The following is a 72,089-nucleotide window of genomic DNA, read 5'->3' as shown; positions in this document are numbered from 1 at the left end:
ATACAATACAGCACAATATTCATTATAATGGAACCTGCTCAAGGCTTCAAAGTGTGAACAGAGTCCTCACCAGTGGCAGAGGAGAGCTCCTGTGTGTGTTTGTGCCTGAGTGCTGCATGTATGTGCAGCAAATACGTGCAGGAGCCCATGCAAGCTGGAAGAGGGCATCAGCTCCCCTGAAACTAGAGTGACAGACAGTTGTGAGCTACTGTGTGGGTGCTGGGAGCCTCTGGTGGAGCAACAAGTGCTCCTGGCTGCTCAGCCAGCTCTCCAGCCTGTAGAACAGTGGTTCTCAACCCGTGGGTCAGGGTCGCATGTCAGATACCCCTCATTATCAGGTACTCACATTATGATTCATAACAGTAGCAAAATTATAGTTATGAAGTAGCAATGAATATAATATTGTGGTTGGGGGAGGGGTCACCACCACACGAGGAATTGTAGCAAAGGGTTGCAGCATAGAGAAGGTTGAGAACCCCTGCTCTAGGGTTTTAAGGATAAAACTGCAAGTTTTGTGATGAGAAATAACCTGCCTTGGGGTTGGAGAGATGGCTCAGAGGTTAAGAGCCCCGGCTGTTCTTTCAGAGAACTCAGGTTCAATTCCCAGCACCCACATGACAGCTCACACATGTAGGTGTGGTGACACACATCTTTAATCCCAGCATGCACTTGGTGAGGCAGAGGCAGGTGGATTGCTGTGAGTACGAGGCCAGCCTGGTCTACAAAGTAAGTCCAGGACAGCCACGGCTACAGAGAAACCTTGTCTTGAACACAAACAAACAAGCCCCCCAAGCAACAACAACAACAGCAGCAGCAGCAGCAACAACAACAACAAAACAACCTGCTTTCCCTCTAAAGAACAAGTTCCCTATTTACAGGCATGGGGAGCTTCCATAGTTTTTCTTCATTGACCCAAATTCGGTAAGTCTTCTGCGTTACCATCCATGAAGGATGAGACAAAGGAAAACAAAAGTGCACATGTGGAGAGAGCCCCAGTGTTGGATGCTCATCTTGACCTTCAGTTTTGCTATGTAGCCATGGCTGAGAATAAAAATACCGTTTTCTCTGATAGACACCAATACTTTTATTCATTCATAACACAGGAATAAGAAAAACATTTTACCCACATTGAAAATCTTATATTCATATTCTTATTTTTAGCTATCAGGTTGGGACAATTTTGAATGAATGAGCGAAGGTCCAAAATATATCTAAGGAGAACAGTATTTACTGTCAAGTCCATTCTGGCCTTTCTGCTGTCACTAATCTACATAGTTCTGTGCTAAATTGATTAAACATTCAACTCCCCTGGGAAGGGACAGGTAGGATGAGCAAGGGGTGAACGGAGAAGAAGAGACACTGCATCTCCAATGTTCCCTCACGAGCGGTGAGAGCCCTCTAGTTAAGAGGAACTGGCTTCCTGAGACTTTGAGGCCTTTCCAGCCAGGAGCTGAGAATTAAAAAAAAAAAAAAAAAAAAAAAAAAAAAGCTACGGAAACCATCACGAGGACAGGGCTGCTTAGACATAAACAGAACTACTTGGGAACAAAGTGCAGCCCTGCGAATAATTCTTATCAGCTGTGGTACCCGGTGGACCAGAGACTTCGAGGACATCAGCAGTCTGCCTGCTTGGCACAGCCGCTTCCTCACTCCGGGAGCTCGGTGTCAGCAGCCAACACTGAAACTATGCCTCCGTCTCCAAGAGAGCAGAGAAAGCAGGTCTGACAAGAGGAACAGAGTGGAGGGGCTGACAGGACGAGGCCTTTAACGTGAGCACTTTCTCAGGCAAAAACCACATTTGAAACGTCAACATGAGTGAGATGGGACAGATGTTTCCCCAACTTTGGCAGCAACCCTGAAAATTTGCTCTTTTTCCTCTTATTGAAATTACAGTCTTTTCTCACATTACATCCTATTATGGTTTGCCCTCCAACTTCTCCCGCTTCCTACCCGCCCCTCCCAACCAGACCCCTTCCTCTTGAGGCTCTCTTTAGAAGAGATCAGGTCTCGAAGGGATAATAATAAAACACAATAAGACAATATAAAAATTATCACATCACAGTTGGATAAGACAAACAAACAGAAATAAAAGAGCCCAAGAGAAACCACAATAATGAGAGAACCACTCGCTCACACGCTTAGGAATCCCATAAAAAACACTAAACTGGAAGCCATAATCTAAACACAGAGGAGCTGGTGCAGACACGTGCGGGGGGCCGTGCTCTCTGCAGCAGTCTCTGTGAGTTCGTATGCGCTTTAATCGTGTTGATTTAGAGGGCCTTGTTTTCTTGACTCCCCCCAGTCCCTCTGGCTTGTCTCCTCTTTCCACCTCCTCTTCCACAAGGAGTAACCCTGACATTTTATATCATAGCAATATACTGTTCTGAGCCTCTGGGAAATACCAGTGTGTTTCACCGCTTTTGGGTTTGTAGAAATGAAAGGGCTGAGCCTGGGATTGGCATCTGGAGATCTTGCAGTGCAAGCTTCTGGCTTCCCTACAGCAATTTCCTACTGGCTTTCCGTGAATTCGATCGTGTTACACACACTTACGCTGGGAGAGAGCAGGCTTTGACTTACATCACCACCTTCTTTTTTAAAAAAATTTATTTAATTAATTTATTCAGATTACACCTCAATTGTTATCCCATCCCTTGTATCCTCCCATTCCTCCCTCCCTCCCACTTTCACCCTATTCCCCTCCCCTATGTCTGTGACTTAGGGGAAACCTCCTCCCCCACTATATGGTCATAGGCTATCAAGTCTCATCTTGGTAGCTTGCTTATCCTTCCTCTGAGTGCCACCAGGCCTCCCCATCCAGGGGACGTGGCCAAATGTGGGGCACCAGAGCTCATGTCAGAGTCAGTCCCCGCTCTCCACTCAACTGTGGAGAATGTCCTATCCATTGGCTAGATCTGAGTAGGGGTTCAATGTTTATTGCACGTATTGTCCTTGGTTGGTGCAGTAGTTTGAGCAGGACCCCTGGGCCAAGATCTGCCCATCCTGATGTTCTTCTTGTAGGTTTCTAGGACCCTCTGGATCCTTCTATTTCCCCACTCTCCCACACTTCTCTTACCTAGAGTCCCAATAGGATGTTCTGTGGATGTGAGAACATCGCCACCTTCTTTAACGACGCAGAGGGAATGGGGTGGCTGCTGCCAGCACAGCCCCGGGGGTGGGATCCACAGACTCATGACAGACCCCTCCTTGGAACAGCTTGAGTTCTGTTTTGTGAGAAGCGGGGTACACTGAATACACTGGAGGAGCAAGTCGGGTTTCTTTGAGATCTGTCATTGATGTCACATACTGATGATGGGACAGAACAAACAACAAACAAACCTAACTCTAGGTGTTCAGCCGCGGCCTTTGACTCAGAGATGAAGGAAGACAACCCTTAGGTTTGTATGGTTTGCTTCTCCTGAAGGCAATAAACCGGAACTCAGAGAGATTTTTTTTCTGTGGTGAATGGTCAACCCAAACAAATGGAACTGGTGGCACCAGACATCCGGAGTTCTTCAAGGTTGCTACGGGCAACGGGCACAAGGGTTTGAGTGTGAACTCCAGAGTGCTACTTGTAGGACCACAGCTAGGTGGCCTTTGGAAATTATTTACTTTTTCACTGATTCATGTTTCTCCATGAAGAGGCAATAGTACCTCTGCTTTAGAGTTATTGTGGGACATAATTTAAAAAGCAAAGCATTGTTATGGTAACACGAATTTCCTGCTGAGCATCAGATGTAAGTAAAAGTATGAATGGGAGATTCCCAGGAGTTCCCCTTAGGACTTGGAAATCTGGTTCGGGTACCTTAAGACTCTTCCTAAGGGAAGAGCTAAAGGGACACGGCTTCAGACAGCGTGTACCTGCTTCCTTGTGTGACCACTTGGCAGGGGAGGCTGTGAGAGAAGGAAGTCTAGTTTCTGTGCTCTTCTGTGGATGTCGCTGGGTTCTGTGATGAAGAGCTTGTCGGGTGCCTTGAATACATCTGTGGAGTCGGTTGGAGCTGACTCATCTGTGCTTTGTCCTTTGTGTTTTCTAGGACCCCCTGCTCCTTTTGCTCATGGAGTTCAGGGCTGAAGTTCCCTCTTGTTCCTGGTTTGGATTAGACTCTTATCATCAGTGCCATGATTTCTGATCCTTAAGTCAGCTACCTTCCTGGTCCTTGATAGCATGCCTGACCTCTGGACCCCAGCTAGGGCATGTTCAGGAGTGATAACTAGGGGCTATTTCATTAGCTACCACTCAGCGTTATTTTTAATCTGCTGCAGTTGTTGTGTTGTTGTTTTTTAAGAGTAGGACTGCATCTTGTGGCACCTGAGTTCCTTCCCCGAGTTCCACACAGAAAGGCTCACAAATCCCCTTTACTTTCCCTGTTTTCTCCCTAATCTACTTAATAACACCTTCTAGGGTGTAAGTCCAACAAGGGAAAATCAGAACACAAGTGTCCCTTTGGCCTTTGTTCTTGGGTTCGAAGGTGATCAGAACATCTGAAAGTCCACAGGTTAGAAGTATCTTACAGTGCCCCACTCCAGAGCCATGCATGTGGGGAGTAGAAAATATTTTACATATATGGAACAAAAACCAGTATGTAAGAAATCCTTTCCATTGATACATGATTAAATTTGTAAAAGAAGATTTTTTTTGTCTTTATTGATGAGTAGAAATGAAAACTTTCTCCTATTGGTAATATTCTGTAAATTACAATATACACAACTATAAATATCGCCTACATCTCAACCCAAAATGTATTTAAGTTTCTCACTGAAAAGGACATTTATTATGTCTGGATATCTGAAGCTTCTACATGAAGGAGACTCTGAGACCCTTTCTTTTCAGAAAAAGGACATCTCCAAATCGATCCGTTATGAGGAACTGATGGAAGAGTCTGTAGTCAAGAAGTCAGGGAAATGTTTCATAGAAAGTGAATCCATTGAAATTCTGTGTATATTTGTCATATCTGTGGTATGTCCTGGCTCTATGAAATTTGGGGTGGGATTTTCTTTAAATCTTAAATTTTAAATTTTATAATCTTACTTAAAGAAGTGCTTCGTGTTTGTAGATGCACACAGATGCTGAATCTGTTTGTAATGGGAGTTGCCGGGACAGGAACCCAATTGACAATGGTTACCCATTGGTATTTGGGCATATGAGTGGGAACAAATCCTGCAGGTGAATGTTCAATATTACTATTAGTCTTCAAATAAAACAAAATTAAGAAATGCTTTGTTCTGTTTTGAGACAGGTTTCTCTATGTAGCCCAAGTTGCCTCCATAGATGGCTTGGTCTCGGCCCTTTGAGTTCTGTGACTACAGGTGTATAACACCATGCCTCGCAGAGCCAGTGCTTTGGACAATAGAAAGTAACAAAGTGGTTGCCAGTACCGGAATCCAGCGTTCAGTTATGATGCATTTACTTGTGTGCTTACATCATATTATTTATAGATTACACTATTTATAGGTATGTGTTATTGATTGCTCCATGGAAAACTGTGCCAAAACTTTAGGTCTTAAAACAACTAGCATTTCATTTTATTTTACTAAATCAGGACAAGTGAGGTGGTCAGGACAAGGTTGTAAGGTAACTATTTGCTGACTTTGCCACTGTCTTTGATTCTGCAGAGAACTGTTATATGAAATGCAAAGAAGGAATTTACACTTTAATTGACTATAGTCAAAGACAGAGTTCAAGGATGCTGGGCAAGGGGGACATGGCATTAAACTGGGGCAAAGTAGTAGGGATTAGGTGAGCTTTAGCCACCAGAGTACAGTGATGCCACACCTTTGTGGGAGTGAAAGCAAGAATTAAATGGGCTGCAAGGACAATGGATTCTCAGGACACTGTGGAGGTGGAGTGGTTCTGCTACCAGCAAGCCAGTACGTTTTTAAGTTAATTACGTTGGGGTATGGGACAGGAAGCGTTGGCTGTCCTGCAGTTATGAATGAAGTAGGCTGACTGTAATAATATGAGTGTAGATATCATCTTTATGATAAGAGACACAGATCTGTGGCTTCTCTATGAAGTCTGAGTTTCCCACCAACTTCAAAGGCATTCCCTGAGGGTGGACAGGCATGGGTGGGAACCTGTTAGGCACTGGCCACTCAATATCCTGTTCTCAGAGGAGTTGAAAGTGCCAGACAATGTTTACTTCAGGCCACAAGCACCATTTTCTCTGTCACGATGGTTATTTCCACTCGTTCATTCTTTTTGGAAAAAAAAAAAAAGTGCTAGAGTGTGTGAGCTAGTTCCTAGAAAGTCCTGCCAAGTATTAGTTTGTATGACGATCATGACATAAAAAACATTCTGTTATGTAGTTTTCCAAAAACAGCCAAGCCATTCTATTCGATGAGTTGGATTTTTTTGCTCTTCTCTTTACTAAACTGTAATACTTAAAAAGATTTAAAGCATTCCTTATGGGTTTGTGTGTCCTATGGCACACACACGCAGACCAGCAGCAACTTTTGAGAGTTGCCTCTCTCTTTTCTTTCTACCACGGCTTTGGGGGGGGCTGAACTCACGTGTTTAGGTTTGCGTGGCAAGCGTCTTTACCCCTTGAGCCCTCCACCACTTCTAAACTGTAATACTGTAGTGACTACAGGATCCTTCGGGATTCTGCAGAAGTCATTTGTTTGACGGATCCCTGGTCCGTCCAGGAGAGTGTTTCCCACGGATGCTGTCAGTCTGGACCTCATTTGCTCCAGCTGTCTGAAACAGTCTTGTAGATATCCCAAAACCCCACACAACCAACCGTCTAGTGGCCTCAGTGAACGGCTTTTATGAGTATAGACTTTTCAGTCAGTGTTATTAGGAGAAAAGACCATGTTTAAAAACATTGGTGACCCAAACAGACAGGTGGGATCTCAGCTCTTCGATGTTCTAGTCATGTGAACTTGAATAAGTTCTGGAACCTTTTAAGCATCAGTGTCTCCTTCTGTAAAAGGCAATGAGTCTGGATGGCAGTCGCTCTTGCTTCACGGGATTATTTTATAGGAAAAATAATAGCGATGGCTTTCATTTAGTGACATGTGTGGGCTACCAGGGCAAATACTTCATTTACATTACCCGTGACCACAGTGAAAGCTGCTGGGTAGAGACCTTCACAACAGAGGAAATGAAGGCCAGAGAGGTCAGTTATGTTTTCTAGTGCCTAAAGCCAAGTGGCAGAGCGGATCTTCTTGTCACTAATGGCCAGCTCACCATTAATTCATGTGAAACTCATGTGTCCCAGTTTAAGGCCTCGCGCCTTAAGATGTATCTGGGCTGGAGGAATCATCGGCTTTCCCTTGCATTCACAGAGGACAGCATTCCCTTTTTCTGGACAAAAATGGACTCCCAAATCTCAGAAGCAAGCCCTGGTAGAAAATGCTCTATGTGTAATGTCCCATAAGGAACAGTGGTTTTTCAAGATAACCACCATTCTTGACCGAGTGAGATGGGCAGAAAAGCATGTCCAGCTTCCCATCCATATGAAGACCAGTCCAAAGAGACCATTCATGCCCTGGATTGCATCCCCAGGGTGGTACTTTTGAGAGATGGAAGCATTTAAGAATCTTTTTCCTCTTCCCCACCTTTCCTTTTCTTGTTCCCTTCCCTCCCTCCCTTTCTTCCTCTCTTTCTTTCTGAAAGATCTCAAGCAGCCAAAACTGACCTTAAGTAGCTAGTAATTACCTTGACTTTCTGACCCCTCATCTCATCCTCCTGAGTACTGAGATTTGCAGGTGTACACCAACACGCTCGGCTTTCGTGGTCCTAGGGTTGGAACCTAAGGCTGCACTTCCGGTCCATGAAGTCTTTCTCTATCTTACACCATCTTCTCAGGGTTTAAATATGGCAGGTAAATCCTCATCAAGCATTTTACTCTCATCTCCCTAAGAAGTAGCAAGGGAAAGTTTTCTTTAGGAATAATGGCCCCTTTTGGGAGACATCCATATATACAAAATGGCTTATCAAGTAGTCCAGGCTGACCTTGAACTAATGCTCTTCCTGTGTCCATCTTCCAAGTATTTGGATTATAGACTACAGACACGAGTCACTATGCCTAGTTCTACATATGCATATTATTTAAAAAAGATTTATTTGTATTCTGTGTGTATGTGTGTGTGCCTGAGCATATATAAGAGCACCGTATGTGTACAGCTACCCGCAGAAGAGGACACTGGATCCTCTAGAGCTGGAGTTACAGGCAGCTGTGGGCCACCTGACGTGGGGGCTGAGTCCCCTGTGAAACAGCAAGTACTCGTAACCCCGGAGCCATCCCTATAGGTGTATATTTAAAAATAATAATAAAAATAAAAGTTTGACTCATCTTGATTCAGGCATAGTGAATAGGTTTGGGGCTCAAGGTAAGTGGAAGAACAAAAAGAGTTTTTCTTATAACAAAAAGAATACAGAAAAGGAAAACAGAGAGAGAGAGAGAGAGATGCAGGAGGTGGTGAAAGGGGCACGGGGGAAGGAAAGAGAGAAAGAGGAGAAAAACACAAGGGGATGCACAGGCCTGGATTAATAGAATCAGATTCCTTAGTTAGAAGTGAGGGAGGAAAGGCATACAAGCTCTTATTACATTGGATGCCTGTATCACTCAAGACCGTTTACTCTGAGCAGCGGAGGGTGAGCTGACAGGAATGAAAACACAGGTCAGAATGCACGCAGGCAGCTCTGCGCTGTTAACTGTACCAACTTTAATCTAACAGAAAAACACCCTATGCTTTATTTTGACATTAGAAATGACTTCCTAAATGTTTGAATTTTTAATTATCCTGTGAGTGAACATTTTTATTCTACGTGCCTCTTACTTAACAAGTGGTTGACAGTACGTAGACCATTTTGGAACCGTTCTGTCAAGGCTCCTCCCTCTCCTCTTCTTTGTCTTCTCTTTTTGAAAAGCACCGGGTTCTTGGGGATAACAACATCTTGACAAAGGGAGCTCTCCAAACTGTACATCACAAAGACAGAGCAACGCAGCCTCACAAGCTAGCGAAGAGCCTGCCGTAAAGGAGGGGGAATCCAAAGTACCCTTTGGGCTTCGTTGGTTCAGATTTCAGAATCAGAACATTTCTTACTCCTCACATAGTGCCAGGAGCACAGAGTATGTCCCCATGGCACCCTGTCACCTCCTCTCCCCTTTAACACACGTCTTTCCAAGAGTTTCTATGTCCAAACATGTTTTACACGGCTGCATCTTTCATTAGTTTGCATTAACCTGACATTAGAAATGTTTCCTCTAGTGCTAAATTGTTTCTGACAATGATTCTCCATAACATTGTAATAATATGTGGGATGCGTATTTGTATTAATCTTTAATCTATTAGAAAGATAATATTTTACTCTATAAATTGAATACCTATTCAGTTTGAGTAGTGTGTGTGTGCTGGCCCCTGAGGACAGATGCAGCGGTCAGAAGGGGACACTGTGTGCCTTTCTTTAATGCTCCGCCAGCTTATTTTTTGAGTTAGGGTTTCTCACTGAAACTGGAGCTCACTGGTTGGCTAGAAGGTTCCAGGATCGGCCTGTCCCTGCTCATCCTCCAGCTCAGCTGGCGAGGCTGTGTACATGTGTGTACCGTAACACACGATTTACTTACATGGGTGCTGGGGTTCCGAACTCAGGTCCTCGTGCTTGTGAGACAAGCACTTTACCCACCCATCTATCTCCTTGGTCTTATTTTATTAAAAAAAAAAAAAAATCAAGACCTGGAGAGATGGGTTAGCAGTGGAGGGTGTATACTGCTTTTGTGGCAGACCCGACTCAGTTTTCAACATCTGCATCATTGGGTGGATCACAACCACCTGTAACCCCAGTGACAGAAGATCTAACAAGCTCTACCGTATGCTGAGGGCACTCACATGTGCACATACCCTGACACACCACACACACACACACACAAAGCTAAAAAGTCAATTATAAAACTTTTTTTGGAAATAATTTAAAGTTGACAGAAAGTTGACAGATTTCAAGAATAATACATAGAATATTGACTATAATTATCCATATACACAAATTATTAACATTTTGCTCCATTTGTTTCATCTGCTTTCATTTTCTTTCCCACATTCTTTCTCTCTCTCTCTCTCTCTCTCTCTCTCTCTCTCTCTCTCTCTATATATATATATATATATATATATATATATAATTTTTTAACCACATGAGAGCAAAATTGCATACATCATAGGCCTTTACTCCAAACCTCCTCAGATCTGGCCAGAAACTATGCAGGATTGGCCTCACACCCGCCCTGCCCAGCTCTGGAGTCAGGGACTTCTCTAAGGGATTCTGCCTCCTTTGGGATGTAGCCCAGAGGTCAGCACTGGGCACTGTAGCTGCGATGCCAATCTTGCTGCCTTGATGGGACTTAGAGTCACCTGGAAGGTATTTTCAGAGAGGCTTCTCTGGGTTGGGAAGAACCAGCCCGAATACAGAAAGCACCACTTCATGGGCTGGGTTCCTGGACTGAGTCAAAAGGAGAAAGCAAACAGCCCCAGCATTTACCTTGCTCTGCTTCCCGACGGCGGACGCAGCGTGACCAGCCACTTCCTACTATTGCTACTATGTCTTCTCTACTTTGATGGCCTGAACCCTGCAACCATGAACCAAAAGAAGTCCTTCCTTCTTAAAAATACTTTTGTCAAATATGGGGCACCAGAGTTTCAGAGGAGGGACAGCAGGCTACCAAGAAGAGACTTGATACCCTATGAGCATATACAGGGGGAGGAAGTCCCCCTCAGTCACAGTCATAGGGGAGGGGAGTAAGGGGAAAATGGGAGGGAGGGAAGAATGGGAGGATACAAGGGATGGGATAACCACTGAGATGTAATATGAATAAAGTAATAAAATATATTAAAAATACTTTTGTCAGGTGTTTTGTTATAGCAACGAGAGAAGTAACTAACAATAGGCACCATTGCTGATAGGCTGCACAACTATTGTGCAGACATAGTTGGGAAACAACCCATATATACATATATTTAGATTCACAGTTATACTTTGATACATATTAGGGATCTTGGCTCCTTATCAACACCTGAAATTAAATCCATCCCATAAGGGTCATTCAGCCTTCTCCTTCTTCCACTATTTGAATGGCTCCTCACAACGTGAAGGCACTGTAAACTCATTTGCTTTCTCATGCAATACATCTAAAATAAAATCAGAATTTATTGTTGTTTTAGTTAGGGTTTCCATTGCTCTGACAAAACGACTTGGGAGAAGAAAGGGTTTATTTTAGCTTAAAACTTAAAGTCTACCATCCACACAAGTCAGGAGAGGATCTCGAGGCAGGAACTGAGGCAGTGGCCATGGAAGAGTGTGACTCACTGGCTTCCTCTCTCTGGCTTGCTCAGCTGGCTTTTTGCAACCCAGGACCACCTGGCCAGGTGTGGCACTTGGGGCCTGGGCCCTTCAATCATTGATCAAAAAAAAAAATGCTGTATATACTTACTCACAGGCCACACTTATTGGGGGACTTTTTCCTCAATTAAAATTTATTCCAAAATGCCTAGTTGTGTGTCAAGTTGACATAAAACCTAGCCAGCACAACTGCATTTTCCATATCTCTATAAAAAGGTTTATTTCTTAAAAAGTTCTGATTTTGTGTCTTCTTTCCTGACCTTGAATAAGATTAATAATGATGACTCAATATTATATTTGTAAACTACTTGAATTATTTGAATTTTCTTTACCCCCTTTTCAAAATGATTATCATTAAATTTAAATACTATTGTGATTATTTGCAATTTTAGCTTTTCAGTTATATAGACTTTTTAGATTAAAATAGACAGTTTTCAAAAGTCAATGTTATATTCAAAAGGTACACTCTGAGAGTGTCACTCCATCCTGCCACAGGGAAGTGTAATTGCTTCTGCCGTGGGAGTGCACTTCATTACTTCCTACTTAGCCTTCCTAAGATGTCCTTTTGAATAGGTAAGAGATATATTTGTATTTTGTTATTTCTCCTCCTCCTACAAAAGGTAAGAGTATACTGAATATGTTTTTCTGTAATTTGCTTCCCCCCCATATATCACACCAGATCGGTTCACAGAGGTCTTCTTTTTTCCTTATAAGAGCTTCAGCGTGATCCATTATAAGTATTAATCATAGTTTCTCTAACTTGGACATTTAGTTTTCAATCTTTTGCAGCTGCAAGAGCTATGGCAACGTGTAGGCTTTGAACTTTTTCCTTTTTTTTTTTTTTAATGTTGTAGAGGAGTTTATTAAATGAGCATGAGGGGAGAAGGAAACGGGGGAGGGGTATGGGGGGGAAGAGAGAGAGAGAGAGAGAGAGAGACAGACAGACAGACAGACAGACAGACAGACACAGACAGACAGACAAAGGGAGAGAGGAAGAGGAAGAGGAAGATACGGCTTCGAACTTTTTCAAACCTACCTTATTTGGGGTTCTTTAACGCTTATACTTCCCTTCCAACATACCTACCCTAGATAGGAGAGAAAAAAGGTTAATAGGAACAGAAGAAATAGACCTTTTTAAAGACTCAGTTCCTTGGAGCGATTCCACTGGCGTAGATGGCAGAATTTCAATAGACCACCTAAAACAGCAAACTAGCAATTCATCGAAGGTGACTGCAACCGCTGGAACCCAGAGCAGCAGCTGGAGCCTGGAGCAGCTGCTGGAACAGGGAGCAGCAGCCAGAGCCTGAAGCCTCAAAGTGTTTGCTGGAGCAGTTCTCTGTAGGAGCGTTCTGAAGTGGAGTGATGAACAGGCAAGACCAAAAAGCCCCACCTCTTGTTTTAGGAGATATATATATCTCCTCTCAGAGCAAAGACCATGCCCTGCAAGAGGCACTTCCTCTTCCAGTGGACAAATATCACCTGTTCTCTCGCAAGTCTGTTTTCAGCAGAAAAACACCGCACACCCTTACACAAGTCTGTTTCACATCCCACACTTGGGGTCAAAACAAAAACATGTTAACAATCACTACAGCAATGGACAGACAACCTTGGGCTTGCTGTGTTGCTGGGAGGTAGAGTCTTATTATTGGTGCTCAGATGTGTCCATGGAAAAAAAATTGATCCAGCATTTCAGAAATGCAGTTTTTGGTTTTGTTTTGTTTTTTTGTGTGGCTGCTGTGAGTTCTTTTGTATAGGGTGACAACGATTTGCATCCTCATCTATTGTTTTTTAAAATTATCTGTATTACCTCTATTATCTGTGTTATCAGTAGGCCGGGCTAGCGATCAATTAAGACACAGACACTTGTTATATTTTAAAATAGCTTTAGTTAACCTGGGGCAGGGCAGATATCAATCCTCTAAATTACTTTCCACAGTAGGGCCTCAGGCATGGGATCCCTGTCTCAATCCCATGCCATCTGCTTCCAATAACTTCTATCAAGCTACCTCCCATCTATAATCCCAAATACTTGCTCATGTTCTTCATCTGGGCCGGATTCTCCCTCCACACCGCTGGCCATGTGCTTCTCCTCCAGCTAACCCATGGCGGCCTTCCTCTCTTCCCTTCAGGTCTCTCTCCTTTCTCCTCATGGCGGTCTCTCTTCTTCTTCCCAGAATTCCTCTCTCTTAGCCCCACCTATCTCTTTTGCCCTGCCCAGGTGGGATGGCTTTTTATTAAGCAAAAGGTAAGTCAGAGACAGCAAGCAGCAATTAGCATCAAAATACATCAGCCCATCCCTTACCACCCGTCAGCAGCGTCTGAGAAGAGGGGTTTCCACTTCTTTGCCAGCATAGTGTAATCAGAAACTTTTGAGTTGGTACCAAGTTGTGTTTGAAGTAGCTTCTGCTTGTCATTTTAATATTTCTCAGATGAATAAAAAGGACATTTTTTTTTTTACATGTTTAAGGTCCATTTTCAGAAAATCGCAGTGACTTTGTGGATGTCTTCTGCCTAGTTTTATCCTATGGAAATTAAAAAAAAATTCAAGTTGCCTATTTGGCATTGTATCTTTTGATGTAACTGATTCTAACTGAAGGCAGAACAATAGCATTTTTTGTGGATTATCCATGAGTCGCTCCATGTAGACATCTCCATAAACAAGCAGGGCACTGGGACAGTTGGGATCATCGTAGGAGGTGTTCTGTTTACCTTCCAATACAACACCTGCCACTTTGGCAGGTCAGTTCGCACTTGCCCCACTGCAAGCACACAGCTGTGAGCATTCACCTCTCAAGATTACTTTACAGACTCGATGACTTAACCTCTAAAGTACTTTAAACAGTGCCTGGAACAGTCACCATCCCATAAACATAAAATCATTTTCTCAGTCTGCTGACCTGATCCCATGAAAATGCTGTAGTCTAGCATCGCGGAGTCTGGAAGTTTAGATGCATTAGGTGAACCAGTAAGAAGACTAGAATTTTAATTCATTTACTCATTCGCTAATTCACCCATTTGAACACCCTGCAAGTATTTATTGGGGCTCTGCTGTATAGCACGCACTGGTCTCGATACTAGACGCACCATAGAAAAGACTGACTTGGTGCTCTTGCCAGTCGCTTTGTTGCAGCAGAAGGGCTGAACCCCGTCCTGTCTGTCTGTTTCATCACCTGCATCTTCAGCATCCCAGAGCAAGATTAGCTCGTGAAATCAAAGAACGAAGGAATGAGTGACCGACCGGAGAACGAGACAGAGAAACGGAAAGAACAACGGCAAGAGCCTAGATTGGAAAAAGGCCCGTCAGCTGGAGCTTGGACTTCATCCAAATCCTGTGGCTGGTGAAGACTCCAGAGAAGAAAAACCCTTGTTAACAGAGGGGCCGTGGGAGATGCCGAGGGTCTGAGTGGAGACGCAGGCTGGGGCGGTGCCGGAGCGGAAGTCAGTCAGGGAGACAGTCAGGAGTCACAACGGACAACTTAAGACTTGGGGTGGACAGAGGATATAAGTGAGAAAGAAGGAAATCTGGGATGTGTCTCTGGTTTGAAACTGAAGACAGATAACTAAGAGAAGGAGGCTTTTTAAACTTGAGTTTGAGGTGATGTGAGTTGGTGTTCATTCTCGGACCACCTGAGTTAGGTGGAGTCCGGAGGTGTGGATCTGACTGGGACACTGTAGCTAAGCCCATGAGATCTCAGGATCTGATAGCAGCGCCCCTTTGAAGAGCAATTGGCAAGCGGAGCAGCTTTGGGAAAGACCAACATGCCCAGGCTATGGGCACTCAGGGCCATATAACTTTCACGCCCAAGGTAGTAACTGCATATAGCAGAGCGCACAGTATTCAATAGTTATCACATAGGGAGATCATGAAAGAAAATCTAAAGCCCAATGTGGTGGTGCACACCTTTATCCCAGCATTCAGGAGGCAGAGGCAGTTGGATCTCTGTGAATTCGAGGCCAGCCTGGTCTACAAAGTGGATTCCAGGACAGCCAGGTCTGTTACACAGAAAACCCTGTCTTGAAAAACCAAAAACCAAAACCAAAACCAAAACCAAAAACCCCCAAAACTCAAAACAAAACAAAGGGAGAAAAAAGCAAGCAAGCAAGCTAGCGAGCAATCAAACAAATCTATTATTAACAAGCACCTGGCTAGACTACTCAGGGAACATGGAACCAGAAACCTTTAATAATCCCCAGTCAGTCTAACACAAGCCCCTCTGGGATACTGCCCTGCAAGGTTTGATGCCACTAATGCTTTTTAATTCGTGGAACTAAAGTTTGCGAAGTTTAGGTTTAAGAGATCGGGACAGGACAGCCATTTGGACACCTGGGCTCGCCACCTTTATCAGAGAAAAGGGAATTTCTGAAGCAACCGTGGTGTGTCCATGAGAAAAGGAACCGTGTTCCGCGGATGCCTCCACAGGTTGACATTTCTGTTATAAAGTTTCCCGAGCTTTCTACATGATGTCACTGGATCCCCACAAGGAGGTTCATCACAGGAAAGGACCTGTTAGAATTCATTCTCTGATCAGAGCGTCCTCCCCGGCCCCCGCCCCCGCCCCGCCAGATATGCATTAGTTAAGGGGGCAAACTAGGCTCTCAGAGGCAGATGTGGAGGTAATGCAAACAAATTATAGGATAACGATGAAATCCTTTCTGTGCAGGGCAAAGAGAATGCAGGCGCTAGCTTCGCAGGGGAGAGGGCTGCGGATCAGAAGGCAAGGAAGCAAAGGACGCGAAGGTAACCTCACGTGCAGGGCACGAGTCAACGTTAGAGATGTGACCAGGATTGGCAAAGGAGGGACTTGGCTCTCAGGAGATGGCTTCTCCGCCCTGCGGCAAGGGGGGTGTGGTACCGAGCCCGGGAAGGTGGGGGCGGGAGTTGGGGAGGCCGCAGTGGGGTCCCTAGAGCTGCGGAGCCTCGCGGCCGGATTGCAGGGCGGAGGCGGAGCGAGGGCGCGGATGGGCGTGGCGGGGACGCGCTGGGCGGCGCAGCTTGAGGGCGGCGCTAGGACCCGCAGGCCGCCCCGCCGGCTCCCGGGAGGTTGATAAAGCGGCGGCGGCGTTTGACGTCAGTGGGGAGTTAATTTTAAATCGGTACAAGATGGCGGAGGGGGACGAGGCAGCGCGAAGGCAGCAGCCGCACCAGGGGCTGAGGCGCCGGCGACAGAGCAGCGACCCGAGCGTCGGGGTTAACCACGTCTCGTCCACGACCTCCCTAGGTACGGGCCGGCCGGGGCGGAGGAGGCCACCGGGGGCCGGGAGACGGGGAAGGCCGCGTCCGCTCGGGCTGGCGGGCACCGGTCGCTCGCCCGGGGTCGGAGACCGCGGCCGGCTGGGCTCGGTTCTCGCCGCCGCCGCCGCGTCCGCTCGCGGGGCCTAGCCTCAGCCGCACCCTGCGCTCCGCGCGCGGCCTGGGAGGGCGGCGGGCCCGGGCTCTCGCAAGCTGGCGGGCGAGCGGGCGAACGGGCGGCCCGGCCCCCTGCCCGCCGCCCCTGTCGCTGTCGCTGTCGCCGCCGCGTGGCTGCAGCGGTGTCCGCCCCGACCCGAGGGGGCGGCCTTGAGCTGGGGCCGCGCGGGTCCGGGACGCCTCGAGGTCCGCAGCGGTGCCGGGGTCGCTGCCCTCGGTGCCTAGCGCGGGCCGGGAAGGGACGGACGAGCGGGACGCTCTGGGCCCCGCGGCGGTGGCGGCGGTGGCGGCGGTGGCGGCGGAGGACGCGGGAACCGCTGGCACCTGGCTTGCCAGGTCGCGGAGCTCTCCACACACCCTTCCCGGTGGGAGCCGCAGTCCGCAGGCCAGGACTCGGGCCCCGGGCTCAGGGTCCCGGAGCTTGTGGATCCGGTAGACCGGTTCGCGCGAGTTGTGCTCGAATTGACCAGGGTTGCAAGTAGTGTTGTCGGCTTAGGTTGGTCAAACTGGGCTTAGGAAGCCCTGGGGCTGCCGGTCATTGGCTTCAGGCTGAAAGTGTCTGGTGTAAAGTCACCTGATCGGTCGGCGCTCCCGGGTTTTGCTGAATGTGAGCTCCCTACTTTCTGTGTGTGTGTGTACATGGCGCCCCTGCCCCCTCGAAGACGCAGTTGCGTTGGCTGGCAGCGTGGTGTTGTGTGTTGCTCTCACTCACAGCACCCCTATTTTTAGGAGTTTAGCATTTGATCTTTTGAACGTGGTGTGAGTTGAGCGCACGGAGCCTTTATTGAGATTGTGATGGTGGCTAAAGGCATAAAGTTTTTCAAAGGCTTAGAAATAGTAAAAGCCTACGGTTAGATACGTGAGGTCAAGATAAGAGTATAGTCAACACACTGAATGTGAGATTGCTTTCATATTTCCTTTCCCCCAATCTGATAAAAGTTTTACTGGAGGAGATTTTAAAGATGTTTTGATTAAAAACTTACCACAGACACTTTATGGAAAACTTTAGAGATTACATGTCATCATTCATAGAAGCTGTTGGACATATGTCAGAGGTGAGGATAAATTAGAATTTTCCGAAGAGCAAAAGTAAAGGAAATGAACTTTGTTACCCGTCGTCAACTACAAACACTTGTCAGAACTGTTTACAGTGGTAGTCCTCTGCCCTTGAAAATACTCTCAGAGAGGCTTTTTCTTAACTTGAGGTGATGGTTGAGTTTAAGAAATTAGTTGTTTTGGAATGCCTGTGTGTTTGTGTGTGTGTGTGTGTGTGTGTGTGTGTGTGTGTGTACAGTTTGAGATGCAGTGTTGAAATACTTTAGGTACTCAATAGGAAAAGCATACATTTGATTCAGTCACGGTTAAGAGCATGTTTTTATTCTGTTGAACACCGAGAAGAGACAGGACTGTTGATAAGTAGTGCTCACCAACATTTATTACCTGTTGTTGTCCGCTGCTCATAGATAGCAGTCTTTCTTTTGGTGGTCGCTGTGTGGAGGACTTTCACTTAATAGCCGTTCCCATCAAATGACTTTGTAAGACTGCCCTGCACCTGCTAATTTGCCTCTGAGTCACCTGTTACTGTATTACAAAGTAAATTATGTGCTTGTGTGAACTCTTGTTTAAAAAAAAAAAAAAGAAAACAATCCCAGATCTTTTCCCTCCATGTGTGGAAGATCAAGTCGAAGGTCTTCCAAATACTAGGGTAAGTGCTGTGTGTTACGTTACAGCTCACCTCCGGAATGGGTTAGGATGTGACACTCAGTGACAAAGTATCATTGACCTTGTAAATTGACAGGGTTCTGTGAGGGCTCAGTCTGTTTGATAGAGTGCTTTTAAAGTTCTGTGGGATTCTTCTTATGGGGAGGGGAGAAAAAGCTACATTACAGTAAAGGGATATTTATTATAGGGAAATAAGTCAGGGAAAATGAGACTAGCTGTAGATGGCGTCCACATAGGTGTAAAGTTTTTCAGGATTTTTGTTTGTTTCTTTTTAAAGATTTATTTTTAAAAATGAATGCACAGGTACATTCATGCACCTGAGTACAGGTGCCCACAGGGGCCAGAGGTGTCAGAGGTGTCCCCTGGAGATGGAGTTATGGGTGGTTAGGAGCCGTTTTATGGGGCTACTGGGAACTGAACTTGGGTTCTCTGGAAGAACCGTTGTTGTCCTCACCACTGAGCCATCTCTACAGCCTGCCTGCCCTTCCTGTCTTCCTTCCTTCCTTCCTTCCTTCCTTCCTTCCTTCCTTCCTTCCTTCCTTCCTTTTGGGTGGACTTTGTTATATAACTTTATGGCAAATTTTCTGATTATTCCCCGAAATAAAATTGTTAGACCTTTTCTGAGATCATATCTTTCCACAGCTGGAACTAGGTGGCTCCTGGTGGTGACGGAAGGTCAGCCAGCCAGTGTGACGATGCTGGACTTGAGGACAGTTTTTAAACTGTGAGACATACTAAAATTTCTTGTTTACGTTCAGTTGAGACATCTGTTTGACAGACAAATGTGAGCAAAGCCTTTTGAGGCAAGCTAGCCAAGTTCAAAGCCAGAAATGTTAGGGGAAGAAATAGGAACTCCTTTTTTTTTTCTTTTTGCAAAATTACCAATTCTTTTTCTTCAGAGAAACAATTTTTATCTCTCCTTTTCTCCTTAAATGCGGTGGTATTCTGATTTTGCAGGCATTTGAGGTTTTTAAAGCCCAGGTGTGTTACTTCATAGAAATTGGCTTTTTTTTTTAAACCGTCGGGAAGATAGATGTGACTACAGAATAACTGAGCTTGATCCCACAATGAATTCATTTCTGAAGTTTTGTTTCTTCTCCTTTTTTTTTTTTGTCACTAAGATGTGGAATAGAGAGGGCGGTCTCTGTTGTTTTAAGTGTTTCGTCAGAAGAAAGCATCAACCTGAACATTACATGACAGTCAGGCACTGTTTGGTGCCTACCAAAGCCCTTTAACCCCCTGCACTTTATTTGTTAAAGGCTCTCCTTTTTGGGGGAGTTCAGTCACTATTCCCACTAAAGAGCAGGTGTGCTGTTTCTCCACTCACCGACTTCTCAGATACTTGATCCGCTCCTCACTCTGCTTAGAGGAGGTGGGGCCCCCCAGTGGACTGCCACATGTGATTAGAGGTGACTGAGTAAGGCTTTGCTGAGTAAGTGAAGTTAAAGGCCAATGGGAAGGCCCACATGTGCCATGTCCAAGGGAGAGCGCGGGCAGGGCAGCAAGTGGGCCAGGCTTTCTTGTTTGCTTGTGGTGTGCTGCTTAAGATTGAGCCAGGCCCTCGCCCAGAGAGGCAGGTGCGGGCTCAGACCTGTCTACTGCCTTCGCTGGCCATGGAGTGAAAGGAGGTGGGCAGAGGCAGGTAGAAAGCAGAGATGCCTGTGAAGGAGTGGGCAGTACAAAGCCCAGATTGCTGTTTAACTTGGGGTTTTCATGTAGTTGTTACATGCGTTTATCTCTGTTTGTGCACACACCAGATAGTAATTTGTAGTAAATTAGTGATTTTCGCCACCCTGGGATAAATGGCTATACAATAGTTGGCTTTATGGGCATATGATAGCTTCTAGAAATGATATTTAAGTCATGAAAGATTAATTAATAATCTGCCACTTTCTCAATGACATAACACACTTTTGACTAACTTGTAAACAGTTTCCTGGCCAGTACAAGTAGAGTAAAGGAGATTTACTTTCTTAATTTAGTTTAATGGAGATTATTTCATAGAACTGCATCTCTGTGACTGAAACTAGTGTAGCCAGTTAGTGGCTGCCCAGATAACGCACCTGATGAAAGATGGTTATCTGTGCTCTCCAGTACATTCCATCTTTTTTTTCCCCCCAAAACTTGCAGTTGTGACTATGGTCTTTAATTGAAGAGAAGGGTAGTAATGTAGCGGGAGAAGACGTGCATGTAACTGCGTGACTTTGCCTAAGTTTTGAAGCCTTCATCTGTAGTATTCATAAGCTCCTAACAAGGCTTTTGTGGGAAGCAGATAATAGAGTATGTATTTGTTACTTTGAAAACTTATTTGTGTATGTCTTAGTTTGTTTCTGTTGCTGTTAAAACAGATCAAAAGCAGTTAGGGAGGAAAAGGTTTAGCTGGGTTATGTGGCCTGCTCACAGTCAGTCCATCATTGAGGGATACCAAGGCAGGAACTCCAGCAGAGGCCATGGAGGAACACTGCCTACTGTCTTGCTCGTTTAGCTTGCTTGCTTGTTCAGCCTGAGATATATATATATATATATATACACACATACATATATATATATGGGTATAGATGGTTGTGAGCCACCATGTGGTTGCTGGGAATTGAACTCAGGACCTCTGGAAGAGCAGCCAGTGCTCTTTAACCTCTGAGTCATCTCTCCAGCTCCAGCCTGTTTTTATGCCACCCACGCCCGCTGTCCAGGAAGGACAGCTACAGTGGATTGGGCCTCCCACGTACTGCCTCCTACAGGCACTATGATGGAGACATGTTCTCAGCTGAAGTTCTTTCTTCCCAGATAACTCTGGTTGGTGTCAAGGTGACTGAGTAAGCACACATGTGTGTGCACGTGTGTGCGTGCATGCATGCGTGCGTGCGTGTCTCTACTGGTCAGAGAACCATTTGCAGCCAGTTGGTTCTCTCCTACCATGTAGGGTCTTAGGATCAAACTCAAACTTGGTGGTAAGCACTCTTACTCAAGGCATCTGCCAAGGCTCATTGTGGGCTTTATTAGGCTTTGAAGATTGTGTGGGTCTTAGACATGGAAATATATGACATGTACCTTGATAGGTAGTGTATTGTTTAATCTTTTTACAAAATAGTTTAAGCATTCTAGAAATGTATAGCATTCTCGAAATTCTCTTTCTAAGAATTTTCAATCTAAAAGAGGTGTAAAGTGTTTAAATCAACTGGAGACTACTAGAAAAATCTAATGGTGTTAAACATGTCTAATCACAAAGGCATATAGACTATTTTTCTGTAATTAAGTGGAACAAAGAATTGACCTTAATGCCAGAGGTGGTGGCACACACCTTTAAACCTAGCACTTGGGGAGGCAGAGGCAGGTGGATCTCTTGAGTTGGAGACCAGCCTGGTCTACAGAGTGAGTTACAGGACAGCCAGGGCTACACAGAGAAAACCCTGTCTCAAAAAACTTTTTTTAAAAATTTTAATTTTATTAGTTTATTCAGATTACAACTCAATTGTTATCCTATCACTTGTATCCTCCCGTTCCTTCCTCCCTCCCTCTTTTACCCTATTCCCCTCCCTTAGGTCTATGAATAACGGGGACCTCCTCCCCCACTATATGGTTATACGCTATCAAATGTCATCCTGGTAGCCTGCTTATTCTTTCTCTGAGTGCCATCTGGCCTCCCTGCCAAGGGGAAGTGGTCAAATATTGGGCACCAGAGTTCATGTCAGAGTCAGTCCCCGCTCTCCACACACCTGTGGAGAATGTCCTGTCCATTGGCTAGATCAGAGTAGGGGTTCGATGTTTACTACATGTATTGCCCTTGGTTAGTGCAATAGTTTGAGTAGACCCCCCTGGGCCCCATCCACCCATCAAGATGATGTTCTTGTAGGTTTCTAGGACCCTCTGGATCCTTCTATTTCCCCATCTCTTATATTTCTCTCACCTAGAGTCCCAGTAGGATGTCTTCACATCTATCCCAATCTCCTGGTAAGTGAAGACTTTCATGGGACATGTCTTTTGGGCTAGTGCCCAATTATAAGTGAGTATATACCATGTGAGTCTTTCTGCTTCTGAGTTAACTCATTCATTATGATCATTTCTAGTTCCATCCATTTGTCCACAAATTTTGGGAATTCCTTGTTTTTAATAGCTGAGTAGTATTCCACAGTGTAAATGTACCACAGTTTCTTTATTCAGTCTTCAACTGAGGGACACTTAGGCTGTTACCAGGTTCTGGCTATTATGAATAAGGCTGCTATGAACATGGTTGAGCATATGTTCTTATTGTATGGTGGAGCATCTTCTGAGTATATTCCAAGGAGTGGAATAGCTGGGTCTTGAGGAAGCCCTATTCCCAATTTTCTGAGAAAGCATCAGATGGATTTCCAAAGTGGTTGTACAAGTTTGCATTCCCACCAGCAAGTGCCACTTGAATTTTTGATCTTAGCCATTCTGATGGGTGTAAGATGGAATCTCAGAGTTGTTTTGATTTGCATTTCCCTGATCACTAAAGACGTTGAGCATTTCTTTAAGTGTTTCTCAGCCATTCGATACTCCTCTGTTGAGAATTCTCTGTTTAGTTCTGAGTCCCATTTCTCAATTGGGTTAAAAAAAAAAAGACCTTAAATGACTGAATAATTTTTGGAAAAACTTGGTCACACAAAATGTGGCTCAAAAACTCTGGAACTGTTTTTCTTCCCCCTTGTTTTTGAACAGGTGTATTTACCATGGAGATTGCTGACATGGGCCCTAAAATTGTCCTAGAAGGAACACAGGGAGAGGGTAGAGTGGGAAAGACTTTTTAGTTTGTTTGTTTTTTGAGACAGTCTCTTCATGTAGCCCTGGCTGTTCTGGAACTTCCTCTGTAGACCAGGATGCCTTCAAACTCACAGAGATCCACCTGCCTCTGCCTCCTCAGTGCTGGGATTAAAGGGTATGCCTCCAGGACGGCTTAGGCAAATTTACTCTTTAAGTCCTTTGTATTGTCAAATTAACCAGATTTTATCTAGTTTGAAGGATTGTTATTTGTTTGGGGGACCATTCTCTCTTTCTCTGTCTCTCTCTCTGTCTCTCTCTCTGTCTCTCTCTCTGTCTCTCTCTGTCTCTCTCTCTCTTTATGACCAATTTAATACTAGACATTTTGCTATAATGAGAAAAATCTGAGTTTTGAATATGTTCTGTTTTTGAACTGCTGCTATAATAGTTGTCCGAGGTAGAAATAGGGCAAAATGGACTTTTGTGTCCAGGTGTGTGTGTGTGTGTGCGCGCGCCTGTCTGTCTGTCTGTCTGTCTGTCTGTCTGTCTCTCTCTCTCTCTGTGTGTGTGTGTGTGTGTGTGTGTGTGTGTGTGTGTGTGTGTGAGAGAGAGAGAGAGAGAGAGAGAGAGAGAGAGAGAGAGAGATAGATAGATAGATATTCCCTTGCTAGGTGGTTATCACAGATTTTTTTTTAACCCTTTAACTCCCACAAAGTTACTTTTGGGCCAAAAGCAGAACTGTTATTTGTCCAAGTCAAACAAGGAAGCCTTTTCTAGCTTTTGATTTATTCCTCCTGACTGTGTTATAAAACCTTGTAGTCATCTTGCCAGTATTAAATTTGGAAGTGGAGATGGAGTGTATTGTCATTAGTAAAAAGCTTTTAAGGAAGTAGTGCCCCTTATAAAAACATGGAATAATCTTAATGTGAGCCCATTGTCTAGGCCAAGGAAGAGCAGTGATGAGCAGGCTCTTGTGTGTGTCTGACCGTGTTTCCTGTCACCATGAGCTGGGCCTCACCGTGTGTGAATCGCGAAGCACTTCTGGCTGCCTTACGTCTGATCTCTTTCAGCTCTTACTCATGCGCCACCTTCAATTTGTCTCAGTATAGCTTTGATCTTGTCAGTCCTCTGCTCCAATTTTTTAAATGGCTGTCCTTAGGGATAATGCCCTGTATTCTCAGCCTAGCCTTCACCTGACCTCTCTGGGGACAGAGAGATGTCCTTATCTCTGGGATGCCTTCATTGACAACCTGATTTTAAATACAAAATAGTGCTATCACCAAGTCTAAGAGCTTAAGAGTTTTTTAAATCCTAAAATGCATGTAATACTCAAATATATTGTTCAAAGAATTGGTCAGTACTTCATGGCAGTCTTTGGAAAAAGTAATTTACATCCACACATAATATATTTTACATTTTCCTCATCTAGTCCCATAAAATGCTTAAAAAGATTTTATGCCATAATGTTCTTTACGTGGGAACAGCAAAAATGGTATGGCATCAGTGCTGGTTGCTATGGAAACGGGGTAGATTTCAAATGGAAGATAATATGTGAATCTTAGAGAAAAAACAACTCTTTGTTTCCTCATTTGAGTGTAACAAAGGAGATAAACTATATTTCTATACACTGCAAAGCATTTTAAGGCCCTTAGGGTAGCGTAGCCTGACAAGGGGCAGGACTAACGGGGAAAGTGTATGATTGACATTGTTAGTGAATCCCTTCTGGAGTCTGAATTCCCCCCTCCCCCTTAGATTATACTTCTAGTTTTGCAGAGAAAAATTTAGCTTTATACGTTTCTACTGGTGTTTTTGCTTTTTGTTTTGGTAGCAAATTATGAGTTAAAATGTTTTTCAATATTTGATTGGCTAATAGCTGCTTCTCTCTTTCAATAAAGTATTTAATTGACGTTCATGTTTGTGTTTTTGTCAGTGTTCCTATCCTAGACCTCATCAGTGTGGGAGGCAAGTCCCAGTACTCCTATGAGCGCTCACTGACTGATGGTCACCCCAGAGCAGTTGTTCTCAGTCCTGACCGTAGAACATGTTAACATTTTAAAGCACTCTTTTCATCTTTTCATGCCCCCTTTTTTGTAAGTAGAGTGGTTTAGTTCTTTGTCTCTTGTGCTTCCTATAGACTCAGTAGTTAGATTGACTTTGGTTGTATAAGAGCATCAAGCAGTCTCCAGGAAGAATGCAGTATTATAGCACAGCCTGACAACTTTCCCCCTTCTTTGGCTCTGTATGAACATTATTAGAGCCTAGCTGCAATAAGATAAAATGGATAACGTTTATACATTAAACTTCAGTAATGTATTATGACCTTTGCTACTCCATATGTTTGTAAGACTGAGTTTTGGCGTAATTTTGAAGTTAATTACAAACTCAGTTTTCAACCTCTGCCTTAGATTGAAGAGTTAGAATATATTCATTTTAACATGATCCTTAGATTTTTATTAAAAGTTTGAGATGACTGTTGTAGAAGACATGCCATGATCTAGTCTCCTTCTGCCTGCAACATTCGCCTAGTTGTGTAGCTTTAGAATAAGAGAATTCCATAATCTATGAAGTCCTTGGCATTTAATTTAAGTCTTGAGGCTAGTTTTTAAGCACATAGATGAGTATTTCAATATATGTATGACCTGTCTTCTAGGGAATATATGCATAGTTTTATTTATTCCCAAGACATTCCTATATATAGGCAAATGCTCTTTTTTTTCCTAATAAAAGCAAACTAAAAGAATTCTTTAAGAAATTACGTATGAAGGCTGGTGGTGGTGGCACACACCTTTTAATACCAACACTTGGGAGACAGAGGCAGGCCGATCTCTTGTGAGTTTGAGACCAGTCTGGTCTACAGAGCAAGTTCCAGGACAGTCAGGGGCTATACGGAGAAACTGTCTCGAAAACCAAAACGACAAACAAAGTTAGTATGAGTAACTTACAATTAAAAAAAGAGCTATCTTTTTCTTTAAAGTGGGCAAGAAATTTCTTACTTGTCACCATCAGAAATTTCAAAATTATGTTTTCAAGATCCTATAATTAGTTCATGAGGGAACATTTTAAATTGAGGAGTATTAGAATTGGTACACAGTTTCATTTTAAATATTTTGTAAGTGTGTGCATCTGTCTCTCTGTCTCTGTCTCTGTCTCTGTCTCTGTCTCTGTCTCTGTCTCTCTCTCTCTCTCTCTCTCTCTCTCTCTCTCTGTGTGTGTGTGTGTGTGTGTGTGTGTTCACTTGAGTACAGGTGCTTGGGGAGGTCATCTGTCTGTCTGTGGGTATGTTCATGTGAGTGCGGGTTCCTGGGGAGGCCAGAAGCCTTGTATCCTGTTACTGGTGGAGAGACAGGTGGGGTTGTGAGCTGCCTGTCATGGGGACAGGCATGTCCCCTCTCCTAGAGCAGTTTGTGCCTTTAAGCTCTGAGCCATTTCTCTAGCTCCAGGTTTTAATCACTTTGGTATACTTTTTCTGAAAGTTGTCATAGAAGTGGACAGTACTGATTAGAGTGCTTTTGTTCTGCAAAATGATTTTTAAATTGGTAGTATTGATTCTATTAAGAAATGAAATTGCTAAGAGGAATTAGGCATTAGGCACACTCTGACTTAAAAGATGCCTTGCTAAGATAAGTTACACAAAATCCACTGATTTGGTAGTATATTTAAGTGAGTTTCAACAAATACATAGTTATAACCTGAAATCATAATACAGAATAATTCCTCACTTTTTAATAATTAAATTTATTTATTTACTATGTATACAGTATTCTGACTACATGTATGCCTGCACACCAGAAGAGGGCACCAGATCTCATTATAGATGGTTGTGAGCCATCACGTGGTTGCTAGGAATTGAACTCAGGACCTCTGGAAGAGCAGGCAGTGCTCTTAACCTCTGAGCCATCTCTCCAGCCGCCAATGCCTCACTTTTTTTTAAAGTCCCTTTGTAGTCAACTCCTGCTCCTCATTGTTATATAATTATTATTATATAATAAGTTATATACAAGTATTATTGTTGTTATTATTATTGTCATTATTATTATTATTACTGTTGTCGTCAGTATGTCCATTCTCGGCTCCTGGTAACTACTAATCTGTGATTGTGGTTTTGCTTAATTCAAGAATTTTATAAAAGTCATACAGTACAATAATGTATGGAAGGCATCTTTCATTTAATATGCAAAGTGCTGTTTAGGCTTACCTGTTGAAGGTTATTTTTATAAAGCTGTGTTCGGTTCTCTTCGTTTACTTCTAACCTGGCTATCACACAAATAATTGAGACTTTTATATTTCTTTATAAAGCTTTACAACACAATCTTACAGTTTAAGTCTGTTCTTAACTCTCTATGTTATCCTGACTCCATCTTTTCTAAAATCTCCAAGTTTCTTGGTCTTTAGTTCTTTGTTTGCTCCAGATGAATCTTCTGCACCTCTCCTGCACCTCTGCCTGTAGCTGAATCCCTACTTACCTTTTCTAATTCCTTCTCCCCTGGCTGACAGAAGTCCAGCCCTATTCTCTGCCCTGCTCAGCCGTTGGCTGTAAGCTGCTTTATTGACATAACAGGGGTGGAGGCAATTGGGAGCAGAGTTTATACAACATTAAGATGGGAGATTCTCTGAACAAGGCTTGCAGCCAGATATGGGTGATACAGAAATCTGATTTGAATTACACATTAGCCTTATATCTACACTTACTTGTGTTTTTAATGTATCTATTTCTATTCATATATATGTATATGAGTATGTATAAACTCATTTTTTGCATTGCCAAGAAGCAGTTTGTTTTATGGATTTAACACAGTTTATTTACTTTGTAGTAGATGAACAAACATTTGGGTTGTTTCCAGGTTTTAGATATTATGATTAAATCTGCTATAAACATTTGTGTTTAAGTCTTTTATTGTCATATGTTCTCACTTTTTTAGCTACCTAGAAGTAATTGCTGACAAGTACTTAGCTATATCTAAGGTATTGATGTTGGTCTGGTAATGTTCTGCAGTAGTATTTTGCTGTGGTGCTAATTTCTATTTCTCTAACACCCAATAGCATTGTGTGACTTTTCCTGTACCAGCTTACTATCTGTGTATCTTCTTTCAACTGTGTGATAGAAATGTCTTCTCTTTTTAAAAATAGTTTTTATTTAAGTAAGAGTTTCTGTATATTCAGAGTATTAAATTCTGATGCCTACTTTTGAGGGATATTGGCTTAGAGTTCTGTTTTCTATTGTTGCCTCTGTCAGGCTTTGATATCAGTAACGTTTTTGGCTTCACAAAGCGAATTGGGAGGCATTCCTCTTCTTTCTCTCCTAGAACATTTCTTTATAGAATCAGTTTTATTTTTTCCTTAAATGCTTGGTATAATTAACTAGTGAAGCCATCTGTACTCTCTTTTGTGTTTAGTTTTTCCGAGACAGGATTTTCTGTGTAGCCTTGACTGTCCTGGACTCTCTTTGTAGATTCGCCTGCTTCTGCCTCCCCAAGTGCTGGGACTACAGGTGTGCACCACCATGCCCGGCTGTATCTTCTTTGAGGACATTCAATGGCTTTTTAAAGCTGATTCTTTTCAGTCTTTCATACTAGTAAGCACCTTTTTTTGTCAGCCAGATGTTAGTGAATTTTGTTTTTCTTTCTTTAAAACAATCTTTTATGTGTATGAGTGTTACGTCTGGCACCACGTTTGTGCCTGGTGTGTGTGGAGGGCAGAAGAGGGCGCTGGGTGGCCTGCAGCTGGAGTTACAAGTGGTTGTGAGGCCTCTTGCGGGTGCTGGGACTCCAGCCTCCTCCTTGGGAAGAGCAGCCTGTGCTCAGACCTACAAGCCATTTCTCCAGCTCCTGTAAATTTTTTAGGTAGGATTCTTTAGGAAATCTATTTTGTTTTGTGTTACATGTTATTAAATCTGAAAATAAACGATGATTGGAAAATATTTAGTAGGCATTTATTAAGAACAACTAAAGCACATTGAACAATTGTTATGTTTTTAGTGCTAATGCAGCCTCTTAAAGGAACTTTCTCAACTAGATTGGCAAATTGATAGCGGTGTCAAAAATCCTTGTACAGTTCTAGGAATAGAATAAAATAGCTTAGGGTACCCTTTCTCTGGTAGATTTTAGCAACCTAGGAGGACTACATTTTTTTTAAACATTTGAGGATTATCTAATTATTATTAACTGGTTACTATTTTTCTTGTTAATGTTCTAAAACTTCATATAGATACCAGAGAACAAATATTTTTCTTCTATGATTCCCCCTTTTCCCCACTTTGAAAGTGCTTTATTGATGAATTCGTTTTAGTAAGAGTCTAGTAATTTAGCTAAATATTCTTTTAAACCAAATAGTTTTGGTTTGCTCCTTTATTTTTTTCATTGTAGCTTAGCATAATGCATTCATTTCATGAAGATTCTTACTTTGTTGATGATATTCTCAAATTGTAATTCCCTTTAAAGTCTTGGTAACATTGCCAGAAAACTCCTCAGTATATCTTATGGCACTTGTTAATCATTTGTTTCCCCCAGTCTCTTACACGTTGCACTAAAACTTACTCCTTCGAGGGCTTGCTTCACAGTATGTATGAGTTTTATAAATTGCAGATTAAAGTATGTTTGAAAAAATTGTTTTGGTTCTAGGTTTGCTGGTAGGCATCCTATCATGTTTCCCACATCATTAATCAACCTGTCAGTTTTAACAGAACTGACTGGTGATTACACTGACCTAGAGATCCACTCCCGCAGTGAGGTCGCGCTGTTCTTCACAGCTATGCTTTGCTGATGTTATTGGCTGAGTCTGGAAGATAACTTATGCCCTTTCTGTTTCTTGTTTTTCACAGTTTAAAATAGCATTGTACATTTCCAGAGTGACAATTTGGTTACTTTTAAACATTTGACATTTAAAGATTTACCTTATTATTAATTTTTTTTTATTTGAGAAGACAAAGTAAAAATAATCCAACATTTGAAGAAAATTTGTGCAAAGAAAGCAGCAGTATGTCTTGGGCTAAGGACAGCTTCAGGATTTTAAAACTTAGTGATTTTTAGCTTGGCGTTAACAGTGTTTAGACTGAATTCAGAGTTTGTAAGTTTCTAAAAACAAATATGGTGACATTTTCTCTTTCACTGTTCATTTTAAACTCAGCTCCCTTTTTCTTTTGGGACTCTCTTTTAGCTGCACGTTGCATGTTGCGCCACACTTCTCTGAGACGTAACACTTCTGGAAGACTTTTACCCCTGCTACTCAGATTAGTTCCTTGTTTTCAAGGTCATCAATTCTTCTGCCGCTTCCCATCTACTTATGTTTATTCAGAGAATATTTTATTTTATTATATTATTCAGATCTAGTTTTTATTTATTAATGGTGGTGGTGTGTGTGTGCGCATGCACATGCTCACACAGAGGCCAGTGGTTGACATGTCTTTCTTAGTTGTTATTTTCCTTAGTTTTGAGATAGGCTCTCTTTCTGAACCCTGAGCTCATGGTTCCTTAGGCTGGCTGGGCTCTTGGTATTGCTTGCCTAGTGCTGGGGTTGCAGATGTGTGCCTGCTATTTTTAATGGATGCCAGAGATCCATACTCACGTTCTGATGGTTGTGCAGTAAGCATTTTGTGTTTATTACTTTGTGTGTGTGTCTGGGTATGTATGTGGTATAGGTGTGTATGTGTGCACAAACATATTTGGAGGCCAGAGGTGATGTTGGATGCTTATTTTTTTTTTTTTAAACAGGATCCCTTATTGATCATATTATATTGTTAGGCATTATGGAATCTGGATTTTTACAGTTTTTGTTGTAATAAATTAAATTTTATGATCATTCAGAATTGATAAATTAAGGTTCACCCTTGAAGTTGTAAATTCAGAAAACTGAGAAGGACCCTTCTCACTGTACTGTTTCCCTTGTGTGTGCTGTGTGTGGACATGCATGTGTGAACCTGGAACTCACGGACTAGACCAGTGCTGCTGGCAGGACATGCAGGAGTCCTTGCGGTTCCCACTCCTCGGCTAGGATGACAGGTGTGCATCGTGTCCTGGGCTTTTTATGTTGGTGCAGTGGATCTGGTCCTGTTCTTGCATGAAAGCACTGTGGCCGACTGAGCTGATTCCCCAGCCCCTGCACTGTATAGTTCAGAACTGCACCCTACAGATGTTTTCAAGTCCTGGCTCTAGGCTTTGGACTATCTTAGGATCTTGTTTGAAGACAAGATCCTTAGTTCTGATTCCGGACTTTTCTAGTGTTTTAGCTTGATGCTTGATGTGTAAGATCCTTCCAGTCTGTCACAGCCAGAACTCCAAAGGGCCTGCGTCTCTGGGGGTGGTTTCCCTTCCAATCCTGTATAGCAGGCTTCAGGTGAGCTTTGTCTAGGGCTGTGTCCCCAGCACCTGTGAGGTTTGTGGGCCCTGCTCCAGGGCTGTTGGCTGCTTTGTCTAGTGCTGAGCCTTGCAGTTTCCTGCTGCTTTAGTGTCTGTAAACTCAGTTCTTCATACTGTAGTTGGAAAACTGTTCCCTCCCAAGGGATTGGAACCGAGCATAGTGCTCACATGATGAATTCCCTTCTTAGGGAGTGCTGTTAGTGCTCCATGCCGGCCAGTGTTTGTGGCAGAGGGCCTGTGTCACATTGTTTACTTTTTGTTACTTTAAGTCTCCAACTCCTCGTGTACCCAGCAAAGCAAAAGAAAACAAAGCAAAGAAGAACTTAGGCTGATTCCTACTGCTTTATCTGGTTTTTTCCTCACTTAATTTTATGCTGGTTTACAAATTACTTTTAGGGGCCAGGAAAAAGTTCAGCAGTAAGTACACCTACTATTTTTACAGAGGATCTGAGTTCAGTAGCCAGCACCCACCTCGTGGGTTCCAGAAACACCTGGAACTCCAGCTCTATGGTACTTTCTTGCACATACCCATATTATACACAGAAAACACACACACTCTCTCTCTCTCTCTCTCTAAGATAAACAGAAGATCTTAAAAAGCACATATCAATTATTGCTAAAGTTTGGTTCATTTTCCAGTTTTGAGAGACTCAGTATTTTTCACTACTAGAAGTAGGAAACAAACTTGTACATATTTGTTTACACTTTTATTTATTTCCTTATAACAAGTTGCTAGAAACACAGGTCTTAAGGTATAGTCTCTTCAAGGCTACAATGAGCTCATGAATGCTTAGGTGATATAGTAAATGTTAAGGTCCCAAAAGTCTTTAAAGTACCTTTATTGTAATTTTGTAGTAAGTGGGCTTACTATTCTCGATTTGGTAGGATCCCTCCAAGCTAGTTGTCGTTTATTTATGAAATATGTAAGAGTAGGTATAAGATGTCTAGTAATATGTTTAAATTTTACTAAGTATAACATTTATTAAGTATTAAGCACCTGGCATTTTAAAGATTATTTTGTGTGAGAGTGAGACGGGGGGGGGGGGGGGGGAACAAACACATGGGCTCACACAATCGGCATTGCTTGCTTGTAAAAGGTCAGAAGAACTTTAGGGAAGGTGGCTTGCATTTGCTTCTGTCGGTTCCTAGAATTGAATTCAGGTTGTCAGGCTTGTGCAACAAGTGCTTTTCCTTACTGAGCCACTCCACAGGCCTAGCATCTGGTGTTAAGCATCAGGAGACAGATAGTCAACAGGGTGCTTGGTGATGTACACATTCTATGAGGGGAGAGACAGGAGGCATGCATAAAAATGTTATAGCTACTGAAGGATGGGGGGTGCGGGGGGGCATGGGCTGGTGGGGGGGCCTGTTTCAAAGTGATTGGACAGAGGCTGTAATTTTAAATGAGGGAGTAGTCCAGAAAGACCACACAGTGGGGATGACTGCTGCGTTGACACCCGGAGGAAGGAGTTGTGATGCTGTGTAAATTTCTAAGTCCAGAACAGTCTGTACAGAGGGAGCTTCTGTACAGGATAAGATTCTACGGTGGAGAATAGGTCTGTTTGCTGAGGGGACCAGGAAGGCCAGAAGGCCTGGTGCTTTGGGAATAGACAGGAGTGCTGCAAGATGAAGGGGAGAAGGCAGAGGCCTAGTCACAGGACTCTGGAGGCCACGGTAAGGCAAATAAGGATTTTTATTTTCTTATTGCTTCATGAATTCTTTGATTAAAGCACAGTGAGTTTTATTAGTATTTTAGCTGCTTAGGAGGGAATACATATAATAAATACATATTTACCTAAATATTCAAATGATAGATTAAAAGTAACAGAGTATAGGGACATTGGATTTGACAAGGGGCCTTAGGGGACTTCTTGTTCTTGGAAAATTACATTGAAGTTGAAACTTGGGACCTATGATGAATTGATTAGGGTTTAACGTGGGGAAGAGTGCATGCTACTCCATGCAGAGGAGCATCATGAGTCAAGAAAGATCTCACCAGTGTGAAGACTTGGAGGAAGGCTGCCTCAGTTTACTGAGGGAAGAGTTTCAACAAGCGGGAGCCAGAGAGATGGGCAGCAAGGACAGTTTGCAAGACAGATTTTAACTGAGAATAATGAGCAGATTTAGAGATGTATTTAGTTGTCCCTTGAAGGTTAGATTAATTTTAGGGAGGGGAGCAAGTGTGTTGATAAATATAAATTTAAATATGACATATGAGATTAAAAAGTAGTGAGTGGGACAGGTATGATTAAAGGACAAGGAAAAGGGGGATGTGTGTTCAGGATGGCCCTGATTTGTGCCTTACCAACGAGTATGTGGTGAGGTTAGTCTATAGCCACTGGAGTGAAAGTCACAATAGTATTTTGGTATTTTAAAGTGTAAAAGTTCCTGTTGGAATATTTTAAACTACTTCCACCTAAGTAGCAAGCACTCACAGTGCTTACTGTTTACCACACTATTTAAACCCATTTAATACTGATGATAACCATGAGGTAGACATGTGCTTGCCATTTACAGGCACAGAGAAGCTCTCGTGGGGATCTGGGAATTTTACCTTCTCCTTTTAACCACTGATTAACTTTGTAAACTTTTAACCACACAATCTGCATACTGTTTTATCACTTACCTGGCAGGTCTTTCCTAATGATTTCTTAACTTGGGATTTTTAACTGTCTGTAACTGTCCTGAAAAGGTATTTTGTGAATTCAAGTACCTTAATAGACTGCAACCAAGTGTTACTGAAAAAGGAAATGACAATGCCTTCTTTAATTAAATGTTGATTGCTTTTAATACCAAAAGTTTTCCTTTAAATTTGCTTGCTGTTTGTGATCTATTATCACCACTCAAAGCACATAAAATAAAAAAATTAATGTTGTTTATTTGGCTGTACAGTGTTAAGGGTGCCTTGCGTATGACAGGAAAAGCAAATCAGATAAGCAAAGCTCGATGTTTCCTTCTGTTAAAACAATCCTTACTAGAGATAGAAGTGCTGCTCTGTGGATGGTGTTTATATGGATAATGGGCTGTTTCATTGTTGACTAGTAATGCTTTACTACTAAGTAAATTGGCCCTTTTCATGAGGCAATGGAGTCATTGCATGGAGCACAGTAGATATCAGAGGGCTCCTTGGAGTGGAAATTGACAGGTAGAGGACAGGCTCAAAGAGTGTGGTTTACAATTTTTGGTGTAGGAACATTGATAAAGTCTCTAGTATTAACTTAATTACTGCATGGGACCAGGAGGTGGGTAGAGAAACTGAGCAAGGTACATATCAAAAGTTATTAGATATTTTTAGCTTTTCAAAGAACAGAAAACTAAACTTTGGGCTCTTGTTTCCATTTATATTTTCTGTAGTTATTTCTCCATCATTATTCAGTAAATTTCTTTACCTTATTGAGATGTGTGTGTGGTGAACAAAGAAAGGGTCCAGTCGTTTATAGGAGCTGCCTATTCTAAAAGCTGTGGTTGTGATGCTTGAGAAAAAGCCCCAGTGGGATCTCAGTGGCTATTTTTCTTCACTAAAATAGTCCTATGTACCTTGCTTTGGCAAGGGAGCTGTAAGTCTTGCTTGAAAAAATTCAGGACTTGTTTGCTTTATTGGGTCATATTTGGATACTCCTTAGAACCCTAATTTTACTTTTCAAAATCCAGGAAGAAAAATCACAGCATTCTATGTACTTTAATCTTTGTGCTGTGGAATAATTTTCTAGGCGATGAATACAAGAAATGTTAGACTCTAAATTATCTGGTGAAGTTGATTTTGCCAGTGTCCGTATGCCTAGCTGCAGTGTTCTAAAGTACCGAAAGGTGTTTGCGGAGTGCTGTCATTAGAGAACAGCAATTGCTCCGAGTTAGCTGCTCAGTCGGCTTAACTGAGATAAAGGGCCTAGTGTAGTTGCTTCTCTTTCTATAAAATGGGAAATCTCACTGATAGTGTTTGTCCTGTTACAGAAGAATTGAAAATCCAAGGAACTTGAATATCACTTTTTAATAACTATCTCAAATGTTCTGTAGAGAGGGGGTATTTCAAATATTGTTTTAAGTGTGGTCCTTAAGGAGAAGTTAGTAATGTAGAGATTAAAGTAACCTGTTTTCTTTCTTTTTAAAATTCTAGGTGAGGATTATGAAGATGATGACCTAGTAAACTCAGATGAGGTTATGAAGAAACCATGCCCAGTACAGATTGTTCTTGCTCATGAAGATGACCATAACTTTGAGCTTGATGAAGAGGCTTTGGAGCAGATATTGCTACAGGAACACATACGGGATCTTAACATAGTCGTGGTATCTGTGGCGGGAGCTTTTCGTAAAGGGAAATCATTTCTCCTGGACTTCATGCTTAGATATATGTATAACAAGGTGAATAGTGTCTTTTAAACTGACCCCAACTAATATAAAACATTGCCAACCAACCTTTAAAAAAAAAGAAAAGAAAAAGACAGAGGCCACAATTATATATTTTAATTCTATCTATCAATCAGATCCCTGATTATACCATGAAAGACCACTGAGGTACTGTGCTCATCTCTTTACCTTTGTTATTTCTTTACACTTTTTCTGTCTGAGAATGAAGTAGGCAAGTAGAGACCTTGTAAAAGTAAATCTGCGTTCCTTACATCATCACTTGTAGTGCTAAAGGTTCAGTTCTTTAGAGTGGCTTCCATGCTGTCTGAGCCTCATGCCTTCCTGTAAGTCAATGTACTAAAGTTTTTGATTTTTTTATTTGAGAATACGCTTTGCTCTTTGTTGAATCTTGGCGTATTCATGGCTGATCTTTTCATAATGTACTTTTGAGCTTGTTACGTGCCCTTCTCTGCTTTCATGGCTCAGGTATTTTAACTAATGATGGTTTTTAGTTGTTCATTCTTTTTTTCTATCTGGTTTACTCTCTCAGAAAAGGCCTCCTCTTGATTACATAACTCTAGCTTCTACCAAAAACGTTCTTAGTAGGCATACTTTGCGTGTTTGGATAGGTGCTTTCCCTCCTACACATTCTCACTTATAGATGGCGTAAGAGTTTTTGTTTTCTTCCCTGGAGAAAAGTGGAGGGAAATGATTTACTTTTAGTCAGAATGCTCTCTAATAGCTAAAAGTTGAGCAGAGGGAACGGGAATTTGACAGCGAGCAGGAGGAAGGTTTTGGGGATTTTTAGAGTGGGACACTAAGTTAGGGTTGCTTTACAGGGATCTTTGACATTCAGAAGCTACAGGAAGACACTAAAGTAACATTTAACTGAATTTTGTAATTATCTAAACACCACCTGACTTCTGACCTTCATAGTGCATCTGGCTTAAAATGAGAAAGAAGGTAAACATTCTCATTGGTTTTCCCAGGAAGCATTGCAGTAAATCCTTTCATAGGAATCTCTTCAGGCATTTTTAGATGTACCTGAGCATCAATAATGTAGTTTGTATTAGTGAACACTATGTGTGTAGCCATTAAGAAGGCTTGTTATTTTAAAGTTTACCATTAAGATTCATTTCTGAAACACTGAAATGTTTGAATAGTTCCATATTACTGTTTTTTATTTTTTAATCTGTGCACTTGAAGGTAATAAAGATCTTCCGCATTTTGAGGTTCTCTAATTCCTTAAGCTAGCTTTTTTATAGAATACCTTTGTGATCTGTGAACTGCAAATACCTTTGATTCTAAATAGGTCAAAAGCAGTGGAGTGTTGGGAGGGGAAGGAACCGTAGATCACTTGCTAGGAATAATAGATAAGTTTCACCTCAAGCGACATTCTACCTCTGGGTAGTCAGTTACTGTCTAGAGGGAAGAGACATCTCTCATTTATTATGTGTTGAGAATCATTTATTATGTGTTGCTGCAGGAAGTTCTACACTCACAGAATGGTCTGCGAAGGGTACATACCTATATCTAGTGGCTTCTAAGTTGGAGTAACTTTCTTCAATGTCAGTTAGAATGTTTCTCTCTCTGTATATACTTACATATATAATAGAACACCTAATAGAAGTCACCTTATTTTGTTAATGAGAATTGGAGTAGACTGTGTCTGGTTTTTAATTTTGTTTATAACATACTGATTCCTCAGTGGTGGGGTCATGCTTTTCCTATGAGATGTAGGCAAAGGAGAAATGCCAGTCACTTTATGTGCTGTGAGTTACAGAAGAGAAAATTGAGTCATGCAGCCAGAGTCAGAATTGGTGGTGGCAATGGGAAATGGTTGATTTTCCTCTTCAAAGTATGTGTATACTCTCAAGTGCTTTGCAGAATTCTAATTTGTTTCTACTGATAGTTCAGATGTATGCATTTTTTCTTAAAAAATAAGTATGATTTACAAACTGAAAGACATCAATTTATATTGTACAGTTTGATGAAACTTTATACATGTATGTGCATCTTCATGACCACCATCCCAGAGTAACTACTATTCTGAGCCTTTCTGGCTTTGGAACTCCAGCGAATGAAGTCAGGCCATAGATAACTTTTTTGTCTTATTTCAGCAACTTTGTAACTGTAAGATGCACTCATGCTTTTGCATGCAGCAATAAACTCTTGTTCTTTTACTACATGATTAAAATGTATTTACTTACTCCTTAATCTGTTGATAGATACTTAATTTCTTTGACCTTAATAATTTTTAGTTTGCTGCTTGTATGAATCTCATTCTTCGAAAATGAAGTAGCTTATCTTAGAGTTAGTAGGAATTGTTAGAGCAACGCTCACTAAATTTCAGTTCTAGGAGTCAGTTTTAAAGGGAAAAATGATTTAGTAGAATTAAATTACATACTATATGGGCAATTTTACACAGTATTTACAATACTGACACTCCCTGATAGTAGCGACAGACAGTATAAATGAAGACTCTTAATTCTATACAGTTGTATCTACTTTATCTCATTCCTAATAGTTTTCTTTTGAAGCCTTTTGTGATAAAAAATTTAAGCCTATATAAAAGTAGTAATGCGTGCGCATCATTTTAGGTTTTTGTAATCATGAACTTGAACTCTATCAGTTGTCTTTCCTCTATAATCTGACTATCCCATACCTTATTTGATGTTTGGAAGTAAACTCAGACATATAAGTTGCGTCAGTAAATATTTCGGGATCTTTTTCATATACAAAAATTCCAGCAGTTCCCTTGTGTTTTACAATATCTTCTAGTTGACCTATTTTTTAAAAGTTTCTTCAAGTGTGTTACTCCGTTGAGGTACGTTGTGAATGCCTTTGTTTAAAGTGTTCTTAGCCCTCCGTCTCTCCTTTTTTCTGGCACTTCATTTGTTGACAAGACTGGTGCTGGTCTGGCAGGTTCCTGCTCTGGACTTGAAGGCTTTGCTCCAGTGTAGTTGATGTTTCTTTGTCCTGTGCATTTTCTGTAAGTTGTTAATTGAGTCTACAGACTAGATTAATGTCAATCAGTGTTGGGTTTTACTTTTTTTTTTAATTTACTTTTCTTTTGGCAAGGGTAATTCATAGATGATGATGGTGATGTATCCTATTATGTATTTTTTTTTTTTTGAGACAGGGTTTCTCTGTGTAGCCCTGGCTGTCATGGAGCTCACTCTGTAGACCAGGCTGGCCTTGAACTCACAGAGATCTGTCTGCCTCTGCCTCCTGAGTGCTGGGATTACAGGCATGTGCCACTGCCACTTGCCCAGCTGTAATATTTTTTAATATAACATTTTTTGAGTCTTTCCTAAATTCTGGGTGCTCTTGGTTAGTTTTTACTCTTGATATATATTTACTATTTTACTCATTATAAGTGAAACATTATAACTTTAATATGACAGGCTGCCTAAAATTTAATTTACATTAGTTTTGCTAATGTGAGCAGCAAACAAAGCTTGATCTGAATTTTCAGAGTTTTGAATCAGTGAAAACCAAAAATTTAGTTTATCTCCTTTGTCCTCCAAATATAAACTAAGGAGATGAGACGCGGATGTTTAGTGGCCTCTGAACTATTTTCTTCTCTTCCTTTTCTGAGAGTTTGATTTTGGAACGGAAATTAATTTTTCAGTCTTTCATATGTTTTCATCTATAGAACCTATATTAGCGTGAATGATTTTAGCCAGAAAATTTTGTTATGTAATCCTGAAGCTACAGAAATTAGGAATGGGTGAGGTGGGAAGTTTACAGAACATTGTTTGATATCCTTAGTGCAGGGTTTTTAAGAGGGCCCTTTTTGATTGCAAAGTATGAATTCCTAGAACATGTTCTTGTATTGTAGCTACGTTTCACTTTTTAACCTTTAAGCTTCAGAATATATGTACTGCCTTTTTGGGTATTATAAAAAATTATGGTACCCTTGTAGTATTTCAGTTTTGGATATCTAAAAGTCAGGTGTGGAATATCAGATTATTGGAATTTTAGAGATTGATGTTTTTTTTCTTTTTTAAAAAATATTTTTATATAGTTTTATGTGCATTGCTATGTAGGTATTAGATCCTTTGAAACTGGAGTTAACAAAGAGTTGTGAGCTGTCATGTGGGTGCTGGGTGCCCAGGTCCTTTGGAAGAGCAATCAGTGCTCTTAACCAGTAACTGAGCCATTTCTGCGGCTCCAAGATTTAGGTTTTTTTATTTTTATTTTTTACTTTTACATATACATTTGTTTATTACACATATATACAATACACTACATACATCAAGAAGGACTACAAAACAATTAGGAATTGTATAAATGTTACATTCATAGTGTTTTGCCTATTTGTATTTGGCAACCTTGGAGGAAACATCTTTCCTGTCTTGGTGAGTCTACAACTCTGAATGTAGTGTGAAGTTCTTGTTATTTTAGCTGGGAGGCCTCTGTTTAGTGCTCTCTGTAGTTGTGGGGCCACATGCTTTCTTCTGCTCTCTTCTATTGTGTTGCGTTTCCTTAAAACTACTTTTTGTTGTGGAGTATTCCTCTGTTGTACAGAAGCTTGTTAATGTCGTATGATTCCATTGTCTATTTTGGTATTTCCCTTTGTTAGAATTTCTTTTTAACTTTTTATTGGTTCTTCATGAGTTTCACATCATGCACCCCAATCCTACTCATCTCCTCCTTCCCTTGTATCCAGCCTTGCCCTCTCCCTCCAAAAAAGAGGGAAAAAAAAACTCTCATTGTGTAAGCTATGGTGTGTCACAGTGTGTCCCACAGAATACCCCTTTGTCCACACTTATGTGATTGCAAATGTTCATTGCAGTGACTTGTTGGTCTGGTACGAGGCCTCTGGCTTCTGCTACTCTATAGGTACTAGAACCTTACTGGGACTCCTCTTGGATGTCCTATTGTTGCCCTCTGTCATGGCGGTCCCGTAGTTTTGGGTCTGTAGGACTGACCCCTTCACATACTCCAACAGTTAATCTATGGGGTAGATGTTGGGGTGGACCTAAACAAATGTTTTCCTCATTAGGTTTTTGGGTTCTTTTTGGTTTTGAGACAGGGGCTCATGTCGCCCAGGATAGCCTATCACATCTTGTTTTATGTGGTGCTGGGCACCAGCATTGGGCTTCCTCATCATAAGCAGGAGTTCTGCCTACTGAGACATGCTACCAGCCTCATTATTGGAATTTTTATGATGATTATTAAGTCTGATTATATTAAAATTTTGCTAATATTCTGCTAATCCATGAGCAAGATCTTCCTGTCTCCTAATGTTCTCTTTAGTTTCTTTCCTTAGTGTTTAAAAGGTTTTAATGTAGAGATTTACTTCTTTAATTAGGTTTGTTCTTAAGTGGTTTTTTTTTTTTAAGTTATTGTACTATCTCCCTGACTTCTCAGCATAGTTGTCATTGTATGGAAAAGCTGCTGAGTTTTGTGTGTTGATTTTTTTTGTCAAGCTACTTTGCTGAAGGTTTTCATCAGTGCTTTCTAGTGGAGTCTCCAGGGTCTTTTTTTTTTTTTTTTTTGTATAAGAGCATCTTGTCTACAAATGAGAGGGATTTGCCTCTTCCTTCCTTTTTCGCTTGTGCCCTTTCTCTTACTGATTTAGTTAACTCATCAATGGCTACCAAATTTGTCCAAATTTGATTTTAGAAGATGTGCTTTGAGTTCCCCCAGTTTAGTATAATATTGGCTGTAGGTTTGTTTTATGTAGCCTTTATTATACTGGAGTTTTTCTTTCTATTTCTAGGTTCTTTGAGGCTCTTAGATGATGGGATGTAGGGCTTTGCCAAAGGCCTTGCTGTACCTTGTGAAATGATGCAGATGGTGACTGGCTAGGACCTTCATTCATTCTTTTTTTTTTCTTCATTTTACTTATATTTGATTTTTTAAATCATTTATTTTTATGTATACAGTGCTCTGCCTGAATGTACACCTGCACACCAGAAGAAGGCATCAGATCACATTATTGATATGGTTGCTAGGAATTGAATTCAGGACCCCTGGAAGAGCAATCAGTGCTCTTAACCTCTGAGCCATCTCTCCAGCCCTTATATTTGATTTTTTTGAGATAGGGTCTTGCTCTCAAGTCTAGCCTAATTGTGAATGTGCATGAATTCTTCTATCTCAGTCTCCTGAGTGCTGGGATCACAGTGCTCATTTTCCAGTTTTATCTCCTACCTATACTTCTTACCCTAGACAAGAAGCGGGTGCGGGGCTGGAATTGGCTAATTGTGCCTTGTCAACTTTACATAAATCTCTGTTAGGTTTTGCCTTGCAAGGCAGGCCTTTGTTACAAGGACTGTTCCGGGTGTATGTAATTGAAAATAATTATTTCCCCCTAGTGAATTTAAAAATGGCTGTTGTTCTTCCACCTGTGCCTTGAGAACTTTGGAATTCTGTGAGGAACACCTCTAGAGGATCTGCCTCTAGGCTTCTCAGTTCAGTCTAGGTTAACTCATTCTGGCAGTTTGAAATTGCATTTTTGCATTACTGCACCATTCCTGCTAGTGAAACTCAGTTGTGGGGCAATACTTGGCCTCTTAGGTTTTGGGGTTGTATTTTGCTTGTGAACTTTTTTTTGTACAAGGAAAAGAAAGTCGTAATTTTGAGTAACCTTTTTTCTTATAAGAACCTGTAAAGACTTCAGCTTTTACAAATGAGCCTGAAACTGAAAGTCCAGTGGAAGATGCAAGTCAGATCTCCTATGTTAGACACCAGTTCTGTAACTGAAACTCTCCCCTTTCCATTCTAGCAACACTTAAAAACAAACAAACAAACAAACAACAACAACAAAAACAAAACCAATACCCGCAGCATTACATTCACTGTGTTAGCCATTTTCAAGTGTACAGTTCAGTGATGTTGTGTTCAAACGTTGTTGGTAGCAGTTACCATCTTTCATTCAGAATTTTTCCATCTTTTTGGTTTGAAGCTTAGAAATTTTAAGATACTAACCTATTTCCCCTCTTCCAGGCTCTGGACGCCAGCATTCCTCTTTCTTTACTTGTCTACTGTGCCCACCTTTTAGGAGTAGAAGTCATGCAGTGTTTACTTGTTTTTTGTATCTAGTTTATTTGACTTAGTCGAGTGTCTTCATGGTCAAGAGTACTATTCAAGATGAGCTTTAAAAACAAATTGACACAAATTCCTCTTTAGAATATAATCAAGTTGTTAGCATTGTCTTGTGTCTGAGCTTTTGCCCTGGACATTCATAATTTCTGTTTGTAGAGGAGTTGGACATGAGGCAGTTGGGTGCACAGATAGTAAGTAGTTTTAAACTGTGGAAAGTTTAAAGCAGTTCCAGGACTTCGTGCTCTCACATAGTCACTGTAAAGCACTAAACTACAGTAGGAGGTTAAAGTGTGCAGACTACTTGTTCTCTCTGTTAATTTGGGCTTTATGTAGAATTAGGATTTTTGTTTGTGGTTACTTCTGTGGAAAATGCCTTATAGTGAGGGATTATCTCCTTTCTTAATTTGGGGCCGTAGTTCTACCTAACCATAGAGTGTGATGAGTGATGGCTTCTAGGTTTGCCTAGTTTCACCATCATGGAAGGAGCAAGTCCGCTGGCAAAGGGAAGCTGGCATAGTGTGAAGTTTACCAGCTGTTAGGCTTTGTTATGAGGAGCATTTCCTTGTCATAGGAGGAATGTTAATTTCATACTCTTTAGGTAGAGTTTTTGCTGATAAATCGTGTTATGTAGATAACTCTTTTGGATAAGAACTGCATTTATTGCTTGATGACCCTTAAAATTCAGACACAAAGTTCAGGTTAGACTGCCTTTTGCAGTTGAGAGTCACTTTAAAGATCTTGTGCTTTCTACCATGAGGAGCAGGGTTGTCTCTATAGTGGCAAATGGTACCAGATTAGTGCTTTTTGAATTCCAAAGTTTGCTTTTAATAAATTTTGGGAGGAAATAGGGTCGTTAAAAGCAAGACAGCTTCCAGAACCCACTTGAGGGCAAGAATGTTTTTGTTCGCTTAGAGAACTCTAGATTTTTAACAGTCTTCAGAATTTGGTAGGAGGTCAGTAAATATTTGTTCACTGAATTAACTATTTTTCGAAAGCCTTCAGTGTTGAGTATGTTAGAGAAATGATAGATTTTTTATGTGTTTGAGAATTTTGTTATCTAGAATCCTTAATTTACTTTTTTCTTTTTTACTAGACAGAGTCAACCAAGAAGAGATTACACATAGCGGTCAGTCTCTGTGAGACACTAGTTCTTCTTAGGTTCTTGGAAGAGATGGGGGTTTACATGTTATAAGTCTGTAACTTTTGTCTTCTTTTAAACTTTATATTTTACTGGTTTTGTCTTTATTTCTAGCAATAGAACAATCATATTTCTTTTATGCCTGAAGTCTATATTCTAAAGAAAGCATATTGTATTTTATAAGTAAAGCTTTTTATTCATTTAATGTTGTTAATGCTTCCTTATAAGCTGGGCAGAATGAAGCAAAACTTCAGTTTTTAGGAACTTGCATTTTCATATAGGAGACACAGAAGCAAGGTAACATATTGAATAAAAATAGATTCTCTGAGAACAGATTCTTTTAACTTACTTGTGTAAGTTAAACTGGAAAAAAAAGGGACCTCTCCAGTACCAGATTACTTTGACATTGTGGGGGATGAATAATAGTTCCCTACATAGAACACTTCCTTCCTCCAGTGCTTACGAGGGTTTGAGTCAGGGCCAGATGAGCTAAACAGTATGTGTGCAGGGTTTATTCATCATTTTGCCGTGTTAGAAACACGAACATCTATGTGTTTGCTTGTGTGGGATCTGTTTCGAATACTGGGAACAGAGATTGGGAAAATGAAAGATGTATTGTTACGTATTAAATCTCCAGATGGCCTTACAGGTTGTATGAAAGCCATAGATATATTTTCAGAAGATAGAGACATTTCTTGTGAAAAGTAACTGACATGGAAAGGTGATACAAAGAGTCCAATTTGAAATATCTGAAATATAGATAGGACCAGGCCACTTTTTTTGGTCTATGGGTATCATTGAATTTCTAAGCCTTGTGAAGGCTACTTTGTGAAACACAAGCCCAGAAAATACTGTGAGTGGAGTTGTACGGTGTGGTTTTCTTGTAACCAACAGAAATGAGGGCCTAAGATAATAAAGTATTGAAAAATGAGGACAATAAATGAATGCAAGAGAATTTTGTAATGCACAGCATTGGTAGCTTATTGGGAGTGCAGTTTCGTGGAATAGTAATAGACTGATTCAAGGTCAAGCTGTGTTTTCTCAGATGATGATTGAGTATTGCTTTGTTTTGTTTTTCTACTCTGTATGGGCTTTCCTGAGTTACATCATCCCTCATTGCTCCTGTCTTATGTATCTCTCCACCTCTAATTGGAGTTTTGTAATTTGTTTTGGAGTAGAGATTCAAGTTTATTTGAAATACTTTTGAAACATAGAGAATATGTAGACCTTAAAATATAGGTATCTTGACATATGGCAGAGTTAGACATTTACATCACATATTTAGTACTGTAGACAACACAGTGACTCTCTTTATAGTGTTGATGGTGGTGGATACTGCACCACGGCAGGGCTTCATGTGTATAGGCAAGTGCTCTCCTACTGGACTGCACCTCAGTGCCATACTGTAGAGCTGCAGTAGGTGTAGCCCTGTGACCTGAGGTGAAAGATAATATGTGCCTGCCCCTCCCCCCCTCCACCTGCCTCTTCTTTCCACCCCTCCTTTCTCTCTCTCTGTTTCTCTGTCTTTCCTGGTGGTGAGGACAAACAGGGCCTTGGCCTTGTTAGGCAGATATTTTACCATTAAGCTAAATTTTCAACTCCAGATTCTTTATTATGGTAAATTTCTCAAACATAATTCAAAATAAAATAATAATAGTATTATGAACTGCAATGTACCTGTACACATTGGTAGTCTTGTTTCGTCTGTTTTCTTTGTGTGTGTGTCTTTCCTGGACTGTTTTAAAGCAGTTGACAGTAAGGTACATCTTTTCATCACAAATATTTAGATATCTTGTAGCTGTTATATATTTTTTATATATTGAAGTATATTTTTTCAGTTATTTTTCTTGCACAAAAATGTCATTTCTTGTGCTTTTCCTACTTTTCTTTTCCTTTAAAAAATTTTTAGTTTGTATTTATTTGCTTGTTTTCTAAAGAGAAAGAAGACACGGAGCTGGATGAGTGGGGAGGTAGAGAGGATGTGGGGGGAGATGGGAAGAGAGAATCCATGATTGAAATACAGTATATGAAAAATTATTTTAAATAAAAAGTGTTTATATACATTTAACATTAACTCATGAGGAGTACAATTTGGGTTCAGATATCTGTTTGTTTCATAAAGCCACACACCATCCTGCGGACCAGATTGCTTGAATCAGGTTCCAAACAAGTCTTACTTATTTTTAAAAGACAGTCCCAGCAGTGGGAAGTGCTGTTGCATGTACTATTCTAGGAGAGGGCTACTGTTCTGACAGGCCTGCTGTCTGAAACTTGGTTTACTGTTGTGTACAACAACATACTGAGTTTTAGGATCTTACACAGAACAGCTTCCCAAAGGGGAAGAGTGTATGTGTGGAATCCCACTTCCCTAGAAGTCTAGAGTACGCGGGAGCTTGAATTGGTTTGACAGGGCTGATTGGGAGGCTGTTCTTCTGCACTCTGCACAGGGCTTGAACTGTTGGGACTGTTTGCATGATGCTAGGTTGCGTGTTTTGTCTCTTTGGACATAGGCTTCTGTGATAGGGAATGGGTGACTTAGAGGTTTTACAGTTCCTGCTTTGGTGTGTTTACATTTATCTTTGATTTTAACAGGATTCTCAAAGTTGGATTGGTGGAAACAACGAACCATTGACTGGCTTTACATGGCGAGGTGGTTGTGAAAGAGAAACAACAGGCATACAAGTTTGGAACGAAGTATTTGTGATTGACAGACCTAATGGAACAAAAGTAAAATTCTGCTTACACTTTGCTATTTTCTCCTGTATTTTTTTCTTGAGCAATTTTCTGGTACTAAAATGTAAAACAACACAAATCTGTTAATGTCAGTAATTTTAATGATTAGTATGTTAAAATTTATAGTATATAAATACTTTTCTTGATTAATTATTGCTTGGAATTTTATCATTTAGTGTTTTTTTTTTGTGTGTGTAGGCATTCTTTTACTTTTGTAGGTGATTCTTTTACTAAGTATTTAAACTTGCAAATTTCTAGGTGGCTGTACTGCTAATGGATACCCAGGGTGCCTTTGATAGCCAGTCAACCATTAAAGACTGTGCAACAGTGTTTGCTCTGAGCACTATGACTAGCTCTGTCCAGGTAAGTGCTGTGATCAGGTCATACAATAATCCTGCCTTTGTGCAACCTCCACAGAATGCGTTTGATTGAGCAAAAAGTAGATTAGAAGTTAAGGAGTGCTAGTGGTGTTTCTTATTACTTATATGCTTTTCTGTGTTTGCTTTTTGGCTCATGATGTAAAACTATGTACTTTGAATAGATATTAAGGATGAAGTTAAGCCACCTTTGCTTTATTTATTTTTCTCATCATAGAATCAATTTTATTAGTTCTTTGAGAAGTTTAGTCAGTGTATTTTGATCATATTTACTCCCTTCCCCAACTCTTCCCACGTCCACCCCCCCTTTCCTACCCACCCAACTTTGTGTCCTCATCTTTTCTTTTTCTACTATTTTTTCATACAGTTTGTTTTGATGTTTTCCCCCCTCTTCCAACTTTGCCAGGTCCTCTCCACGTCCCTACCTACTCACAGTGTCTTCATTTTAAAAACACCAGCAAATCGTTAAGTCCAGTTTGTGTTATTGGCGTGCATATAGTGTGGTGTTCATACATATGTTGGTGCAAGCATTCATACACATAAGCTAAAAATTAATAGATCTTTAGAGGAAATGATACAGGCAATATCTATAATTAAAATCAATCATATGACTAACCAAAAACAGAAAACCACCAAATAATTAAATAGCAACCGAGTTTTCTATTTGGTTTTTCTGGCTGTTTGATTATTTGAATTAAAGGAAATAAGGATGTAAGAATTTAGTTTTGGTTTTGGGGGGCAAAGTTTCTCTTTGTAACTCTGGCTGTCCTGGAACTGCTCTGTAGACTAGGCTAGCCTCAAACTTAGAGATCTGCCTGCCTCTGTTTTCCCAGTGCTGGGATTAAAGGTGGGCGCCACCACCTGTCAACAGTGAAAAGTACTTAGTTTAGAAAACCCAGGTGACAGGAGTTTATAGTACTCTAATTGTACTTGTCCTACCAAGTCCTCCTCTCTTCAAGATAGTTTATCACTGTATAATCTAGAGTGACTGAGTTGAGGTGATATTCATTGTTTTGTATTTCTTTTCTTTTTTGGGGATCATTTGTGTTGGTATCTCCCTGGCTCAAAAATTAATGATTGAAGTATGGTCTCCTACATTTTGCTGGTGATAGTACACCAGGAAGGAGATCTGAATGTTCTCCTACAACGAGAAAGTGTCCTTATCAGTGGTAGTTCATAGGCAATACTGTCACCATGTCTTGAAACTTTTGAGATGCTTTTTAGTAATGTCTGAGACATATAAAAAGTCTCATTTAATTCCCTTTTCCCGTCTTCCACAACTTGAAGCACGTGAGTGGGAAGAAGACTGGATATTACGGTGTGCAGAGAGTTCTTTTCAGCCTACTTGCTGTTAAGGTCAAGGATATCTGCCACTGCTCTAAGAGATGCTCTTGAGGACCCTCAGAAATCTTTTTGTTTTTGTCCTGCCTTTTTTTTCCCTTTGTGAAATAGCATGACTAAAGATCCTGAGAGGCAGCAGAAAGCCATCTTTTTCTAGTTCTATTTCACATTTTAGCTTTTCAGGTTAGCTGATGTTAGTTAGAGCTCCCATCTCTTAAATTATAATGAAGGAATTATCTATCCTAAACTTTGTTTGTTGCTGTTGTTTTGTTTATATAACTTTTTGATAGTAGGAGATTTGATTTTGGACAACTTACATCACTCAGACACATTTTTATCTATGAAATGAGGATTTTACTTATTGTGCCTATCTCATACATAGTTGTGTATTAGAGGAGATCTAAAAGAAATAATATATTTAATAATAAAATATAGTATATTAGTATGTATATCTTATATATGCTTCTTTTGTGAGGAGGTGTTAATGAGACTGATGTGTTGTGTTATGTATGCCACTGAGCTACAGTCCCAGCCCTCAGTATTACTTTCAACAGGCCTTTGAAAGTCCTTTTCTAACTTAAATAAGTGTGGCTTCCAGGCATGGTGGTGTACTTCTGTAACCTCAGCCCTTGGGCAGCTGAGTTAGAGGCCATACTAGGCCACATAGCAAGAGATGAAAACATTTTCTCTTTTGAGCTGGTAGACAGATTACACATTGATCTTGTTACTTTTTCAACAGATTCTTAGGACTTACTGAGTACAAGGCAGTATACTGAGACCTAATAGTCTAATAAAACAGGTGCCATCTCTCTTTATTCTTACAGTCTACCCCTTGCAGAAAAGGGTACACGTGTGTTCTAAGAGTTTAAGTCTACATGGATGAGAGTAGATTGATTACATTGTTAGCCTTCTGTATTTTAGGTACCTTGTTTGGTTAATGAGTGGCTAAGCATCCCCTTTTGGTGTTTATCCTCTTGACCTCTCAGCTTGTCTAGAGCAACACTGAGTTCCATCTGAGAGGCTGTGTCTGTGGGTGTCTCTGGAGCACCTTCTTTTCTCAGTCTCTGTGAAGGACTGGACCTGACAAGCCCTCTGCAGTTAGTTAGTTCTCTCTGAGAACAGAGAACATCCATGATCAGTTCTGTTCTATGTCTTGGAAAGCCTCCAGAAAGTTCTAAAAAGGGCAAGAGTGCCACCTATTGCTCTTTTTACTAGTTTCTACGGCCTGGTAAACATTTCATTTCTTAGGCTCATCAGTTCAAGTAAAAAGGGACCATGCCTTGCGTGAGGATGCATGCCAATAATTGCAGCACTCTGAAATCTCAGTTCATGAGAGGCAGAGGCAGAAGAATCGTAAACCAAACAACCAAAAACCCAGAACCTACTGAATGAATATATATTCTGTACCAAGAAAAAATGTTTTGTTTTGTTTTTTTCCTAAAAATGCCCTCACATTCACTAATAGACAATCACAACCTTTACTTCCCCCTGGCCTGGACCTCACTGTGTAGTCCAAGATGGCCTTTGACTCCATCTGATTCTTCTGCCCTGACCTCACAAATGGTGGGATTTCAGGAGTGCATCATCATATCTGGCTTCAGCTTGTCTTTTCTTTTTAAAATGACCATGGCATAACATTAAAGAGGCCGAGAAAGAAGAAAAAAAAAGCACATGATACACTTAGTCCATAAGTATGTATGCATTCATGACTTTTACTGCTTCCATTTTAGTAAGAAAATGCTTTCCGTATGCCACTGGTTAGAATAGTAGCTAAGTGCTTAATTTGTGGTGAGGTGTAAAATGACCTTTCTTACTAAAAGGGAATTTATACTCATTAAAACACTAATAAAAACAATACATTTTGTCTTAACAGGTATATAATTTGTCTCAGAATATTCAAGAGGATGATCTTCAACACTTACAAGTATGTCTTAGAGAATGCATGCCACAGTATTAAAACTTAATTCTTTCTTTATTGTAAATTCATGTTTAGAAGCCTATAATGTTTTTTAGTTTTGTATGGCTTTAAAGAGATGGCTGATTGCTTACCTAGAGGACATTTCTGATAGGTTTGATTCACTAAATGTGATGCCCGACTTTGAGAAAAAAAAAAGAGACTGACATTTACTACTATGCTCTATAGATGGTTTTATAAATGACTTCTTTCAGTCTCTTTGGTGGCATTATTTTAAATAACCTGATTTAATAGTTATTTACAGAATATGGAAGACTTGCAATGGAAGAGATCTACCAGAAGCCGTTTCAGGTAAGAAAGTGTTTTAGCATTTTAAAAATGTCCAGGTGAAGGCTTTCGTGGGACATGCCCCTTGGGCTAATATGCAGATATAAGTGAGTATATACCATTTGAGTCTTTCTGCTTCTGGGTTAACTCACTCATTATGATCATTTCTAGCTCAATCCATTTATCCACAAATTTCGGGAATTCCTTGTTTTTAATAGCTGAGTAGTATTCCATAGTGCAAAGTAGAAGGATCCAGAGGGTCCTAGAAGCCTACAAGAAGAACATTATGATAGGCAGATTTGGGCCCAGGGGTCCCGCTCAAACTAAGGCACCAGTCAAGGACAATACAGGCGGTAAACCTTAAACCCCTACCCAGATCTAGCCAATGGACAGAACACTCTCCACAGTAGAGTGGAGAGTGGGATATTACTTTCTCACATACTCTGGTGCCTCACTTTTGACCATGTCCCCTGGAGGGGGAGACCTGGTGGCACTCAGAAGAAGGACAGCAGTTTACCAAGAAGAGAATTGATACCCTATGAGCATATACAGGGGGAGGTAATCCCCCTCAGGAACAGTCATAGGGGAGGGGAATAAGGGGAAAATGGGAGGGAGGGAAGAATGGGAGGATACAAGGGATGGGATAACCATTGAGATGTAACAAGAATAAATTGATAAAGGAGAAAAAAAAAATGTCCAGGTGAAAAGCCTCAAGCCCAAAGACACTACAACTCATTTAGCACCAGAGTCAAAACAAAGCATTGGCAGAGGTCATCAGCTTGCTACTAGCTGAAGCCTAACAGGGTGGGGAACAAAGAAATGACTCTAGGTTAATTTGCAATGCTTTACCTCGGCAGAGGGTGCTTTTCTTAATTGGATGCTGTTTAATTCCAGATCTTACAGTAGAGATTTTAAGACAGTATGACAGAAGTATTTTACACATGATAAACTATTACAAAATGTTACAGGTTTCCTTTTTTTGTGATGCATTGCCAGTTGAAGTCACTGCCCTCTGTTACTCTTGATTTCCTATAGGCAAGTTGAGGTGGTTTAGTTTTTTTGAAGCAACTAGTTTGCAAGCTACTGTTCCTACTGTTGACTCAGTGGCAGTGAGTAGGAGAGAATGATGACTGTGTTTGCCTGTTGGTGTGTGGAGTTCTTTCTCTGTCGTGGCTTTTCTACTGATTATAATATTAGTGGCCTTAATTAATTTTGCCTCATTTTTATCTGGCACTTCTCATTTTAGGCAATCACTTGTATGAAATAATTGAACAGATCACGGCTTCCTCTTGTAATTATATGGGTGGAATATACTATATTTGGCTTATATCAGCTAATCTAAAATAATTTATCTATCTAGGAAATATTTGCCAATGTCTGGGATTTTTTTTTCCACAGATGCTTCTTATCCGCCATTTTCTTTTTTTTTAATTTATTTATTTTATTTTATTAATTTATTCATATTACATCTCAATGGTTATCCCCTCCCTTGTATCCTCCCATTCCTCCCTCCCTCCCATTTTCCCCTTACTCCCCTCCCCTATGTCTGTGACTGAGGGGGACCTCCTCCCCCTGTATATGCTCATAGGGTATCAAGTCTCTTCTTGGTAGCCTGCTATGTCTGGGATATTTTTGATTGTCACAGTTTTGAAGGATATTTAATGCTACTGGCATGTAATGTAGAGGCCAGAAACACTTCACTATAATGTAAAGAGCAGCCATTTACAAGTAAATTATCTTGTTCAAAATGCCAGTAGTGCTGAGAAATTAAACATTGTGTGGATAAAACATTTACGAAAATGGTCTCTTTAATACCAAATCTCTAACCAGTACATAGTTAGCAGTCTAGAAGTGTACTTGTTGTAGTCACATAGATTGATTTAAAGTGATAATCTAAGTTCCCCAGTATAGTTTTTGTTCATTTTTGGCTTTGTGCGGTATTATTGTGCCGATGGCTCCGTGTGTGTGGTAGAGTTCTTAAGTGGAGCCGAGTAGCTGGTGCAAGGCTGAGAACTTGCCTTAGATGGGCTGTTGACTAGAACCACAAGGAACATATTCATTGTTTGGTTACTGTAACCATTCTTATTTTAAAATATTTGGTGCTGGGGATTGGACCCCAAGAATGACAGTCATGTGTTCTGTCCATTGAGCTACTTGTCATAGCCTTATTAAGGTTATTTATAGAAGGAAGTTTTCAGTATACTTAGGTTTTTGTAAGAAGTGATTTGTTTTTTTTTTTTTTTTTTCTGTATGTAGACGTTAATGTTTTTGATTCGAGATTGGAGCTATCCTTATGAACATTCGTATGGTTTGGAAGGTGGAAAACAATTCCTTGAGAAGAGATTGCAGGTAAGCCCCATTGCCGGGAGAGGAAAGGGTGTACCTCAGCCAGTCAAAGGAATGGGCTTCCTGGACTACCCTGACGTTACCAGTTCACTTTGAGGAACAATTATTCCTCTGTCTCTCCTTCTCCTTCTCTCTCTCTCCCCTACCAATATTCAAATATTCAAAGACTGATATTTTTGGAAGTGACTACTATTGTTGTTGTTGTTGTGTGTCTATGGTGTGTCAGGGTGTGTACATGTCATAGCATATATGAAAGTCAGAAGACACCTTTGTCCCTGCCTTTACATGGAATCTCGATATCATACTGAGGTCATCAGGCTTGCATGACAACCACTTTACATGCTGAGCCATCTAGACCATCTAGAACCCAGCTATCCTTAATCCTATGCAGTATGTTTCACACAGCATTCCTGGAAAATGACCTCATGAACAAAGTCATGATCCTTTATCCCGTGAGGCACTTTCCTGTGGGAACACTCAGGTGTTTCCAGATTATATTTCCACATCCAGAGGACAGTGGAGAGAGATCTTTGTGTTATTGTGCCAGGCTCAGAAGAGTTTGTTAGTACATTTCATTTCTCAGCCACATTCAAGCACTTGGGACCTGGTATGACTTGCTTATTCTTTTTTTTTTTTTTTCCAGAATTTATTTTATTTCTTATGTACAGTGTTCTATTGAATGTATGCCTGCCTGCCAGAAGAGGGCATCGGATTTCATTACAGATGGTTGTGAGCCACCATGTGGGTGCTGGGAATTGAACTCAGGACCTCTGGAAGAGCAGTCAGTGCTCTTAACCTGTGAGCCATCTCTCTAGTCTGACTTCCTTATTCTTGAAATCAGATAAATTCCTAGATTATTTGAAAGGCATTTTCACACCTGTGAGATAATTTATCAGTTTTATTTTTTCTGGTTACTTAGGAGAAATCAACATGTAACGTATTAGTAATGCTAACTAAACACGGAATTACGTACTTCGATGCCCAGGTCTTATTATAGTGATACATCCAGTCATAGAATTGTGCACATTTTAAGTGCAGCTTGACGAGTTTGTGAAAGAATCATAGATGTATAACTTGTGCCCAGAATCACCTGATTCCATATGCTTACCTCTCTAAAACCTCTAATCACTTTAACAGATTTTGTTTTTGTATTTCATATGAAGTACAAAAAGGATCACAGAGATCCACCAACTTCTGCCTCCCTAGTGCTGGGATTAAAGGTTTGCATCACTATGCCTGGCTCAGAATGCATTCTTTTGTGTCTTATTTGTTTAATATTTTGTTCCTGAGATTAAACTATATTGTTGCATTTAGTTTATTAGTTTATTTTTATTACTATACAGTATTATACTGGTGAAAAACTGTCTTTCATTCTGTTGATGGATATTTACTTAGTTTTCAGGTTTTATGACCAGTGAATATTTTGTTAGAATGGCCTTTAGAAGAATATTTGGAAGACTGCATGAGTTAATTAATGCCTAGACATGCAGGCACGGAATATTAGCATTGGCATATACTTTTAATCCCATCGCTGAGGAGGCAGAGGCAGGTGGATCACTTATGAGTTGGAGGCTGGCCTGAAGCTACATAGAAGCCGTATAGAAGGTTCCAGGACAGCCAGGGTTACATAGTGAGACCCTGTCTTAACAATACCTCCAAATCTAGACATGTTAGTAATTGTTATTTTAAAAATTAAGACTTTTCTTTCATGGGCTGGTAAGATGGTTTAGCAGGTATAGAAACTTGTGTCTAAGCCCAAAGACCTTAGTTTCATGTGCCAGGACCCGCATGATAGAAGGAGAGAACAATTCTTGAAGTTTAATCTCCACATATGTGCTGTAACATAACATATACCCTCCCCACACCTATATACATGTGTACACACAAAAATAAATAAAATGTAGTAAAAACGATTTTAAAAGAATGTTCTTAAAATACATAGCAGTTGCTTCTTAAAGATCGGATGATTGATATAAGTAATAGATAATTGAAAGCACTGAAATTCTTACTTTGTTTGGACTCCCCTGGTGCTATCCTCTCTCCCCCTCCCTCCCTCCCTCCCTCCCCCCCCCCTCTCTCTCTCATTATGTATCTGTTTGTGTGTCTGTCTATATGTGCATCTGAGTGCAATGCACTTGGAGGCCAGATGTGTGGGGTGTCGTAGAGCTGGAGTTACAGGCGGTTTGCTGGGAGCAGCGCTGGCTCTCTGCAAGAGCAGTGTGTGCTCCCAGCACTAGCTACCCCCCCAGCCTCACTGCAGCTCTGACTGGGCTTTCACTTTGCTCAGAGGCTGTCTTAGTCTCAGGCAAATTAATGTCTCACTTCTTTTGGCTTCAGTTTGTTTAGTGTTATTTTGACATAAGTGCTTTAAAGGAAAATTCTTTATTAGTTTCTAAGTCACAATCACAACTTACTATTCAAGTATTAGGTGTTATAATTAGTTATTTGTATATTTTGGGATTTCAGACAGCTTTCTCTAAGACAAAATGTCTTTCGAGTTGATAAAAGTGACTAGAAATAAGCTTGCAGTGGAAGTAAAGTAGTTTGAGTCGCGTGTGCATGTGTGTGGTTATGTACGTGTGTCCTTCTTAAAATTAAAAACTCTTGTTACAGCTTCATTCTATTTCTTCTTCCAGGTAAAACAAAACCAGCATGAAGAGCTGCAGAATGTCAGGAAGCACATTCACAATTGTTTCTCAAATCTGGGTTGCTTTCTTTTACCACATCCTGGTCTCAAAGTTGCTACGAACCCTAGTTTTGATGGACGACTGAAAGGTAGGTATTCCCGTGCTAAAACTACTGCTAGTTAGCAGCTGAAAGTTTGTGTTATATGCTGTTTTTGAGATTATAATGTCATTACAGCCTTTCTCCCTTCTTTCCTCCTTCCAAGTCCCCCATGCACCCTTTCGTGCTTTCTTTCAAATTAATTTCCTCTTTTTTTCATTAATTGTTGTTACATGATACATGTATGTGTATATACATATCTGTTTCTAAATACATATGTGTGGTTTTGTCCTGGACAGCCACTTGGTTTGCTCTTCCTCGAGGAGGATTATTTCTCCCACTCTCAACATTCCTTAGTTGCCTATAAGTATTTCCTTATTCCATGATAGCGGTGTGATTGCACTGTTCTCTTCTAGTGGGTCTATCTTGCCTTTGGTTGCTTTGCCACTCCGTAGCATACTGATGAACTGTTTTAATGTGGTCTTGCTGAGGACTCATGTCCTAAAGCTCCTGAAGGCTGAGAGCCTTTTACAACTTCTCTGATTACAGTCTGCTAAAAAAAAAAAAAAAAGCTTCACTGTTTTATTGAATTGATGGACTCAGAATTTCTCTTTCAAGTGTACATGTGCGTACGTCTGTGTGTGTGTACTTCAGGATGGCATAGCAGTTGAGATTGATATGATTTATACAGTAGGTAGAAAAACACTCTACTTGCTGGGCGTGGTGGCGCATGCCTTTAATCTTGGCACTTGGGAGGCAGAGGCAGGCGGATCGCTATGAGTTTGAGGCCAGCCTGGTCTACACAACAAGTTCAGGACAACCAAGGCTAAACAGAGAAACCCTGTCTCAAAAAACCAAAAAAAGAAAGAAAGAAAGAAAAGTACCCTGTATGGTTTTCTTTCTTCTTTTTAAACTATAGAATTCATTTTGAAAATCTACCATTTGAGCTAAAAAAAATTATGGGAGAAATGGGATAGAGTAATAATTTTTCCCTCTACAGGACATACGGCATATTTAGATGACATTTTTAGAAAAATGAATCTATTTAAGTAATAGATACTGTGTGCTCTTCATAAAGTTTCATAAACTTGTCAGTGAGGATTTATTTGTGTATTTGCACTAATATGTTGGCTAATTTTATGTCCATCAGATATCGATGAAGACTTTAAACGGGAGCTTCGAAATCTGGTTCCATTGCTACTTGCTCCTGAAAATCTTGTTGAGAAAGAGATAAGTGGATCTAAAGTCACTTGTAGAGATCTTGTAGAATATTTTAAGGTAGGTGAATTCTAAGCTAGATGATGCTGTCTCAAAAAGAAATGTAGCTAACTTTTAAAATATCTTTATGGACAAGAGATTTACTTTCTAGCAAAAAAAAAAAAAAGGTATATTTTTCTGCTTGAATTTGTTATATCCACATTAAGGATCCAGCAGGATCTGGAGCAATGGATGGGTCAGTTGTTAAAAGTACTTACACAACCGTGAGGACCCGAGTTCACATCCTAGACACCACAGAACAAGCTGGGCATCTCACGGGATTGTGACCTGCTTCTAGAGGGTGAAGACAGCAGGAGTAGGGAGGGCTTCCTGCTTATCAGCTAACTGAGAAAATATGAGACCCAAGTTTAGAGAAGACCACGAATCAAAGTAATGGTGGCGCATGAGAGGAGAACATGTGACTGACTACTTCTGGTCTCTGCATGGTAGCATAGGTGTGCTGAAGACCGCCAGACGTGCATGCACTTAAACAGTCACAGGTGGAAGTGCCTGCCTGCACACGGATGTACAGACACATAAGGAAATAGAGAAACCTGTGTCTTTTATTCAGTGATAGTATTTTTCTCGGAACATCCTTCTTTTCTGCATTTCTAATGTGGAGAGAAGAGCCATTCGTCACATTGTAACACAGCTCTGCCATTGTGAGTGATGCCTGCAACTGGCTGGGTAATTCTATCTCCTAAATTCTCACAAAAGCCTTCCCGTAGAGCTCTGAGCACTAGGAAGAGTGGTGAAAAGTCTCTCTGCTGTTTTCTGAGTGTAGGGACGTTACTTGTGGAGATCTTTTTCTGCTCCTTTGTACTTTTCCTGTTGGGACAAGTTGGTCCTACAGAGTTGCATTAATAGTAGTTATAAAGAGAAGGGTGGGGAATACAGCTAATGAAGTTAATGTGTTTTTGCTTACTTGTTAGATGCTTTTATCATTTTTATGCAATCATTGTTTAATTATTAAGTTTGAGTCAATAGGAAGTTGAGGCAAAGACTCCTGTTTGAATGCCATAAACTTGTCCTCTGTCCTCGTTTATTGTTTGAGAATTTCCTGTTTGTGTATAGAGTGTTGATTAAATTCACACTCCATTCCCTCACTGCCCCTCGCCACTCTGCCCTTGAAACTTCATGTGCTTTTTTTTTTTTAACCTAGTGTTAAAGCATGGTCTGGTGCTTTTTATTTAAATAATTGTTTGCCCCTCGAGATTCTCACTGTTTTACGAGCAAACCCTCACATACACCAAACTGATACTGTGTAACCTTGCCTCCAGATGATCGCTGATTGGCTGAATAAATGCCTACACTGGGGCAGGGCACAAGTGAGGTTGGCAGGGCCAGGGTTCACGGGGTGTGATGACAGAGGATCACAGGAGAGACCGAGGGAGAGAAGAGGAGGCGGAGGTGCCATGGGTTAGCGTGAACAGCTAGCACGTGGCTGGGTGGAGCTCTGCACTGAGGATTGGTGATGGAGGAAGGCGGCTCAGATGAGAAACAGGTGCAAGTATTCATGGGGTACTGGATGGGAAGCTCATTACAGCAATTGGCATGGGCTGTGGGGCTGGGAGGTAAAATACAGCTTAGGGAGTAGTTTCTGCCCAGCCCTAGAGTTTAAGGCATATTAAAAAACTAACAGGTGTCTGTGTCTTTTGTTGATATGGTAGCAGGTTAAATAATTAACTGATGGAATAATCTATGGATTAATAATAATCATTAATAACCCATTTTATGCAACAGCCAACTCTTATGCTTTGACTACAAATTAGGATTTCTTTTTCTTTTGAGTTAAAATATTTAAAGTAAAATGATGGGTTAACCTGTTTTCTAAATTATCTATTTGAAACATTGAAGGTAGAGAATTAAAGATTTCTTTTTATAAAATAGATGATATTTTACCTACAAAAAATTTAAATATGAAGTAAAATTTTTAGACAAGTTGGAATTATATTTAGAAAGATTTCTTTAGGGTATTTTATTTGGCAAAGTATCTATGTGATGATATTCAGTACAACTTTGTTGTGCTTAGAGTGTATGAGTTTTAAAGCTTACCAGTTTATTTATTTATTTTTCTTGTGAATTCTTATGTTTAATGACTTTCTTTGGGGACATAGTATCAAATTGCATTGCACACCAGTACAGTGAATATTCTGTTATTTTAGGCGTATATTAAAATATATCAAGGAGAGGAACTGCCACATCCAAAATCCATGCTTCAGGTAAGAGTAAGAATGTATGAGGGAGAATTGAAATTACAGCTTTAGAGGGGTACAGAAAATGGAGGGACATGCCCCCTGTTGCATACAAAAATTATATATATATATGTAATTTTTTTTTTCTAACTGCAAATGGTAGACTCAGCACAGTATTGACTACTAGAAATATCAGCCTGGTACTTTTATCTTTAGATCCTAAAAGTATACAAAAATGCTTTTGCCTAGGATGGTTTATTATAGGCCCCTCTGGACTAAATGCTTTTGCCCTGAGTCTTTGATAAAGGGCTGTTGCTTATAATAAGGATTACTTTCATTTGCCAGTAACGAGCTGCTTCTAGTGTCGGTAGACTGTGAGTTTGTGTTCTTTGGGAGCACTGTTATTTGTATAAATGTTCTGTTTTCTAAAATTTATCACTGTGGGCAATTCCTTAGTTTTATACTGTGTTTGAAGTTCATGTATAATAAAATAAATATATGTGTTTTAAAAGAAAGAAAATGACTCTTGTGTGAACCTGGTTGTTCATGCAAGAGATTCTTGAGTCCCAGGGACTCAGCACATTTTGGGATTACATTGGTTTATCTCTGTCCATTTCCTGAACACATGTGATATATTGTCTACAAATCTGTTTTAACACAAACAAAACCAGAAAGGGAGTCCTAGTAAGTCTGTATCGTCCTCTTTACTGACGCACTTTTCCAAAGGAAAGTAAAACTAGAGGTTGATATTTTTTTCATTCATTCCCAGAATTGTTTGTTGTGTATAATCTATTATATTAGTAGGAATTTACAGTCACAGAATATTTTTCCACAGTATTGGTATATTGAATTTTATCTTTTAGGCAACAGCTGAGGCTAATAACCTTGCTGCAGTAGCAGGAGCAAGAGACAGCTATTGTAAAAGTATGGAGCAGGTTTGTAACTAATGTTTAAGCTTTCTGCTAGATAAGAATAGAAGATGTTTTATAATTAAAATAATTGAACTAATTTACACTCTTTACATAGTGTCATGCTGCATTATTCTGTAATTGTCTTTGTATGGTCTTTGCTGGAATTAACTGTTAGCAAGGAAGTCACGTGGCTAGCATGCAGGATACGTGAACTCCATTGTTGTTTTTTCTGACTCTGAATTCAGAATTAGCAGCCTGAGATGGAAGTGATGTTAGCTGGAGACCAATAGTAATTTGTTCTCCAAGGCTGCTCATCTTTTAAATACATGTTATGTTCTTTTTTCTCTTGCTAGTAATGTATTGTGCTGCTTTGGTTTACTAGTGGATAAAGAGAGGACAGTGTGAATACTGCGCCTTCAGTTTTGGTGATTTAGTTTCATTTGGAAAATAACTTGATTGAGCCAGTGTCTTAGGGTTGCTATTGATGCAATGAAACACCATAACCCAAAGCAACTGGGGAGGAAAGGGTGTACTTGGCTTACACTTCCATATTGCTGTTCATCACTGAAGGAAGTCAGGACAGGAGCTCAAACAGGGCAGAACCTGCAGGAAGGAGCTGGTTCAGAGGTCTTGGGAGAGTGCTGCTTACTGCCTTGCCTGATTTCTTACAGAAGCCAGGGCCACCAGCCCAGGACGGCACCACATAGTGGGCTGGGCCCTCCCCATCAATCACTAACTAAGAATGTACCTTATAGCTCGGGCTTATGGAGGCATCTTCTCAGTTGGGATTTGTCTCCTTTCTGATAATTCTAGTTTGTGTGTCAAGTTGACATAAGACTAGCCAGCACAGTTAAGCATAGGATACGATTACTTATGAGTTGTTAATGCTCAAGTTTGAAGCAGCCGTGTAAGTGGTTTAATTTTATGTGACTTGAAATCTGTGAGCAGGGAATGCTTTTCAAGTATTACTTTTAGCATGTAATTCTTATTATAATTTGGCTTGTACAGGTATGCGGTGGTGATAAGCCTTACATTGCACCTTCAGATTTGGAGCGAAAACACCTGGATCTCAAGGAAGTGGCACTTAAACAGTTTCGTTCTGTGAAAAAAATGGGTGGAGATGAATTCTGCCGCCGTTATCAGGACCAGCTTGAAGCTGAAATCGAAGAAACCTATGCAAATTTTATAAAGCACAATGATGGCAAAAATATCTTCTATGCTGCTCGTACCCCTGCCACACTGTTCGCAGTCATGTTTGCTATGTATATAATCTCAGGACTGACTGGCTTCATTGGCCTAAACTCTATAGCCGTCTTATGCAACCTTGTCATGGGACTAGCACTGACGTCCCTTTGTACTTGGGCATATGTTAAGTACTCTGGGGAGTTCAGAGAAATTGGAACAATGATTGATCAGATTGCTGAAACACTATGGGAACAGGTTGGTATCTGTCTTTTGGTTTTGCTGTGACTGATCTCACTTGTGTTTGATTTCCAGCTTCCATTTCCTACCTTATTTGGACACCTACTGTTTGCTTTACGTGAAGGATGACAAGAGGACGGGGGTTTGGTGGGATTTGTTTTGGGGGGGGATGTAGTATTTTGATTGTTTTTAATATAGAGTCTAATTCAGTTAAAGGTTTGTTTCTCTTTATTCATAATTACAATTTACTTTGGTTAGCTTCAGTCTGTAATATCTTTGGTTGATTCTTAGTTATAAGCCCGATGATTATGCCAGATAGTGGGCAAGGCTAGATTTACTAATAATATTTGTGAGCAAAGAAGATATTGCCAATGAGCAATTTTAAAGGTAAGAAAAACGTCTGGAAGTACAGTTAGTGCTTTCGGGAGGAAAATGAAAAATTTTAACCAATATTAAAAAGAAACAATGCAGGAGAAATATGTTAGGTCTTTGTATTTTCTGTGATAATGGTGGCAATTTATTACAGTACTCCAAGGAGTAATTCCACAGAGATTTTTCTTTCCAAAGAAATGTTGATATCTGTTTTTTTGGAAATATAGTGATCAGAACAGAGTAGAGCAGAGCACCACAGTCAGCGAAAGCAACATCACCTGTAATCTTTCACATCAAACTGGAGACCAAAGCCAGGCTGAAATCTCTGCTCAGCAATTATCTATTAAGGAAAGCTGTTTGATATATTTCTACCTGGATTGCTTGAGTATAGATAATTTCTCCTGTGGTTGTTGTTAAAATGGTCCTCATTAAGTACTGAAACACCATCTCCTCATGGAGGAGCAGGATGAAGCTGTAGTTATTGCTGAGGTGTGCAGTATGCGATGTTTCCCATGCCATTTCTGGGCTTATCAGAAGTTAGGGTTTGCAGGTTCTGGTTTGTTTTGGCTTTCAGTTCAAAGACTGAAGGAATCAACCATTTTTTTTTCTGAAGGAAAGTGATTAGTTATTAGAATAACATCATTATGACTATATAGATCAGTGGTTCTCAGTCTTCCTGATGCTGTGAGCCTTTACTACAGGCCCACATGTTGTGGGGACCCCAACCATGACAGTGTTTTTGTTGCTGCTTCCCAACTGTAATTTTGCTACTGTTACAGATCATAATGTAAATATTTTAGGGGATAGAGGATTGCCAGAGGGGTCCTGACCCACAGGCTGGGAACCACTGGTATAAGCTAACCCACTCTTTTAAAAGAACCCTAGTGTATTAAGATCTCTTTTGAAGTTTGTATTCAGACATTTTAAGTTCAAATTTTCGTCTCTTAAAATCAGTCCTACTGCTTTGTTGTCTTTTGATATTTTCTAGTAGAAGATGGATTAAGAATTTTCACCTCATCACGGCTTTAAACATGATCTTCTTAAATTTTTTGAACCAATACTGTTCTTCTCTCACCTGGATTTCAGTAATTGTACACTGTCTTTTGTAATGCTGTCTGCTGACATTGATTCTAGGACTTTAGAGGTGCCGTTATTATTGAACAGTTTGACGGCAGAATCTCAGGTGTGTAAAGTTATTTTCAGTATAGTATAGTGAGGTAAGAGCCACAAGTCACAATCCCTAGTCAGAGAAGACTTGTGCTGTGTTCAACAAGCCTTGCCTAAAACTTCTTTGCATTTCTCTTTTCCTTTGCTTCAGAGGAGTCCCAGGAAGGTGAGAAACCTACAAAGTCTGAAATTCTTCTAGTCTTTAGCTCTAGCGTCAAGGCACTCTGAGTCACTTCCTAACACGTCACTCCATGTTTTAGGTGTTTTCCAAACTGTTGGAAGTTACTAGACGCCGAGTGGTTCATCGTGCTCTTTCACCAGCACAGCGACAGAGACTGTCATCCAACAATAACAAGAAGAAAAATTAGACAGTGTTTTTAACTTTTTTCTCTATCTGAAGTGTTCACACTTACACATGTAGGACAATAAGCAGGACCGTCTGGGCCGGTCTGCATAAATGCTGTATACATACCAGATTTGATGCTGCACATAGGGTATGGATCGCACATCCCTCTCATAGGATTTGTAAATGGTTTGAATAAGAGGAAAGTAATTTTTGTTGTATTATAAAATGTCTAATTGCATTGCTTGTAGCGTCATAACTTTTTCTTATTTTATTTTTTATTTTTTGGAGAAACATCTTTTGATTTCTCACATTCCTAATTATTTTTGTCATTGATTTGAATTGAATTTTTTATATCTGTTTTTATATGTACTCTTTTTTTACCTCATGTTTTTGTTTGTTTTGCACATTTCTCATACCACAGGTATTGAAGCCCCTGGGTGATAATTTGATGGAGGAAAACATAAGGCAGTCTGTAACAAACTCTATCAAAGCAGGCCTGACTGACCAGGTGTCTCATCATGCCCGATTAAAGACAGACTGACAGTTCATCTCCTCATGGACTCCACTCTCCCTTTTTTCATGCTTGCTGTACAATGAGAACTCAAATAAAAATAAACCAAAGTTTACAATCAACTGTAGAAGTAGTTTAGTATAACTGGCTTCACAGATGGCTGCCACAGAGTGTGAACATTGTTTGTTGGTTTTCAGCCTTCTTTCGATGTCTCCTTAGACCTGGAGATTGGCTGAGGAACATTAGTTTATCATACACATTTGTGCCATGTTTAATTATTTTCTTTCTTTTTAATGAATTTAATGTTAGTGAAATTTGTCTTATGTAAAAGGATATTTCAGGGAAATATTTTAAGAAATCTATTTAGAGTCTCTTTAATATAGTATCCCATTGAAATTTAATTTTTAGAGAATTTATGAATCACTGTATCAGATCAGATCAGAATGACAATGAAGCCTTTATTGAGCCACTACATTAAAAGTGTATATTGCTTTACTGCCTTCAATGCCAGTATTACATAAATGCATGTACCAGAAACTTCACAGAAATCACATGACAACTCTTGTAGCTGAGAAGGTAATTCTGAAGTGTATATTTGTCTTGCCTTTTAAATTTGTAAAGCTGCCCTGAAAGGAGATGCATTATCTGGGAAACTGAACTGTCTTTGCAGTGTAGCCTTCATGTACATAAAATATGCCATTAATTTTATTGGGGGAGAAATTCCATCCAAAATGTTGCCTACAGCTATGAGTTAAGAGTGTCTATACAGTGTGTAGCTTTTATTTTCTAAAAAATCACAGGTAGGGCATGTATATGAATTATAAATATATAAATACAATTTTGTATTAAAAGTTTTGTAGTTTATGGCAAAATCTGGTTCTGTGGTAGGCTAATAAGTGCAGTCCCTGTGAAAGGAATGTTTGTGGCTCATGTCAGTGTGTGAATGCATAGACAATTTGAAGTTTTGATATATTTGTGATATTTATCTTCCTTGAGCACTGCAATCCCACCCCCAAGAGAATTCAATGGGAATGTTTTATTGTGACTTGTCCTCTGTTGCATTTTAAAGTTATTTCCTGTAATTTATTTTCAGTACATAATTAAAAATTTGTTGTATATATAAAATGAAACTTGTGATTCTTTTTTAAGGAATTCTTCAAGTCTGTATCTCACCATATAACTCCCGTATTTGTTCATGCTGAAAAGAGTGTGGGTTAGGGTACACCCAAATTAGAGCTCAAGGTATTGTATCTCAAAGCTAAGCTTGTAAAAAGTTATTTTTCTGTGTCTGTATATGTAAGGAATATTTTTTGTGATAGCCTGTCTGAGGATTTATTGATTTTTCTTTATTTTCTCTCCAGTCTCTCTACCCCACCCCCCATCTTGTGAGAGAGAGTATGTGTATGTGTGCGTGTGTGTTATATGTAAAGCTACCTTTTTCCAGTACTTTTTATAAACTCCTATACAAAGGCCTATTAATGCACTCCTGTTTGGATTTTAAGTAAAGAGAATTCAAGTGTTGAGTTGCATGCATGAAAGTTCTGAATTTGCCTTGGTTGGTACATCTTCCCTCCCGCTCCCATTCCAATCCTGCCTTTATATGGATTGTGTTTATTTCCATCTGTAGGAAATTGCTGTCTACTTATCTGTTCTTAACACAAAAAGAATCCATCTGAAAAGTCTCTCTCTTTATTTCTCTGACTGATTTGTTTTATGAATGCTGTAAATTGTTTTTATGAATGAAAAATAAAAAGTTTGTTGTATACTAGCAATTGTTCTGAAATTAAAAACTTACACAGATTTATGCCCCCAACCCCTTTAAAAGTGAAGTCTAGACCATTGGCCTCCATAGTATTTCTTACTAGAAATAGTATTTTCCCTCAAGAATTCTCTTCAGGACTCCAAGAAAGCGCTTCAGTTTGATCTGGAAAGCTTTGGCCATTGTTAAGCAAGAAACAGTGAAAACAAAACAAAAAAACCAACAAAATGGATTAAAGACAAACACTGAAATAACATTTCGTATTGGTGTATTTTCTGTGGTACTTTTTTCTTTTTCCCTTTCTTTCTTTCTTTCTTTCTTTCTTTCTTTCTTTCTTTCTTTCTTTCTTTCTTTCTTCCTTTCTTTCTGAATATATGAAACATCTCAGATCATTCAGATCTGTTAGATCTAGTGCTAGGGAAGTAGTTCTTAGAAGTAGGATTATAGGCTTATCTTGTCTGTTTGCTAATTAGGAAAACTTTCTGCACAGCCATATGAAATGATACTGTAGTCTGTTGTTTCCCTGCGACAGAGGTGGAGCCTGTTTAGGAAGGATGAATATTGACAATGGGTTGGAATATAATTTCATATTTAAAAGTCAAGGTTATCTCCCATCTATAGAGCCGTTCTTAACTTGAGATGTTATTTCATGTCTGTGCCGACTAGCCTGGATCTCTCTCCCTTATCACTCCTTTAAGGAAGGATCTGGTTTTGGGCATAGCTGATTATTGCAGTCTAACTATTTAGAGCGTGTTCAAAGATGGCGTGCAACTTTTTACAACAGTCTGTGTTCTTTCAGCGCCTTTTGCAGAGAAGAGCACCATGTACATTTTATAAGTGAACAGAGACTCAGGCTGTTATGGAAATTCGGCCTTCAAACGTGACTGTCTTATAAAATATAAGCTGATCAGAATTTATCCAATTCTTTAATGAGGAATCCAATAAGATGGCAAGCTGGGTTCAGCGAATTGGAACACAGGAGTGCTGCATTCCACTGTCAAGAGTATTTTGAAACAAATGTACTGAGTAATGTGAGCCCTTAATAGAAAATGGCAAAGTCGAAAACAGCCAGCCGGTCTCAGACTTTCGTGCTGTACAACACATTTGCTTTTTCATATGCACAGTGATTGTTATGGCCAACTAAACCGGCATCTGTTATCTTACATGACGGTTCCTGGTGTGTGTGTGTGCGCGCGTGAGAGAGAGAGAGAGAGAGAGAGAGATGGTGGTTGGTAGGGGGTGCTTAAAACCAACTCAGCAAATTTCCAGCACACTATATTATTTTTCACTTATTTAGTGTGTGTGTCTCTATGTGTGGGTGTTTGTGTTGAACATGTGCCACAGTGACTATGTGGAGGTCAAAGGGCAACCCGAGGAGTAGGTTCTCTTGACCATGTGGCTATAGGTAATTGAACTCAGGTCATAGGCTTACAGGCAAGCATCTCTATTCACTGAGCCATCTTGCCACCCATAGTACAATATTAACTGTAGTTCTTACACCCTACACTCCCTCTCTCTGTACTCACATTTTTGTATGTCTTTGACTATGCTGGCCTCCAGACGGCAGGGCTTGTCTTTATTCACAGTCGTATTTCTAGCCCATAGGACAATACCTGGCACAAGTGAGAACAGAATGCACAAATATTAACTTCCTGAGTCTTTTTTTCAATACAGGGTCTCTCTGTGTAGCCTTGGCTGTCCTGGACTCACTTTGTAGAGTAGGTTGGCCTCGAACTCACAGAGATTCACCTGCCTCTGCCTACCCCAGTGCTGGGATTACAGGTGTGCACCACTGTGTCTGGCTCTTCCTGAGTCTTTAAAAAAATGTATCACAGTTTAAAAACATATATTTCAGAAGTAAAGGCTATTGGATAAAATACATCAAACACGTAAATATCTTCCTGCCAAAAACCTAGAGAAGCTCTTTCTTAGAAGTGAATGAGTACATTTAATTGGCATTGAAAAAGAGCTGCACTTACCCAAATTCATATGGTATACACGATGTTTAAAAGTTCCTGTCCAGAGCCAAGAAATCTGGGCCCAGGGGGGCCCACAGAGACTGATGCACCAACCAAGAACCATGCAGTGAGAGGACCTAGACTCCAGCTCAGATGGACTTGATAGGCAGCATGGTCTCCGTTGCCAGCTTGATCACTCCCTCCTGGTGGGGCGCCTTGCCAGACCACAGAGGAAGAGGATGAAGGCAGTCTAAATGAGGCTTGCTAGACTGAGGTCAGATGGTAGGGGAGGAGGACTGGGGAAGGGGAAGGGGGGAAGAGGGAGGGCGGGGTGGACAGGGAGATGATGAGAGAGGGAGCTACAATAGGGATGTAAAGTGAATAAATTCAAAATAAATTAATAAAAAGGATCCTGTGAAACTTACAAACCTTTTAAAATTATTATTTAAAATTATGTGTGTGTGTGGATATGAACATGCATAAAGTATGGAGGCCCTTGTGCTCACAGGGATGTTAAGCACACAGGGTTGTCCTTCAAAGAGAGGCGTGTATAACCTGCTTTCCACCCAGAAGGCTGGGAGTCGTCATAATTAGCAGTATGGTGACCTTTGGGCAGCTGTGTGACCAAGGCAACGCTGCCTCCTCCTCCAGACCCGTCTTTACAGAAGATGTCACATTTACTTTACTAAGAGTTTCAATGCAGTCATTTCTTCAGCTTCATTGTGCACCAGGAGATTTTTTTCAGCAAATTGCGCTATGCGTAAATCTGTCTAAAACTATGTGGGGTCAGACTCCTGAAGTTTAAGGCAACACTAGCTACTTAGTTGTGTTGAACTAAACTGCCTTCTTGCCTCCTGTGGATCATTATTCTACTGGCTGTGGTGGTTACAGAGATTAGCGCCCCTCCTCTGGCCCCAGTGTGTAGGTGCCCATAGGCATTGAATTCACCGGAGCTGCAATTTCATGTACTTGTAAACTGCTCTGTGTGGGTTCTAGGAACCAAACTTAGGTCCTCTGCTAGAATAATATGACCCCTTAACTGCTGAACCATCTTTCCAGCCCTTTTTATGGACATTGTAGGTAAACTATGGAGAAGAGTGGGGGAAGTAGAGGCCTTGGGAAGAATGAAAAGGAAAAAAAAAAGTTCTGGTCAGTTTCATATCGGTTTACCTCTGGTGGTCCAAAGTTGGCGCTTAGATGTGCAAATGATAGTGTTGAATGAATGTTAGGCTTTGTGTTGGTTGTACTGTCTTATGTGTGTGCCTATGAACTGGTTTCCCCCCCCCCCCCGATGGAAGACTAGTGGTGCTAGGTATGTGACAGCAAATGAGAACTTAGTGAAGACTTTGACAAAGGGACGTTTCAAGACATTTAATGAAAATTTCCAAACACAACATAGAACAGTATAATGAATTCCCATTGGTTCATCGCCCAGATCAAATGGCATGCCACACAGCCAAATAGCACTTCCGTTCATCTCACAGTAGACTTACTCTGAAGGCAGCCTCAGCTATTTATCATTTCGATCATAAATGTTTCCATATGTATTGTAAAATAAGGCCATAATTTTAGCAACCATAGTTGCTTGTCATTCCCAAAGAAAAATGATGCCTAGTATTTAATATCCACTCATCATCTCAAATTCCTCTGTTGTTTCATAAATATTTTTATATTGTCTCCTAAGTACTTTTATAAAGTCCCTCATGCACCACAGGAGATGAAACTCAGTGCTCATAAGCATTGCTCTGTTGTATGTCACAGGCTCCCCACACCACTGATAGCCTAGAGGACCAAAGGGATCCATCTACCTTGCTTTCCACCCCTCAGCAGGTGCACATCTAGAATGAGTCACTCTAGATTTCATCACTCAGGGCATGCTTTAGGTATGAACCAATGAAAAATCCCAAAATATTTTTTACACCACCTTCTTCGCATCTCAAAAATAAATTGGCATTTCATCTAGTCATAGATGGAGCACAGGAAACATTATCCTGTTCACTGACTAACTTCCTGCTCTCTTTCCAGGTGGAATATTTCAAGGAAAATATAGTAAGCTTCAGAAAGCCAAGAAAGAGGAGTAATGGCGGTGGCGGTGTTAGCATTATAGCTATTATAGAAGCAGTGTTTATTTACTCATTTAACTTAATCACTCCACAAAACCTAATAGGCAACATGTCATATGTAAATGCGAAGCAGTTACAAGTCAACAGTGTAAGATGGTGTCATAGGGAGGGCCAAGGAGGAGAGCTGTTAAGGGAGGGCATAGCAATTGTAGAAATATGTAATCAGTTTGTTTATTTATTCCACAGTCACTTATTGGGTGGTAGTTAATAGGTATGAGGGTGATGGTAGTGAGCAAAAGGGGGAAGGAAGCCTTTGTAGTAAAACCAGACAGCAATGAATGTAACAAAGCAAATTTTTACTTTGAAACAAAGAAATGGTTTCTTAGAATGCAATCTCCCTACAGAAAAGCACAGGGCAAGGTGAGCATGGGTAGCAGACAAAAGTGCTCTACTGGAAACAGGACAGGACAGTTAAGTATGTTCCCCTTGGAGTTGTTCTGCACATGAGTATCATGTCTCACTCCTCAGTGAAATCCTGATTTCTCTCAGGTAGCTAGCTACTAAGGTATGTGAAATGCTGAGCTCTCAGCCCCAGAATGAATTACTTATGTTTAATAAATGGTACCCCTACTAAAAATGGTGCCTATGTCACCATGTTTGCCTTCACTAATCCTTGCAAGACATGTCACTGGGGGCTGGGTGCAGTTAAATCACCAGGACACGGAGAACTCTGTATTATTTCCCAATATGCTCTGCTGTCTTGGAGGAAATTCTTTGGCTTTATTTTACTCCGTGGCTTTTAGATGGTAGACTCTCAAAGAAATAATTTCTTGGTAGTCATATTTAGAAAGTTCACTTATATCTGGCCAGCAGGTATTATTTGAAGATTATTCTGGACTGGTGTCCAAGTGACAGTGTATGCTCGGTGGGTACCAAGTTATTTTCAGGCATGTATGGATAGAACATTGTAAAATATTTGCTTCTTTCCCCCTCTCTCACAACTCTTGGAATTACCATGCCTGCTCAGAGTTGTAAGCATGGTTTGTTTTTCATTCACCCAGAACATATATTAAGTGTATCTCAGATGCCAAGCTATGTGTGAAGACACAGCAATGAGCCACATGGCCACCTCGTAGGGCAGTGGTTCTCAACTTGTGGGTCTAGACCCCTCTGGAGGAGGTTGAACAACCCTTTCACAGGGGTTGCCTAAGAGCACTGGAAAACACACATATTTACATTTGATTCATAACAGTAGCAGGATTACATTTATGAGCTAGCAAAAAATAATTTTATGGTTGGGGGTCATCACAACATGAGGAACTGTATTAAAGGGTCAGGAAGGTTGAGAGGACCACTGCCTTAGGGTCTTCAGCCAAACATTATCTCTCCTTTCTGGTTGTAGCAAAGCCTGTCATTCACCTTCTGTCCAGTAGGCGGCAGATGAAACCTATTTATGAAATTATTTATGGTGGCCAAGCATTTCCCATATAGTAGATTTATACCTTTGTTTAGCTTCAGAGAGAAACTAGAATCTGGTTTTGTGTTTACGCTTGTTATTTATGTGACTTTAGTTGAGTTGACATCAGATCAGAAAACAGGTACATTTCATTTTTCAAAGTAAAGATTTTTTTTTCCATAGTTGCTGGAGGAGCTCTTTAAACAAAGGGATTCTGCTCTACTACGATTCCTCTTCAAACTAAGGAGTGTTAAATGGACTTAATATGAACTTAAAGCTTTTCATAAATGTGACACGTTATTCAGGTGTTTCCTTATGTTGAGCTGTGACCACATTTTTACTGTTGCCGGGGAGGATGCCATTAGCTTGTCTTGTCCCTATTTCAACAATAGTATCTTCTCCTACAGTCTCAGATTTTGAACGTGAACAAAAGAAGAATTTCAGAAGTGAAAAGAAAGCAAATTGTGTGTGACTTTGCTCAGGAAAGTCACAAGATCCCTGCCAGCTCTCTGGTGACTGTTCCCTAGAAAGGTGGTGGTGATGGGGAAGGGACACAAGGATGGGGGGGGAGGTGGTGGTTACTTAGTAATTAGCAAAGAGCTAGTTACCTCTCTGGGCTCTGTTCAGTTATTTTTTTATTTTTCTTCCCTACAAGACAGTATCTTGTATCTTGTCACCGCCTGACTTTCCTGTGCCCACCACCTTTTCATATGCCACTGTTCCTGAGGCATCAGGGATGGTCCTCCCAAAGGTGGCATTGAAAAACTGAGATTAAAGATATGCATAGTCCAAGGCGTCACTTTTATTTGGTGAATGAGTAAGTGTGCGCATGTGTGACTT

General features: G+C 40.5%; 1 protein-coding gene across 5 annotated transcripts; it reads left to right on the top strand.

Moving 5' to 3' along the window:
- The first annotated feature begins 15,183 nt into the window (after window positions 1–15,183).
- Window positions 15,184–65,781, top strand: ATL2 (atlastin GTPase 2). 5 transcript variants are annotated; one of them, XM_084793112.1, is made up of 14 exons: window positions 15,184–15,326; window positions 15,997–16,073; window positions 35,646–35,890; window positions 46,662–46,796; window positions 47,061–47,165; window positions 50,394–50,444; window positions 50,730–50,786; window positions 53,019–53,111; window positions 55,745–55,883; window positions 56,983–57,110; window positions 59,255–59,311; window positions 60,148–60,219; window positions 61,204–61,635; window positions 63,924–65,781. In XM_084793112.1, exons 1-14 carry the CDS (start codon window positions 15,199–15,201, stop codon window positions 64,041–64,043), a joined length of 1,839 nt encoding a protein of 612 aa, XP_084649238.1. In that variant the 5' UTR covers window positions 15,184–15,198; the 3' UTR covers window positions 64,044–65,781. The 5 variants fall into 5 exon arrangements, with proteins under 5 accessions (XP_084649238.1, XP_084649239.1, XP_084649240.1 ...); XM_084793114.1 differs by lacking the exons at window positions 15,184–15,326; window positions 15,997–16,073; window positions 63,924–65,781 and adding exons at window positions 16,383–16,554; window positions 63,308–63,322; window positions 63,417–63,917; XM_084793113.1 differs by lacking the exons at window positions 15,184–15,326; window positions 63,924–65,781 and adding an exon at window positions 63,417–63,917 and having other exon boundaries at window positions 16,050–16,073.
- The last annotated feature ends 6,308 nt before the right edge of the window (window positions 65,782–72,089 follow it).

This window comes from Acomys minous (genome assembly GCF_964271855.1).
Source record: "Acomys minous genome assembly, chromosome: 8".
Classification (NCBI taxonomy): Eukaryota; Metazoa; Chordata; class Mammalia; order Rodentia; family Muridae; genus Acomys; species Acomys minous.
This window is presented reverse-complemented; position numbering and strand designations above follow the sequence as displayed.

Coding starts and splice junctions, on each gene's coding strand:
- ATL2 (XM_084793112.1), top strand. CDS start 15,199: ATGAAAGAAAATCTAAAGCCCAATGTGGTGGTGCACACCTTTATCCCA. Junction 16,074..35,645: donor AGGAAGCAAAGGACGCGAAG/GTAACCTCACGT, acceptor TTAAAATTCTAG/GTGAGGATTATGAAGATGAT. Junction 60,220..61,203: donor ATTGTAAAAGTATGGAGCAG/GTTTGTAACTAA, acceptor TGGCTTGTACAG/GTATGCGGTGGTGATAAGCC.